The sequence below is a fragment of the Zingiber officinale genome, chromosome 10B (genome assembly GCF_018446385.1).
Source record: "Zingiber officinale cultivar Zhangliang chromosome 10B, Zo_v1.1, whole genome shotgun sequence".
NCBI classification, from domain to species: domain Eukaryota; kingdom Viridiplantae; phylum Streptophyta; class Magnoliopsida; order Zingiberales; family Zingiberaceae; genus Zingiber; species Zingiber officinale.
The window spans coordinates 10926068-10998156 of record NC_056005.1 but is presented as its reverse complement, the minus strand read 5'-3'; the positions used below and the strand labels follow the sequence as shown (position 1 = coordinate 10998156).

General features: G+C 39.1%; 2 protein-coding genes across 9 annotated transcripts; both read right to left on the bottom strand.

The window, feature by feature from the left end:
• Positions 1-26462: 26462 nt before the first annotated feature.
• Positions 26463-29258, bottom strand: LOC122029505 (solute carrier family 25 member 44-like). 2 transcript variants are annotated; one of them, XM_042588513.1, is made up of 2 exons: positions 27944-29258; positions 26463-26734 (listed from the first exon to the last, which is right to left on the bottom strand). In XM_042588513.1, exon 1 carries the CDS (start codon positions 28959-28961, stop codon positions 27945-27947), a length of 1017 nt encoding a protein of 338 aa, XP_042444447.1. In that variant the 5' UTR covers positions 28962-29258; the 3' UTR covers positions 26463-26734; position 27944. The 2 variants fall into 2 exon arrangements, with proteins under 2 accessions (XP_042444447.1, XP_042444446.1); XM_042588512.1 differs by lacking the exon at positions 26463-26734 and adding an exon at positions 26741-26875.
• A 1272-nt stretch (positions 29259-30530) lies between these two features.
• LOC122028847 (regulator of MON1-CCZ1 complex-like) lies at positions 30531-45335 on the bottom strand. 7 transcript variants are annotated; one of them, XM_042587775.1, is made up of 16 exons: positions 45189-45335; positions 44931-45119; positions 44749-44850; positions 44470-44599; positions 44195-44402; positions 43849-44108; positions 42189-42342; positions 40929-41038; positions 40749-40836; positions 37390-37701; positions 37238-37312; positions 36726-37128; positions 36429-36606; positions 35740-35848; positions 32514-32693; positions 30531-31064 (listed from the first exon to the last, which is right to left on the bottom strand). In XM_042587775.1, the coding sequence occupies exons 5-16, from the start codon at positions 44360-44362 to the stop codon at positions 30903-30905; spliced, it is 2199 nt and encodes a 732-aa protein (XP_042443709.1). In that variant the 5' UTR covers positions 44363-44402; positions 44470-44599; positions 44749-44850; positions 44931-45119; positions 45189-45335; the 3' UTR covers positions 30531-30902. The 7 variants fall into 7 exon arrangements, with proteins under 7 accessions (XP_042443709.1, XP_042443706.1, XP_042443707.1 ...); XM_042587772.1 differs by having other exon boundaries at positions 44195-44396; XM_042587773.1 differs by having other exon boundaries at positions 44195-44383.
• Between the last annotated feature and the right edge of the window lie 26754 nt (positions 45336-72089).

The window sequence follows — 72089 nt, the reverse complement described above, 5'->3', positions numbered from 1 at the left end:
ATAGCGCTCATGGCTATTTCATTTTTCAGAAATCGTTCGAGTAATTTAAACGCAGCGGAAAGAAATAGAAACAAATGCACACACAGAGACACAGGGAAGATTTACTTCGTTCGGAGCCTAAGGCGACTTCTACTCGAAGGCCCGCGATCTTTGATCACTTCCGGTGGGCAACAACTATAAGCTCGATAGAAAATTACAGGTTGAAGTACAATAAACGATAGTAAATAATTATACCGACGACAAAGAAATGAAGATTCGGAGCTCCTGGTCGTCAGGCACAAGTAGCAACACTTCAAAACGTTGTTTTGAGCAGCACGCAGCACTGGAATAACTTCAAACTTGATTAATTAAGGTGCTGGTCGAAACCCCCTTATAAAGGGTGTTCAAGGCGCCTTGAAGGTTGTTCAAGGCGCCTCCATGCTGCCTGGTCTTCCGCGTGGATCAAATCTGATCTGGTCGAACTTCATCCATTCAAGGCGCCTTATAGCTTTCTCAAGGCGCCTTCCAAGGTGCCTTATACTCCCATGAAGGCGCCTTCGATGAACTTTCGCAGCCAGGTTATCTTTTGCACCCGAGGCGCCTCCAAGCACCATGGAGGTGCCTCGGATACTGTTCATCCGAGGCAAATCATCGTTATTCTGTACCTGCAAGATATGTTAGTCCCAAACAACATCCTGCAACACCAGGTTAGCACAAAATAACAGCACAAATAATACAGAATATTACGACAGTCTCCGGACTGTCCGGGTCTGACTTCGGATTTCCAACCGAAAACCCTAGGTCGACCCGACGCCTACTGTTCCCTCTACGAGGAACGCGTCCTCACCTACTCCACTCAGGAGATTTACCTGTTGCCAGTCGATCCTCCAGATCGACTGGACTTTTGCTCAGCACTCGATGCTTCCAGACTTTCTGCTGGACATCCGCTTCCCCGGCTAGTCCAGTCTTTTCATCTGGTTCGCGACACCAGGACTTTCCACCTAGGGTTACCACCCCCTAGGACTTTTGCCTGAAGCCATCGACCTGCCAAGACTTTCCGCATATGGTTACCACCCCCTATGACCTAGGGTTACCACCCCCTAGGGTTTTCCCTTTGCCTAACCGCAGCTAGGACTTTACTGAAATACTCATTCAACATGTTAGATAACAGAGAATCTTAACTTTGAATCCCTTTGCCATTATCAAAACTTAGGTTCGATCGTCGGATGCTTCCTGCACCAACAGAAGGTCCCTACTCCGTGTCATCTCAAGCAAGGCCTCATCTTTGTGAGTTAACAACTAGGTCAAATGAGTGAGCCGGTGGCGCAGAGAAGATATCTTGTCTAATTCCATGAGCAAAGAGGAATGTAGCATGACGAAAGTGAAGACGACAATATACGCGACCCTTTTTTAAGGAAGAGAATGTGAAGAGTGAACCTTGGAGCATGTGAAGATGTTTGGAAAATAGTGTGGCATTTATGGAAAAGTAGATGATCGAGGATTGAAAAATGGACGCGCATGCAGTAAAGTCTCACATATCATTTATGGAAGGTGATAAATTCTGAATGGGATATTGGGAAAAGGGCTGGCAGTTAAAGAGATACAAAAGCAAGGTAAGGTAAGAACAGGACCTGGGTCTAGTCAGTCAGACTGGAGCTTCCTTTGACTAGACTTGAGGGAGAGGCTTGTGATACGATCCATGATAAATGGGTCGGATAGCTGACGTGATCAGAAGTCAAGCTCACGTGACGATCAGAAGTCAAATTCACGTGGCAGTCAGAAGTCCAACCCACATGGCGGTGAGAAGTCAAGCCCGCATGACAGGCAGAAGTCAAACCCACGTGGCGGCCAGAAGTCAAGCTCACGTGACGGTCAGAAGTCAAGCTCACATAGCGATCAAAAATCAAGTCTGTGTGGAGGTCAGAAGTCAAGCCTACATGGCGGTCAAAGGTCCCGCCTACGTGGTGGTCAAAAGTCAATATTACATGGCGATCAGGGTCAAGCATATATGACATTCAGGGGTTAGGCCTTCATGGCAAGTAGGAACTCGGAAGGTAAGACGTACAGTTCAGGATAAGTGGACTAAGGCTTACAGGTCAACACTTACAGGATAAGATATATAGACCAGGATGTACAGTTCAGGATAGGCTGACTAAGACTTACAGGTCAGGACTTACAGGATAAGATATATAGAACAAGATCTACAGACCAAGACGTACAGTTCAAGATAGGCGGACTAAGGCATTACAGGTCAGGACTTACAGGATAAGACATACAGAACAAGATATACAGACCAGGACGTACAGTTTAGGATAGGTGGACTAAGGCATTACAGGTCAGGACTTACAGGATAAGACATGCAGAACAGGGACGTACAATTCAGGATAGGCGGACTAAGGCTTACCGGTCAGGACTTACAGGATAAGATATATAGACCAGAACGTACAGTTCAAGATAGACGGACTAAGGCTTACAGGTCAGGACTTATAGGATAAGATATACATACCAGGGCGTACAGTTCAGGATAGGCAGACTAAAGCTTATAGGTCGGGACTTACAAGATAAAATACGGAGCAGGGGTGTGCGTACAGTGTCAGTGCGGGAAGCATCCGACGATCGAATCGATGTTTTGATTATGTCAAAGCGTTCAAGTTAAGTTGTTTTGTTATCTAATTTGTTTGAATAAGTTTGCAGGAAAGTCCTAACTGCGGTAAGACGGGTGAAAAATCCTAGGGGGTGGTAACCCTAGGTCCTAGGGGGTGGTGACCCTAGGTGGTAGGAAAATCCTAAGGGGCGGTAACCTTAGGTCCTAGGGGGTGGTAACCCTAGGGGGTGGTAACCCTAGGTGGTGAAAATCCTGGGAGGGGGGGTGTGTTGGGTTTTTCGGACCGCGAAAATCGCTTTGTCGCGTCGCGAAAACCCCGAAACCCCCCGCCACCGGATCCGTGCGAAGAAAAATAAAACAAAATATGAGTACGAGTTTCTAAAGTCTAGATATACACTAGATAAGAGCGTTACTCTCGATGTGATGCCCTTCGCTATCCCGCTAGTCCAACGGTTTGCCGGATCTCAAGATTGTCAAAGTAGACAACCCTCTAGAAGTATCCACACGAACAAAATTAGGTGGAGGGGACCAAACAAAGGTGTGCTAGCACCTAGGGTGTTCGGCCAAGAGAAGAGGGAGATCAAGAAGAGAGAGCTCTAGGAGGAAGAAGATGAGAGTTACTTCACAAATGAAAAAACACCTTGCAATTGATGTGGACGACCACATTAAGAGGAGTTGTAACCTCCATGGAATGCCAAGAGTCACAACTCTTGGTAACTCCCATGAGGTGGCATCCCACTTAAGCAACCATGATGATGTGGAGCATCATCATTGGCCCACTCAATGTCAACTCACCAATGAGGTGGCATAAAGTCAAGTCAAACTTGACTTAATCTCTCTCATGGTTGATCTAATCCAACCATTTAATTCAAGCCAATTTAATATAATGAATCTAATTCATTTAATTAAATTGATTCAATGAGTCATAATCTAAATTAGACTCATTGAACGTATGAATCAACTTGAGTCCAACTCAATTAGCCCAATTAGGATTACTCTTAATCAAATTTGATTCATTAAATGAATCTAATCCTCTTGGTTCATCATATGAACCTTATCTCCATCTAATTGTCCTTAGTGTGTGACCCTATAGGTTATTGTAACGTTGGCAATGCCCCTAAACCCATTTAGGAGCATAAGTAATGAGCGGTATCTAGCAATACATCATTACTACCCAAGTTACAAGAATGTTGAGATCCAACATCACCTTGTGACTACTAATTATGACTCCTCACAATATATGACAAGTGTCCTTCTATCCAAGACATCTAGACTGATCAATGTGAGGCATAGACCGTGTCATCCTCTGACCAATCTAAATCTTGATCTCCAAGTAGACTCACTAAATCAAATGAGCTCAATATCTCATATTGACTCATTTGGGCATGGCCATGCACTTCGTGGTCTCACTCTATCAAGAATATCGATGTCGCTCCCGTCATATAGGAGGGATAGATCTCATCTACATCACTCACATCCCTCTGCATAATTCGTTATATACCCAGTAATCGCCTTTATAGTCCACCCAGTTACGGGTGACGTTTGACGAAACCAAAGTACATAACTCCTTATGTAGGGATCCATGGTGACTTCAGGTTTAAGGACTAGTAGTCATACTAATAGCCACATGAGAAAGTATATGACACTCATATAACGATCCATGATACTTTCTCATGGCGGGTCATTCAGTATACATTCTCCAATGCATACCCATGTGTCAACTTGATATCTCTATATCCATGACTTGTGAGATCAAGTCATCGAGTTGACCTACATGCTAGTCTTATTGCATTAACATTGTCCCTGAATGTTAACACTCAACTAGGAATGATTAAGAGTAGTGTTCCCTATATCATCTCACTATCGGTTCAACTAACCGATTGATATAGGTGAGAACCTTCTACTCAAGGACGTTATTATACTTAGTTTATTTGGCACTAATACAAGTATAATAACCAAAATAAATGCCTTTATTTATATAAGAATATGATACAACAAGTCCATAATATAATCATCAAATGATTGGCTCTAGGTCTCTAACTAACAGGGTGGTAACCCTAGGTGGAGAAAAATCCTAGGGGGCGGTAACCCTAGGTCTTAGGGGGTGGTAACCCTAGGCAGAAAGTCCAGTCGGTCTGGAGGACCGAACTGGCACCAGGTAATCTCTCCTTATGGGAGTAGGTGAGGGCGCGTTCCCCGTAGAGGGAACAGTAGGCGTCGGGTCGACCTAGGGTTTCCGGTTGGAAATCCGAAATCAAACCTGGACAGTCCATTCATTGTCGACATTTCATTTAGTATACCTATTCTGTGCTAACTTTGTTTTGCAGGGTATGTGTTTGGGACTGTTGGTGCAACATCCCTCAGGTCAAGGTTGACCTGGTTGACCAAGCTTGAGTCTTTGTTTGGGTTTCGATGTTTGACCATACAAGGTTGAGTGAAGAAGAGTCAAGTAGGTCAAGGATGACCGGATACTTGACTGGGAAGTCCTAACTGGGATGTTAGGCAGAAGAAAATCCTGGTGAGTGAAGCCAAGTGAAAATCCTAGTGAGTGAAGCTAGGTGAAAGATCTGGTGAGTGAAGCCAGGCAGAAGAGAAGTCCTAGTGAGTGAAGGTAGGCAGATTGGAAGTCCTGGTGAGTGAAGCCAGGCAGAAGAAAGTCCTGGTGAGTGAAGCCAGGCAGAAGAAAGTCCTGGTGAATGAAGCCAGGCAGAAGAAAATCCTGGTGAATGAAGCCAGGCAGAAGAAAATCCTGGTGAGTGAAGCCAGGTGAAAATCATAGTGAGTGAAGTTAGGCGAAAGACCTGGTGAGTGAAGCCTGGCACGGGGAAATCCAGATGGGTCAAGATTGACCAGACATCTGGTGGAAGTCCAAGTAGGTCAAGGGAGTGACCGGATACTTGACACGAAGAGAAAAGTCCAAGTGGGTCAAAGGGATTGACCAGACACTTGGTGGGGAGTCCTGGCAGGTCAAGGGAGTGACCAGATACTAGGCATGATATACCAACAGGTCAAGGTCGACCGAATGTTGGTTTGAGAGGCTTGGAACTTGGTTTTGGGCAAAAACCAAGAGCTGGATCGATCAGTGGATCGATCCAAGCTTTTCCCAGCGAACAGAAAGCCTCTGGATCGATCATTGGATCGATCCAGGCCTTTCCCAGTGAACAGAGAGCCTCTGGATTGATCAGTGGATCGATCCAGAGGTCCCAATCGATCAGCCGATCAATTGGGACGCTGCTGGTTCGCGCGATAAGCGCTGGATCGATCCGTGGATCGATCCAGGCATTTTTCCAGAGCACAGAGGCGCTCTGAGTCGATCCGTGTATCGATCCAAAGCCTCCTCGATCGATTGGGAGCTTTCGAATCGATCGGGATCCGACCGTTGCGTCGTATTTGAGCTGCAAGCGTGCGATGGCTGCGGCAGAACTTCACGATTTCATCTCAGATCAACACAGCGACTTCTCCACATTTCTCTCAAGCTCAGATCGCCAGTTCTTGAAGGTTCTTGGAGGTTTCCCAAGTCAAGAGGTGGATCAAAAGCAAGAAGAAGAAAGCTAGGGTTAGGGTTTTCATTCCATATCTTGTAAGATATCTATTGTATTTGTTTCCCTTGCTTTCTTCTTGTATTGTGAGAGTTGTAGGGCTTCTCCGCCTTCAGTAGTTACTGAAAAGGAGTGATTTCATAGTGGAGAGTGCGTGAGTGTATGGATCCTTGGATTAGTCACCTCTTGTGAGGTGGATACCAAGTAAAATCCATTTGTTAGCATTATTGTAGTGTTTCTTGTATTTCCGCTGCACATCTTTGAAGAAACAAGCAACGTCAAACAACGAAGAGCGCCAAGAGCTATTCACCCCCCCCCCCCCTCTAGCTACTTTTCGGTACCAACAAGTGGTATCAGAGCGAGGCCGCTCTTCACCGGAATCATCGCCGGAAGGGGCAAACAAAACAAGCAAAGCTAGAGGGTGAAGAAGTTGAAGAAATTCTACAAGTCGAAGACTTCATCAAAAGGCTTCAAGATGCAATTCCAAGATGGACTTGGATTTGACACAAGGGTGGCTCCACCGTACACATCCACAAGCTTCGATTCTTGGAGATCAAGAATTGAAAATTTCTTGATGATGGAGATAGAGCAATGATTTGCTCTCATGGAAGGCTTCGAGGCTCCACGAAATTCAAAGGGCAAAGTCCTCAAGAAAAGCAATTGGAGCCAAGAGCAAATCCAAATATGTGAGGCCAATGATAAAGTGACCAAGCTTTTGGTCAATCTATTGCCTAGCCACATTCTTGGAAAAATTAGAGAGTTCAAGGATGCCAAGGAGCTTTGGAGCAAATTGACATCAATCCATGAGATCCCCTCCACTGTACAAGAGCAAGAAGAATCCAGAGAGGGTGACTCTTTGGAGCAAGACCAAGAGGAGGACTCCGAGGTTGAGAGATGCTCAACCTCCAAAGAAGAAGTCCAGAAGAAGCTTCATCTTCAAGGGAGTGCAATGAAGAGAACAAGGAGGGAGCATACTCCTTGTTCCATGTACAAGATGATGAAGCCTCCACCTCTAGGATTGAGGGGGAGTGTATATCAATGAACCCGGAGCAAGAAGAGGCCTCCACATCCGGGTCAAGTGAAGAAGAAGAAGATGGTGCCACCTCCAAAAATTCAAGAAATATCAAATGGAGGAGCAAGTGTCATCCCTACACAAGAAGGTATAAATGTTTCAATTAAAAATAAAAATCATATAATATGTTTTGAGTGTAGGGAAAGTAGGCACTATAAGAGCAAGTGTCCCAACTTGACCAAGAAGAAGGGTCAAGTGACACAAAAGGGCAAGGGGAAGCCCAAGGAGACCAACCCCGGGACAAAGAAGAGTAAGGAGCACATAGTGTGTTTCGTGTGTCAACAAAAAGGGCATTACTGAAGTCAATGCCCCAAGGGGAAGAAGATGATCAAGGCTCAAGGAGGCACTAGTCAAGGGGGAGCCTCCAAGGTAAACAAGAAGGTAACATTTATTGAGCCTACCCCGTTACGTTATGGTAAAAAGCATGATAGTTCTAATTTTTATCATTTTAATGCAATTTACCATAAGAATAAAAAGCATGAGGGCATTAAGGAAAAGCATGTGGCCCTACATGCCAAGACTACTCAACCTAAGGTTAGGAAGATAGATAGACATTTGGGCAAGAAAACTAAGGATAATAGATACAAGCCCAAGAATAAAAAAGGTCATGGATCAAATGAAAAATCAAATACTAAGGACTTAGTAAGGGAAAATCAAGTCTTGAGGTCAAGATTTGATAAATTAGAAAAGACCCTAAAAAGATTGAAAAATATCCTATTAGGGCAAAATGAGCATAATCTAGGTTTAGGGGTACAAAAGACATCCAATGACCATAGAGGTTTGGGATATAAACCCAAAGCTAAAAAGGATGTGCCTAGTTATCATAGGGTTCCATATAGGTATGGAACAAACCCTAAGTCTAAAGGTCAAGTCAAGGATACAAGGGAAGATATCCCTAGAAGTATCTTTGCAACCAAAGTGACTAAGACTTCTAAGAAGTCTAAGAAAGTCACTAACAAGGTCACAAGGGAGGCTATCCCTAGAGTTGACCTAGAAAATGTGACCAAGGCTTCTAAGAAGCCCAACAAAGTCACTAGGAAGGTATCTAGGGAAGTTATCCCTAGTGAGTACCTAGAGCATACAAGGAGCACCAATAGGTGTTGGGTTCCTATGAGCATCTTCTCTACCCCATAAATGGGTTAGAGAGTGTCAACTCCGATTAGAAGGGTAGTTAACTCAACTTTGAGGAAATTGACACTGAAGGAGCATTTTCAAGGTTTTTGTTAACCTTTGAAAATGAAATGGAATTATTATTTACTCCTTGAAAGAGTAAAATGTGCTAAAATTTGAGAAGTATTAATTTTATTTTAAATTGACACAATTTGGGAAAACATAAGAAATACCAAGTTGAGATTTTGGTATTTTCTTAGTGATACTCTTGTGAAAGAACGAAATATGCCAACATTTGAGAAATAAGTTTAATTTCAATTGGCATAAGTAAATCAAGAGAATTAGGAATGCAACTTTAGGGTTTGGCATTCTCTTGGAGCATTTAGAGGGTTAAGGATACTTAGGTAGGTAATCTAGGTATTTTATTTATGCTAAATCTTGCCATGATTGTTTGCTCATTATATGTCATGACATCATGATTATGTTTGCATTCATACCTTATGATGAAAAACACAAAAAATACCATGTCATGCACTCATACATCATGTAGTTATAGGAATTTTTCTTTTGAAAGCTATTTCATTTTGATGTATGCCATAACATAATCATGCATTAAGTTTAATTCCTTGTAATTAAGGATAAATGGCATTTAACAACACTTATTAACAAGTGACATCCTAGGTGGATGTCCAATATCTCTAAAATGCCTAGATAGATATGCATGATCCCTAGAATAGGGCAAAACCAAAATCTCACATCTCACAAGGACTATAAGGTGACTTGTATGTGTTTTAGTGCACATTAGATACAAGTGAGATGTTAGGAAGATGAACAAAACTCAAGATGTTGATTTAGTGCATTCTTTTGAGTTTTAGGTTCATCAAAACATATAGTTATGTGTTTTTCCATCATTGGGAAAGCTAATGTACAAGTAATGTGCATTAAGCCCAAGAAATATGGTGGGATATTGGTTTTGAAAATGTTTTTAAAATAATTTTGGAAAACCTTGGTGAAGGTTATCTTTTGATAGTAATCACCATTGAATAGTTAGACACAAACTTGAAGCAAACACTAAAGTTTTTACAAGTTCTCAAGTTTGTGTCAATCTTTGAAAATATGATATATTTTCATAGAAAACTATTTTTCCATGATAAATTATACCCTAAATAATGTCTACACAAATTTTTATGATTTTTGGAGTTTTTGTAGAATTTTCTAGGGGTTTCTGAAATTGACTGAAATTGAATTTCAGCAATTTCAGACCTTCAATCGATCAGTGGATCGATTGGAGTGTCTCAATCGATCAGCCGATCGATTAAGAAGGCATTTCTCACGAGCAGAAGCTCGCTGGATTGATCAGCCGATCGATCCAAGAAGACTGAATCGATCAGTGGATCGATTCAGCAGGGTTCAATCGATTGGAACCCAACTCTAATCGATCGAAGATGCTGATTTTGGCTGGGAAGGTCTGATTTCAGCATCTTTGAACCTATTTTAGTCTAGGTAACCATTTCAAACCCCTGAAAATACATTTGTATACATAAAAAGGGTGTTTTCATGTGAAAAACAAGGATGGATTGGTTAAGGAAGGCTAAGTTGAAGTTTAGGTTGAGGTTTGTTTCAAATTTTGAATATTTGAACCTCAAAACTTCTAAAATTGGGTTTCCTAAAGTTTTAGGGATTCCAAGTCATTGTTGGTGCAATGACAGACGTTACCACCATGTCTTTAGGGGGAGGGACTCTTTAAAGACATGAAAATTATTTTCATGAACCTTGGAAGGTTGTTAACCTTCCGTTAAGAACATGCTCAAGGTTGAGCGTTTGAACTTTAATGGGGAGTGGATATCCTCATTGTTCAAGTGGATAATGCTCAAGGATGGGCATTTGCCTACATTGGGGGAGAATGTAGGATTAAGGATAATGAAGGGTATGGGATCTTCATTATCGTGTTGATCACAACGAGTGAAGTTGTGAACAACGAATGAGCAACTCTTCAGGGGGAGAGTTTTCAACAAATGAATTTGTTGATGTGTGCCCAAAAATGGGGCATGGTTTGATATGTGCCCAAAAATGGGGCATGGTTTGATGTGTGCCAATAGGGGGAGAATGAAAGGGAGTAAGTTAGGCTTTCATTACCTAGAGGGAGTTTGCCCTCTTAGGGGAAAAATGAAGGGCTTAACTTATGTATTCATTACCTAGTGGCATGAAGAAGGTTTAGGCTATGGGATTAGCCTAAATTACATGTGGTATTGTAAGTGATAGTGTTGGTATTGTCAAACATCAAAAGGGGGGAGATTGTTGATGCAACATTCCTCAGGTCAAGGTTGACCTGGTTGACCAAGCTTGAGTCTTGGTTTGGGTTTCGATGTTTGACAATACAAGATTGATTGAAGAAGAGTCAAGTAGGTCAAGGATGACCGGATACTTGACTGGGAAGTCCTAACTGGGATGTTAGGCAGAAGAAAATCCTGGTGAGTGAAGCCAGGTGAAAATCCTAGTGAGTGAAGCTAGGTGAAAGACCTGGTGAGTGAAGCCAGGCAGAAGAGAAGTCTTAGTGAGTGAAGCTAGGCAGATTGGAAGTCCTGGTGAGTGAAGCCAGGCAGAAGAAAGTCCTGGTGAGTGAAGCCAGGTGAAAATCCTAGTGAGTGAAGCTAGGTGAAAGACCTGGTGAGTGAAGCCAGGCACGGGGAAATCCAGATGGGTCAAGATTGACCAGACATCTGGTGGAAGTCCAAGTAGGTCAAGGGAGTGATCGGATACTTGGCACGAAGAGAAAATTTCAAGTGGGTCAAAGGGATTGACCGGACACTTGGTGGGGAGTCCTGGCAGGTCAAGGGAGTGACCAGATGCTAGGCATGATATACCAACAGGTCAAGGTTGACCGAATGTTTGTTTGAGAGGCTTGGGACTTGGTTTTGGGCAAAAACCAAGAACTGGATCGATCCAGGCTTTTCCCAGGGAATAGAAAGCCTCTGGATCGATCAGTGGATCGATCCAGACCTTTCCCAGCGAAAAGAGAGCCTCTGGATTGATCAGTGGATCGATCCAGAGGTCCCAATCGATCAGCCGATCGATAGGGACGCCGCTGGTTCGCGCGATAAGCGCTGGATCGATCCGTGGATCGATCCAGGCGTTTTCCCATAGCACAGAGGCGCTCTGAGTCGATCCGTGGATCGATCCAAAGCCTCCTCGATCGATTGGGAGCTTTCGAATCGATCGGGATCCGATCGTTGCGTCGTATTTGAGCTGCAGGCGTGCGATGGCTGCGGCAGAACTTCACGATTTCATCTCAGATCAACACAGCGACTTCTCCACACTTCTCTCAAGCTCAAATCGCCAGTTCTTGAAGGTTCTTGGAGGTTTCCCAAGTCAAGAGGCGGATCAAAAGCAAGAAGAAGAAAGCTAGGGTTAGGGTTTTCATTCCTTATCTTGTAAGATATCTATTGTATTTGTTTCTCTTGCTTTCTTCTTGTATTGTGAGAGTTGTAGGGCTTCTCCGCCTTCAGTAGTTACTGAAAAGGAGTGATTTCATAGTGGAGGGTGCGTGAGTGTGTGGATCCTTGGATTAGTCACCTCTTGTGAGGTGGATACCAAGTAAAATCCATTTGTTAGCATTGTTGTAGTGTTTCTTGTATTTCCGCTGCACATCTTTGAAGAAACAAGCAACGTCAAGCAATGAAGAGCGCCAAGAGCTATTCACCCCCCCCCCCCTCTAACTACTTTTCGGTCCCAACAGGGACTAACTCATTTTGCAGGAACAAAGAAACAACTTATACCTCGGATGAACAGTGTCCGAGGCGCCTTCATGGGGACTGAAGGCGCCTTAGACCAGGGATTAGAGGCGCCTTGGACGGCCATGGAGGCACCTTCAAGCTGATAAGGTGCGACGAGTTCAGCAGTGATCCACGCGGTTAACTCGGAAGCCTGGAGGCGCCTTGGATGGTATTTGAGACGCTTCCATCACTGTATAAAAGAAGACTTCGAGCAGCTTCTTGAAAAAAAAACGCGATCTTTCATCAACGTGCTGCTCCAAAATACGCCCAGAAGTGCTGTTGCATGTCCCCGACGACCCGAAGCTCCGAGATTTCGATTATTGTCATCGGTATAAAGTTTTATTATTGCACTTATTGTAATACATAGTTGTAAACATTTTGTGCGATATAGTTATTGCCCACAGTCAGCGATCAACGATCGCGGACCTTGGAGTAGAAGTCGCCCTAGGCTCCGAACCAAGTAAATTCTTGGGTCGTTTTGTGTGATTGCTCTTCTGTTGTTTTATTTCCGCTGCTTAAACTCTCGAACGATTTCCGAATACGATACGAGTGAAAGCCACGAGCGCTATTCACCCCCCCTAGCGCTTTCGATCCAACAATTGGTATCAGAGAGGAGCCGCTTCGATTTGGTGCAACCACCAATCAAGCAATTTTTTCGTGGTATTTTCAATTTTTCAGAGTCGATCGAAATTAATATAATTACTATATTCCGATCTATTTCTCGTTTGAATCGGTTTTGCTCGAGGCTGGTGCAACACCACTCGAGTTCGTTTTTTCTATTGTATTCTAGCACTACTAATCCAAGACCAAGTCTTGGAATAGATTTTATTATTTTTGTAGTGCAAGGTATCAATGGCCCAACAAGAGGGTTATAGCACTGTCCGCCCCCCGCTCTTCACCGGAGAGGACTTCGATTACTGGAAAGGTAGAATGGAGAACTTCCTGAAGATCCAGTTCGAGACATGGATGATCGTCAAAACTGAATTGGAACTAGCAACTGATAAAGACGACAAACTTACACCCTGTGAGGACTGGGAACCAGCATTAATCAAGAAGGTGGAGGCAAATGTCAGAGCAACTTGTACCCTCCAGTGCGGACTAATAAAGGAGGAGCTAAATTGCGTCGGCCCATTCTCGAGCGCCAAGGAGCTATGGGAGAAGCCAATCGAGCTTCACGAAGGGACCTCCGATACCAAAGTAAGTAAGCAAGATTTGTTATTCAATAAATTGTATAACATAAAAATGCAGGAAGGTGAGACGGCTAACCAGCTCCACACTCGAATTCAAGAACTACTAAATTGACTCCATGCGATCGGACAGAAGGTAGATAATCGGGACATCATAAGGTACTCTTTAAACGCCTTTCCGATAAACACATTGTAGGCATCCATGGTATATGCCTACAAGGTTTCTAAGGACCTTTCTACTATTAAATTAGATGAGTCGTTTCCTGAGTTTGAGCTTCATGAATAGACTAACCCACGTCCGGCCGAGAAAGGGTTGGCTTTGATTGCAGGTACAGGAAGAGCACGCGAGTCAAAATCAAAACTTAGAACCGAGCAAGAATCAAAAGAGGAACAAGATTTGGAAGACGACGACGAACTCACAAGCGAATTCGTCAACCTGATGAAAAAACTCTATAAAAAAAAAGACTTCAACAAAAAGGATGTCAAAAAGGTCATCCCGACCAAAGAAGCTCAATCAAGCTCAAAGGTCAAATTCGAGGTGACTTACTACGGATGCAATCAGAAGGGGCACATCAAGGCGAACTGACTGAACCAAAAGGATCCAAAGAAACCAAGAAGGAAGAAGGCTCTGAAGACAACTTGGGATGAATCTTCTTCCGAGGAATCCGACGGTGAAGAAGTCGAGCAGGTAAGCTTCCTCGCATTGACAGCCCGGGACTACACCAGAAGCGAGAACGAATCGGAAGCCGAGTCCGAGAGAAGTCACGGATCCGCATTCGTTTCCGAAGGGTCAAACCCCTCTGTAAGTAAATGTCGTTTGTATAGTTTAATCAATTATTTAATGCATAAAGTATCTAAGTCGAAAGTTTGAATCAAGTCGCTTCTAAAGGAGGTAACACTCCTTAAAGAAGTGACTAACTCCATAACCTTGCCTGACGCAGTTCAGACTAGAAATTCAATTCAAGTCCAAAAGCTTGAGGAAGAAAATTCTAATCTGAAAACTCAGGTCAAGGATTTAGAGAAGATCCTAGAACGATTTTCTTTGGGGTCCAAGAACCTTGACCTAATTCTTGGGACTCAAATAGTCGTTTATAATAGAACTAGACTAGGATTTAAATCCAAAGAGAAATGTAAATCCTATCTATCTTTAGTCAACAGACCAAATAGTAAACTAGTCCAAGCATGGATACCCAAGTCCAACTTGGTCAATCAAATTGGACTTGATAAATATTGGGTCCTTAAGGAACAAGTACATTACCTTGAAAAACCTTATCGAAGATATGATCCAGGGGGGAGAAAAAAAATTATTTTAATAAATAAATAAAAATAATCTTAACAAATAAATAATTAATAAATAAATAAAAATTAACTTAACAAATAAATAATAATTAATGGAGACTCCAGAATAGCTGGCACCTCCAAAAAGGAATCTACCCGACAGAGTAACCGAACGCAACCAACCCGACAGGGTAATTAGGACTAGAATAAAAAGGGCTAAGTTTAACTTGAATCACGGTACTGGTGAAGTATTAGATGATAGTACGTCAGGGAAGCTTAGTCTATGCATGTTTAGGAATATATGACTTCGACCTGGTGCATTTGGCTAAGTGGAACTGACCAAAGCTACCCTTTATGGATCATAACTAGTTAGACCAAAGTTTTGTACTAAGTTTAGTGGATAAGACTATTTGGAAATCCTCAAAGGTATGATTACTTTAATGATATCCAAGTGACTCACCATAGCCTAGAAGTTTATCCAAAAAATGTCTATTTGTTAAGCCCAAAACTAAACCTGAATCTAACACAAAGTTAGACCAAACTCTATAATTGAACCTAATTCATCTCACAAAATTATAGGATTCCCTGATTTAAAATTTAAATCGGGTAAGATGACTAAAGGTTAAATTAAATTGATAATTAATAATTCAAATCTAACTAATAATTTAAATTAAATTACTAATCAAAATGTAATTTAAATTAAAAAATTATTTTAAAATTATTTTAAAAAACTTATTTTAAAAAATTTATATAAAAATTCTTTTAAAGACTTATTTAAAATTATTTTTTTTAAAAAAAAAAAACTTATTTTAAAATATTTTAAAACTTATTTAAAATTATTTTAAAAATTTATTTGAAAAATCATTTTAAAAAATCTTTTAAAAATTATTTTAATTTTTTTTAAAATATCTTACAAATCATTATAATTATCAGAATTAATTAACTGATTTAATTTTCAATGACTTTCAAAATTAATTAACTGGCTTATTCACAATTAATTTCAATGACTTCCAAAATTTTAATTATTTTAAAATGTCAAATAATTTTCAAATTATATTTTATTCAAAATCTTAATTATAATTAATTTTTAAATTATATTCAAAATTTTAATGATAATTAACTTTTAAATCTTAATTAATTTTCAAATCATATTGTCAAATTATAATTTTAAACTCAATTTACTCATTTGAAATTCAAACTCAAAATTATTTTAAATATCAATTACAATTTAAACAAAGACAACTTCGTCTCATACACACTCATAAGCTGAACTTGCTTAATAACCTAGAATGGATGAGATAGTAAATTAGGAAAATAATTACCTTTAAAGACATGCTTGGACTCTAGGATTCTCAAAACTTAAAAGACATTAATCAAGGGGGAATGAAGGGAGTCGAACTAAGTTTTTTAATATTTCCAAAAAAAAAATAATTTATAATCCACAAAAACTAAGTACTAAATTTATCAAAGTGTTTTTAAGTTAAGTTTTGAAAGCTAAGTACTTGATAAACCATTTACCTTTAAAATTTAGCTAAATCTCTTATGAAAATATAAATATTTTCAGAGTTAAATACTAAAACTAAGAAACTCCTTTTAAGAAATTAAGTATTTATCAATACGTTTAAGGATTTGTCAAATCTTTTAAAGATTTTTCAAATTTATCTAAGTGTTTACCAAATCAATTATTTTTAAATGCTAAATTTTGTTATATTTTTTTGTTGAAAATACTAAGTATTTTCCAAGACATTTCCTAATTTAAGTAAAAAATTCTTTTTGAAACACTAAGACATTAGATAAAATGCTACTCTTCAGGGGAGCATAAACTAAAATAAAATAATTATTCTTTTCTCTTCCTGGTATTCTTTTTGATTTATGTCAAAGGGAGAGAGAAAAGTCAAAGTTAAAAAAAAATTAAGAATTAAGAATTTAAACATAAAGAGGAGTTTTATAAATTTTTACATTCATGCTTATGTTTAAATTCTTAATAATTTCATATTTAAAATTTTGTCATATTTTTACTTAATTTTGAACCGTGTTGCCATAATCAAAAAGAGAGAGATTGTTGGTGCGGGAAGCATCCGACGATCGAACCGGTGTTTTAATTATGTCAAAGTGTTCAAGTTAAGTTGTTTTGTTATCTAATTTTCTTGAATAAGTTTGCAGGAAAGTCCTAACTGCGTTAAGGCAGGTGAAAACCCCTAGGGGTGGTAACCTTAGATCCTAGGAGGTGGTAACTCTAGGTGGTAGGAAAATCCTAAGGGGCGGTAACCTTAGGTCCTAGGGAATGGTAACCCTAGGTGGTGAAAATCCTAAGAGGGGAGGTAACCATAGGTCTTAGGGGTGGTAACCCTAGGTGGAGAAAAACCCTAGGGGCGATAACCCTAAGTCCTAGGGGGTAGTAACCCTACGCAGAAAGTCCAGTCGGTCTGGAGGACTGGACTGGCACCAGATAATCTCTCCTTAGGGGAGTAGGTGAGAACGCGTTCCCCGTAGAGGGAACAATAGGCGTCAGGTCGACTTAGGGTTTCCGGTTGAAAATCATAAGTCAGACCCGGACAGTCCGTTGGCTGTCAATATTTTATTTAGTATACCTATTCTATGCTAACTTTGTTTTACAGGGTATGTGTTTGGGACTAACACATTTTGCAGGAAAAAAGAAGCAACTTATACCTAGGATGAACAGTGTCCGAGGCGCCTCCATGGATCTTGGAGGCGCCTTGGGTGCAAGGCGAAGCCAGCTGTCCCGAGAAGCTGGAGGCTCCTTAATGGGGACTGAAGGCGCCTTCGATCAGGGATTGGAGGCGCCTTGAACAACCATGGAGGCGCCTTCTGTTGGATCATATATGTTCAATAGAGGGGGGGTGAATATCGAAAACGTTCGAACAGGAGTAAACGCAGCGGAAAAGTAAAAATAATGCTAACACAATTCACTTTACTTGGTTCGGAGCCTGTGTCGACTCCTACTCCAAGGTCCACGGTCGTTGACCGCTTTCGGTGGGCAATCACTATCAATTCGAATATTACAGAGTTTAAGTACAAGAATTGACAGAGAAAGAAAATACCGACAACAGAATGAAAACAAAATCAGCACCGAGTTGGAAAGCTTTTCGTGGCGTCGCGAGAGCATAGAGGAACAGATCTTGGATTCTGAGTTGTTGAAGCTTTACCTCTGTCCCTTCTTTTATATGAGGCTCGGGGCACCCCGGATCCCTTCCGGGCGCCCTGGTGAAACGTCGCAGGTCCAACCAGCGAACTCCACGTGGCGACAACGCGATCAGGATAAAGTTATCTCCCGGGCGCTATGATCCCTTCCGAGTGCCCGGACCACCTTTTTCCAGGGAACACCCTTCCTGCAAAATAAGGTTAGTCCGAGGCAAATAGATAATGTATATCCTGCAAAACAAAGTGTTAGCACAGTTTATAAGTTCAATATAAAAGGTATGACTTAAATTCCGTCTTTCCGAGACCGGAATCTAGTCACGATCTCGACTTAGATATCTTAAATGGATCTAAGCCGGATTGACGCCTAATGTTCCCTTCCCGGGAACGCGTCCTCACAGTCACTCCCTTCTAGTGACTTACCTTTACTCACCTGCTAGACGTCCTGTCAGTCCTTCGACCCGTCTGAACTTCTCGCCAAACGTCCGGTCAGCCCGTCGACCCGCTTGGACTTCTCACTAGCTATCCGGTCAACCCGTCGACCTAACTGGACTTCTCGCCAAGCGTCCGGTAAGTCTGTCGACCCGCTTGGACTTAATGCCAGACATCCGGTCAGCCCGTCGACCTGTCTGGACTTTGTCTGCACACTCGGTCAGAGTATTAGATCACGACAAACCTAACTTAACCTGATTTGTCATTCATCAAAACCTGAGTTAGATCGTTAGTGCTAACCGCACCAACAATCTCTCCCTTTTTGATGGAATGACAACCTGATTAAGTTAGTAAAAAATATGCTAGTAAAAAAAACAGCATGATTTATAAGGTTTAAGTTAATTTTTAAATATGACATTTTGTTTCTCTAACTTAACATCTATCCTTCCCCCTTTGACATTCATCAAACAAGGACATAAGTTAAACACTCAAAAATACAGAATACAATCAAAGTTAAAATGTAAGAAATGATGTCAAGTTAACTTGGGGAAATTTAAATTTTTGAAGACTTGTTTAAAATATTAATTTTAGCTTTTAGAAAATAGTTAAGTTTTGAAAGAGTAGCTAATTTTTAAAGATCATTTTTGTAAAATTAATTAAATTTTCAAAAATGATTTTACAAATTCAAAGAGAATTTTCTAATCAGAAATTTGAAAAGTTAATTTTCCAATATAAGTATATAAGGTTCAAATTTTAGGATCAAATTTTAAATTTTCAAAATACGTTTCAATTTTGAGGTATCTTTCAAACATAAGTTTTCAAAATCAAAATTTTAAGGCTAAATTTTCAAAATTAAATTTATCAAAAAAATTCCAAATATAAATTTTAATTTTGAAACACTTTTCAAACCTGAAAAATCAAAGATTTCAAAACTGGATTTTAAAAGATATTTACTTTTCAAAATTTATTAAAACTAAGTTTGCAATAGATTCAAAATCTTAATTTATAAAATTTAATTGAAGACTTTAGTTTTATAAAAGCTAGTTTATAAGTTTTCAAGATTAAGGATTTCAAAGCTAAGTTTGAAAAAAAATATTCTTTTTAATACGGATTAAGTTTGTAAAAATTTAAAATTTGAAAATCAAAATTCAATCTGAAAAAAAAAATTAGAAAAGATATTATGTTTAAGGTGGAGAAAATAATTTTGGTGTTAAGTGTTGATTTAATCCTCCCCCTAAACCTGACATCTAAAATAGTTGTCTAACTAATTAGGTACTTACTGACTATCAAAAGATAGCAGCTTTCACGTCAAGTTAAATTCATTGTAATCAGTTAATGGTTGACTAAACTGAATAACTTAACTTAATTAATATATGTTTGGTATTTAACGCTCAGACTTATATTGATGCACTGACATAAGCATCTTAAGTCACAGACAATTGGCTTATACATATCACCCCTTTCTATGTATGTCCATCACAAGCAAGGTAAACCTAGGGTGTTGGCGAGATGCTCAAATACTAATCCTCGGAGAACATAATTTCTAAAGAGATTTTTCTAGTCTAAGGCTAAAATTATTTTGAAATTCTAAAAGTAGGAAGGTTTTAAAAAAAATAAAATAATTTTAACCTAGAATTTAAAACAATTATTTTTTTTAAAATAGTTTTTGAATTTTGAAAATTCTAGTCTATTAAACACATCCTTAATTTTCTACGCAGATTACTGAATTCACTTTCAGGGAATGATTTTGTGAATATGTCAGTTAAATTGGACTTGGACTTAATGTATTTGAGTTCAATGCCCCCCTTTAGTGACATGATCCCTGATAAAGTGATGTCTAATTTCAATGTGTTTAGTTCTGAAATGATGCACTAGATTTTTTGTTAGGTTAATTGAGTTGATGTTATCAATTAAGACTTTGACATTTGTAAGGTTCAAGTTAAAATCTTTTAGTGTGTGCATCATCCATACTAATTGTGCAACACACTCTCCTATTCCTATATATTCTGACTCAGTTGTGGAGAAGGCAACACAGTGTTGCTTTCTACTAAACCAGCTGACAAGTGATGAACCCAGTAATTGACATCCGCCACTTGTGCTTTTGCGGTCTAATTTACATCCAGCGTAATCTGAGTCAGAGTACCCTATTAATTCAAAATTATTAGTCTTAGGATACCAAATACCTACATTTATTATTCCTTTAAGGTCTCTAAAGATTCTTTTGACTTGAGTCAAATGAGATTCTTTAGCACAGGTTTGGTATCTAGCACACATACTAACTGCAAATAGGATATCTGGTCGACTTGCAGTTAAGTATAGTAGGCTACCTATGGCACTCCTATAATATTTTAAATCAACTGATTTTTCATTAGGATCATCATCAAAGATTGTATTTACTGCCATAGGTGTTTTTATCTCTTTGGTGTTTTCCATTCCAAATTTTTTGAGTAATTCCTTAGTATATTTTTGTTGATAAATGTAGTTACCTTCATTTGTCTGTTTGATTTGTAATCCTAAAAAGTAAGTTGTGTTCCATTAAACTTGTAAATTCATCTAAAAATTCTGAATTTGTTGAACCAAAAATTGTATCTACATAAATTTGTGCTATAAAAATATCTTCTTTTATTAATTTGACAAATAAAGTTGTGTCAATTTGACCTTGATTAAACCCTTTAGAGATTAGGTAAGAAGTTAATCTTTTATACCAAACCCTAGGTGCTTGCTTAAGTCCATATAAGACTTTCTTCAATTTATAGACATAATCAAGGTGTTCTAGACTTTCAAACTCAGGTGGTTGTCCTACGTAGACTTCTTCTTTTATTAGTCCATTTAGGAATGCCGACTTAACATCCATTTGGTATAGTCTAAACCCTTTGTGTGTTGCATAACTTAGTAACATCCTAATGGACTCTAATCTAGCCACTGGGACATATGTTTCATCATAGTCAAGTCCTTTTACTTTACTGAACCTCTACTAGCCTGATTTTATTTCTAGTAATTTCTCCAGTTTCACTTAATTTGTTTCTAAATACCCATTTTATTTATATTATTTTCTTATTCTTGGGTGGTTGTACCAAGTCCCAAACTTCATTACGCTCAAACTGAGCTAATTCTTCTTGCATAGTTATGACCCAGTCTGGGTCAAGTAGTGATTCAGCTATGATTTTGGGTTTAATTTTTGAGATTAAAGATATTTGACTTAGATTTCTAAAGGATGATCTAGTTTGAACCGTAAGATCTGGGTCACCAATTATTTGATCAGTTGGATGATTTGGATTGACTCTTATTGTTCTAGGGGGTTAACTCTCCTGAGGTTGTACTTCTTCTTCATGACTTAGAATTTGGTTATTTCCTTCAGAGTTATTATTTTCTTGAACAAATTCAATTAGTTGATATTGTGTTTGTTCTAGGTTTTGTTTGGATTCTTCAAATTTCACATTAGTAGTTTCTTCAATTCGTAAGATAACATTATTGTAAACCATGTAGTCTCTACTATTTAGGGAGTAGCCTAAGAAAATTTCATTTTCAACCTTAGAGATGAATTTTTCTAAATGTTCTCTTGTGTTTAAGATGAAAGTTGGGCACCTAAATACTTTAAAGTATTTTATATTGGGTCGTTTATTGTAATAAACTTCAAAAAAAATTTGTTATGGGTTTTATTAAGTGTTGTTCTGTTTTGTACATAACAAGCTGTACTAACAACCTCTGCCCAAAAATATTTAGATAAGTTGTATTCATTTAACATCGTTCTAGAGGCTTCAAGTAAGGTTCTATTTTTTCTTTCTATAATCTCATTTTGTTGGGGGATTTTAGGACATGAAAATTCGTGATGATAGCCATTTTCAAGACAGAATTTGTTAAAGTTATGATTTTTAAATTCTCCCCCATTATCACTTCTAATTTTTTTAATTTTAAGGTCCTTTTCATTTTCAACTTGTTTATAAAAATTTGTAAAAATTTCAAAAATTTCATCCTTATTTTTTAAAAATTTTACCCAAGTAAATCTAAAATAGTCATATATTATTACTAGACAGTATATACTTCCATTTATTGATTTGACTTCATGGGAGTCAAATAGGTCTAAATGTAACAGTTCTAAGATTGAGTTAGTTTGTGATTCATTAATTAGTTTATGGGTAAATTTTGTTTGCTTACCTTGTTGACAAGCATTACATATGATTGAATCAAGGTTAGGTAATTTTGGTAGTCCTCTAACTAGTACATTTAGTTTGCTTATATTTATGAAATTTATATGTGATATTCTTTTATGCCATAAGCAGATTTCTTCTTTTTGTGTTAAATAACACTTAATTGAAGAAGTGGTTAAGTTAATCGCATAGATGTTATCTTTCCTAAGCTCTTTTAAGCTTATGTTAGGGTTGTCTAGGTGTTTGATTAAGCATTTTGTAGATAAAAACCTAATCTTGTATCTAGTATCACACAGTTGACTGATACTTAAAAGATTATACTTGAAATTTTCAACAAGTAAAACATTTGTAATAATAAAGTCATTTTTCAGTTCGATATTACCTATACCAATTACCTTGAGTTTGTCGTTGTTCCCAAAGGCAACTGTTCCTAGGCTTTTGTAGGTGAGTTGAGTGAATTTTGTGTGATCTCCAGTCATATATTTGGAGCATCCACTATCCAAATCCACTTAATTTCCTACAATAGGTAGAAATTGGGGTTAGTCTAACTATTGCGTCGGAGGATTTGTTTCGGGGACTTTTTCCTTGGTTCTTGGCCTCTAACGTGAAGGTGATTTGTCTGAGTGTGTGCAGAGCTCTCGTCTCATCGTCTCAGTCATCACCCCCATCATTCACCCGTGGGAACTTTTCCAAGAAATACCAGGTCAACAAGGCGTTTCCACGACTTTCCGTCAACGTCGAAGACAGCGCGACCCGCCTCCGTCCGACTCAACTTCCTGACGAGATCAATCCTCGATCCACTTTCTTATCTTGAGGAGCTTTCCTTTATTATCCATTAGAGCTTGAAACTCCTCCATTAGAACAAATCATTACTCCATCTCCATCATGAAAAAATTTTCAATCTTTGATTTTCGAAGGTTAAAGCTTCCAATGCTGAATAATGGAAGTACTCAGATATCATATTTGAATCTGTCTCTAAACTTCATTTTTGAATTTAAACTCTTTTAATGATAATTTCTTAATTTTAAAATTAGGCCTTCAAGTTTCAATGTCTTCTTCTTCCTCTAGCTCGTTACTCTCTCGGCGATTAGTCAAACAAAGAGCGACCTCACTCTGATACCACTTGCTCGGACACTCCAACAAACTAGAGGAGGTGATTAGCTCCAATCGATTTATTGTTGATTTATTATAGTGAAAACTCGAAGCAAACACTAACACCATTGATTTTACTTGATATCCACCTCCTTGAAATGACTAATCCAAGGAACTACTCTCCTCACTCATAATACACTATAAAATCCTCCTTCTAGTAGGCAAAAAAACCTCATATAAGCAAATACACAAGCGAATACAATATACAACAAGAAATATAATAAGAAAATATAATAATCAATGACCTTTGCTCTTGATCTTTTGTTGTTGTAGATGTCTTTTAATACTTGAAAATGCAGCAGCACTTTACTACAAGAACCTTCAAGAATTGACAGAAAGAATCGGAGAAAAAGTATTACGTTTGAATCTTCATCATCGCCTTTATAGCTCACGAATTAAGACTCCCAATCGATTGATTTTATCCCCAATCGTCTGTCATATCAGATCCAAGCGCATTCAGCCATCCAAACCTTGCAATGATTCTTTTCTTCATCAATTAATCATTAGTCAATTGATTGTGGACCTTCTTAATCAATCATTCAATGGATTACGAAGCCTTCTGTTCGCTTGCGAATTGCTCCCAATCGATTACTCAATCGATCACCTGATAGATTCAGAAGTTCTTTGTTTGTTGCAAGCTTTTCCCAATCGATTCCGATTGGGTTCAAGGTGATCAATTCACCATGTTTTTGTGCGTCACTAAGAAAATGCACTCAATCAATTAGCCAGGTCAATTACCCAATCGATCCAACACTTTTCTGTTTCATGAACTACTCTTAATCAATCACCTGATTGATTAGATTTAACCTTAATCGATTACTCAATCGATCTGAGCCCTTTCAACTTCGCAAAAACAAGCTCCCACTAATCGATTGGATTTAGCACAATCAATTACCTAATCGATTGTCCAACCCTAATTTATTTAATCGTGACCTGTTGAAACTTCTCCATCAAGTGTCCGATTAATCTTTTGACCCACTTGAACTTTGCCAACTTCCCGTTGAACTTCCGATCACCAAGTGTGATTTTCCTTAGCGCACTTGGATTTTCCTCTTGCTTTAGGACTTAACCTTGCTAAAATACAATCCCCTTGGACCCATTTGAACTTCCTTTTGCCTAACAACAGTTAGAATTTTCCTTTGTCAACATGCAATCCTCCCTGATCAACTTAGACCTGTTTGTCTAACCACGATTAAGATATTCCTTGTCAACGTGTGATCCTTCTTGATCCACTTGGACTTTCCTTTGCCTAACCATAATTAGAGTTTTCCTTGTCAATATGTGGTCCTCCCTGTCTCACTTGGACCTTCCCTTTACCTAACCCTTGAGTTAGGACTTTCCTTACCTAACCTCCAGTTAAGATTTTATCATTTTACTATTGATCTTCCTTACCCTATTTGATCTTTCTCACATATATCCCACAACATATTATCCAAACATATTATCCATACAATATTGTTCGAATTCACTCAAATTTAGTCAAACTAATTAACTTTAACTTAAAAAATAATTATACCAACAATCTCTAAATAAATTTTATCTATTTGATGATTTATAATTTGATAGCAACTAACGTATAATATAACAGCACAATACTAAAAAAATATAAATATCCATAATACGATTTATTTAGATTATAATATTACCTAAAACATAAATATAATCTGAAGATTATTTAAGGTAAAATTCCATATTTTTTTATATGTTATTTAGCATTTAAATTTGATAGTAGTTAAAATATAATTTAATAACTAATCCTACTGGACCATAAAAGTTGGACCCATAAAAACTGAGGGTGCATGTTAGTTACCGGTGGTCATCAGGTATTCCTAAGACAACAACCGTCACGTAGCATTGAAACAGATAGCGGTTTATTTATGCAAGCATGTTCGAATCACATCCCATCGTCGATAAAGATGTCTTCACTTACCGTGCTAATGAACTCCATCAGCCTACGTATGCATTCAACATCTTCGGATCACGAACGATACCAAAATATCAGAGACCGGTGTACTTAACCATATAGGTTAAAGAAAATATATATATATAATCAGTCAATTCTAAAACGTTCAAGTCGGTCAATTCGATAAATTATAAAGGATATATTGTCCTAACGCAACCATCTTTATAAACCTTTTATATAGGTAAGGTTAGACACGACTCATTTTTACACCTGTTTAAAACTGAACAAACCTAATCACACCTGGTCAGGCCAATCTCGAAACCTGATTACTTGACCAAGGCCATCAAGACAGCCACACAGTTGAGCCCCACGACTGCTCGGTCAAGCGACCAAGCCCCGTGACAAGGCAGCTAGGCCTTGCAACTGCACGGCCAAGCCGAGTGACCACGATCACCACATGGCCAAGTCGTCCTACAAGGCCACCAAATGGGGGTGGTGAAAGGATTTTTTTTAAAAATATATATTTTTAAAAAATCCATGTAAAAATAAATATAAAAGTACGACTTAAAAAAAAATAATCTGAAACTCACGCGTCAAAAAAATTCTTAACCCGGCTTTAATAATGCGAAAAGAGATACCTACAATACAAGTGTCCTGATGCATCGTACCATACAGGATACAGCTAAGGTTGCACCCAAAGCCAAGCATCCATGATCCGTGGACGGAGACACTTCGGAGATGGACCGGTATTTGTCCTTGTAAGGAACGAGACTTGCCAACTGGGTTGACAAGGAATAGTAGATATCTTGTCCTTCAAATCAAATTGAGGGTCGAAAAGGGACATAGGCGAGTGGCGGGCCCAGACTGCAGAAATCTAAATCCCACAGCCAACATTGGCCCGCCCACTGAACCAACCCTATCCAGAATGAGTGGACAGGTGTCTGCATCAGACCCCCTACACAAATCTACCATCTCCAATTGACCCAGTTTCGTATCTTATCCCTGTTTCAGGACAAAGAAAAGGATGCTCGCTCGCATATACAATCCAGCTCCCAGTAAGGTTTGATTAAGATAGCGAAGAAAGAGGATCACTTCAGGTCTATCTCATTTTATTTACATAACGAGTTGTTGTCCTTGACAAAAAGGAAAATATCTTTTATTTATTCAAGCAACTACTAAATCTGAGCCCATGTGCAGGCACTTCTTGATAATTAAATGCATAAGTTAGAATAAGCACCTCTGGATCTGATAACCAGGGGGCTCTGATTAGATTGGACTCTTTTATCACTCTCTTTAGACTTAGAGGCCGTGCTGGAGATCTTATCCTTGCAAGCCATTCAAAAGAACCACTTGCCTGACCAGTAGCAATATTCCCTTATCCAAAATGCTGACAGTTCCTGCAAGCTCGGTGCATTTAATATGTTCCCGTACCATCTAGCAGAAGAATCTATATAAAGACTCAGCTATATGCTGACTCATGGATTGAATTGTTTAGAGGCTGTTTTTTAGCCTCCATAATCTCCGTGAAGAAGATTGATCTGGGGAAACAAACACATATTGGAGTGACTTGTCAAACAATTCGAAGTAATACTGCCAACTCTAGTCAGGTTTGGCCAATCATAAGAGCTTGCTTTACCAAGCCGTAAGCTTAAGATAACTAGGCTATCAAACTATATTATTCAAAGAAATATATCCACCAACCAACAATAAGATAAATAAATGGCTCATGAATCTATTGAATTCTGGGACATATTCGATGGTGCTAGACAGGAACAATAACAGTGAAGACATTTATCAGAGATCAGTGTGCTGTTCCCTCAATTCGTGGTCAATAAATCAAAGCCAATATTCATAATGTCAAAGAACAAGTTTACCTAAATTGAACAATGAAATAAAAATTGCTGTATCACACTGTCCATTGAAACAAAGGCCACTGTAAAAGAGGGGAAGAAGAGATGGAGGAGTGGAGACTAGGAAGATGAAACCAATCCTACTGAGAGAAAAAGATTATTAGCAACAGCTAAAGTTCACCGGTCCCCTCACCTTTATCGAACTTGATGTGCTCATAAAAGCCCCACAATGATATAAGATTTCTTTGCCGTTATATGATTCTTTCATTCTCACTCGTTAACTTTCTGTTATTTTCTGCAAATAGTTCGCATCAATTCTATCACAGTTCAAGGATTTGTATTTAGCAACCATTATCAGTCTACAAAATAGTAGGTTTGGGCCAAAAAATTGGCAGGCATCTCAAAATTCTACAGCAAAAACTGAAATGCAATGATAAAAAAAGTATTCAACTTGGTTTCCAGTGAGTTTCACACCTGAACACTCTTACAAACCCTCATTTCCCATCCCTTCTGACCAAAAAATTCACTTCTAGATGCTTGAATCAGAAAGCAAGGAAGTTTAACTTTTTTATTTGGTTCCAAAAACACATATCCTAGTTGGATTAGATTGAATCAGCACATTTCATTAGTAACAAAGGATTCGACCTCACGAGCTGTGATTTATAGTTCTACTAAATATATACATAAAACGAAACTGATTTAAGAAAATTGGAGAGGGCATAAACAGAAAAGAAAAGATTATTTAGCTTGAAGTACCTCATGGAGATTCTTTGGTTGAAAGCCTCTTCAAGAGCTCATAGGTGGTGATCATGGTGGTGGCGGACAATGACATCGAAACCCACCTCGGCCCCAGCCCTCGGTAGCATGCTCCCCAACCCCCTTCTCTCAGAAGGCTCCTCACTGTTCGCCCAATTGTCATCCTCTCACCCTCACCATCCAACACCTGCATCCTTGTCTTGATCGTGTCAAGCGGCATCGTCATGACTGCGGACGCTCCACCAGCCATCGCTGCGCTCACCCCCTGAACTGCCATCACAGCTCCGTAACTCGGCCTCAACTCGCCACCTCCTTCGGTCATGTGGTAGCCGATACCACTCCAGATGAGTCTCTGAGAAAGGTTGTAGGAGGCCCACCAAACGGCGTTTGATGGCGCATAGGTGAGGATCGACATTCCGAACCCTCTGTAGAGGCCGCGAAGGCCATCGGAGCAAAGGATCTTCTTGAAAGCGTCAACACCACCGCGGTACTTAGCAGCGGCAGCGGAGCCCTGCACCATGAGGCGTTGGCTGACCACATCGATCGGCGTCCAGACGAACTGGGCGGCGATGGCCGCGCTAAGGCCAGCGGCAGCGGAGGCGGCAGCCGAAGCTGCAGGCTCAGGGACGCCGAAGCGTAGGGTCGCTGTACCGACAGCGCTCTTTGTGGCCTCGAGTGCGCCCATGTAAAGCGCCCTCGCGGGGACGGTACCTGCGAGGGAGGTGGCGAATCCGCGGTAGAATCCACGGGGACCCTCATGGCGGAGGATGGATGCGACCGCACGGAGGAGGCACGGAGACGGCGGCTGCGCAACTTGAATCCGAGTCTTGAGGACGACAGCCGGGTAGAGAGCCGCAGATACGCCGGAGAAAAGGGCCGCGCCGAGAACGAAAAATCGCCACTTGTCGAGCATCTCCCAGTCCACCTCCGCCGGCAAGTGGATCTCCACTTCTGCCGTAGCCGCCACACTCTCCTCCTCCTCCTCCTCCTCCGCCCCTGTAGCGGCCATATAGCTCATCTCCCCTATTGGATCTCTCTATCAGACTCTCGACCTCTCTTCCATCTCCACAGAAAACCCCTATGAGAAGCCTAATCCTAATCAATCCACACTATATTAAGCAACAACTCAACGTATTCAGATGAAGAGGCGGTGTAAGAATCGAAGCTTCTCTGTCAACTCTCGAGAGGATATCCTCATCGGAGTAAGCTCTCCGTTCATCGACGACATGGGCTCCAGAGCCGGATCCAGAGTTGCGCAAGAAAAGGGACGACGACGACGAAGCCGGTGCCTTGGTAAGGTTAGGGTAGGGGTTAGTACTATTTATTAGATCTCAAAGGGGTTTAATTGCATATTTCTAGGCCCTTTCTACCGACGACCAAAGGGACACGTGTAATTTTACGGCTGATGATCCCGTTTTGGGGTCCTCAAAGCCAGGTTACCGAGACACCAGGATGACGTGTCAGGCTTTACCGCTTTCAACGACACAGCTCACTTACTTTTGGATCGTTACGTTTCCACTTTTCTACCCATCATCTGCTTCGGCCAAACACTGGGAACCACGACCATTATTAAAGCGAGATTATTGGGTATAAATACAATGGGAAGAGAATATATCAGAGTTTACTCCGCTGATTCCCGAATTCTGACCCAAACATACCCAGCACATTGCAACGCCTGTCTTCTTTCACTCGATGACACTGCGGGACTCTTTTGTTGAGGTTGTTGCTGAGAGTGAGTGTCGATTTTTTGAGTGTGAAAGACATTGATCCTTCGGCGGTTGATTCCTCGGCGGGGCGCCGGTTGAATATGGTGGTTGGCCGAGCCGGTCCGATGCGATTTAAACCGTCGGATGCGATGGTCCCGGATAAAAAGGAAGTCCATGTAATGAAGGGCACGTGCTTCTCCTATGATATGCTTAGTGGAGTGGTGCCAATAGTTAGGATTTGGAAAGTAATATATCCTACTTTTGCTGATGTAAGCCTAGGTCCGTGGACCTGATAGATTTAAATTTTAAAAAATATAAAAAATAATTTAAGAAAAAGGATAGAATATTAATATAGTAATTTTAATTAAAATTATTATATTTTTCTTAAATTTTAAATCATCTTTAATATGGTATGCTTCTTTAAAAAAAAAACTCCCAAAGATAAAATAATTTTTCGTATCCAAAATACTTTATCAAGAACCAGGTAGATTTACCCCCAAACAGTCACTAAGGGCAGCCACTTTTCACAGCTTCCAATGTCTTCAGCGATCGAAATACAACACGACATGATTACTATGCAATTAAGATGGAATAAGTATTCTTTCAGAGATGCTAAAATTCATAAACATGCATACAATTAGATAGTACTAAATGGCAGTCAGAATATATATATATATATATATATATATATATATATATATATATATATATATATATATATATATATATATATATATATATATATATATATTAGTAATATCTTAGGGATATATTAATTTTTGACACAAATCGACTAGTAAATAAAAAAATTTCAGCCTTGTGATCCCTCCCATTCTTTGAAATCATTTGATGCAATGCAAAATGACAAGACACAAATCGACTAGTAAATAAGAATTTTTCAGCCTTGGGATCCCTCCCATTCTTTGAAATGTTTGGTATTCATATAATTTTTAAAAAAAAAAAATTACACAAATATGAGACTATTATGTTCATCTTACCGCTGCAGCTTGTATCATCCCATTGTGCGAAATACAAACGACAGCAGGTTCATTCACAGTCACTCGTTGTGTTATAGGTGAAGGGCTCGGCTTATTACTACCTTATTCACACAAACAGCTCTCTGGCATCCATATCCCACAGAACCAACATGGACATAAAAAGTAAATATTTGGTTTTCCTCGATCATAAATGTTGTTTGAGCAGAGGCAATGACTTAAGGATTCCAGAAATGATATTTATGCAGGTTCACTCTGCTAACTCATCTCACTCAGTATTGTGCAGTATCGATCGTACTCGGAAGTGATATTAAAAGTCGGTGTGAAATCTGAGAAAAACCTCAAAATTGCAGCAAGATGTTGCGAGTTGTTAGCTGCAATTGCTGCTTCAAGAAATAATGATGGCTGCACTGTAATAACCTGCAACCAGATGAAATGTCAATAAAGCCATGCAAAGCAGATCACTTGTTTATTAAGAAACAGAAGTGTGAATGGAACATGCTGTTAAGGAGATGAAACGGCCTGGAACTTGGTTAGAGATTCTATCTGGACGGTGCAACAAAATTTTCAACTTTTTCAAATTATAAGCGCACTATCTAAGGGGGTGTTTGGTTGATGGATTTGGGAATGAGAGAATGAAATGATAGTAAAAGATAGTGTTTGGATTGTGGGTTTGGGAATGACAATTTGGGAATGATTTCTAGATTTATAGCAATCAACCAAACTCATATAACTAGGTGGATTTCATTTCCATTCCCATTCCATCTTATTATCAAACTCATACCTATAGTCATTCTCGTCATTTAACAAAACGTCACGTTAGTTATCATGATCAACCTTTGTAAACATCTAAAATCTATGTAAGCATTGTAAGCCAATATTCCCGCAAGGCGCATTTTACAGCTTAGGTCAGCATATGGTATATAGAAGTAATCAACAGGCGGCTTGGGCATATGTAGTATATAAAATTAATCAACAGGCGGAATGTCGTAAGCTGCATCACACATGCATATGCATGCAAAAATAACAAAATCTTAAGCTTTATGACCACCTCTTTTTCCTTGGTTGTCAATGATTAGAAAGTCAGAAGCATCAGCATAACTTTGATAACAGGTTTTTTTATGACATGCAATTTATCAAATTTTCTGTGAAGTTTCCGTGTTTCTCATTTATGGTATATAATCACATACATTATTCTTTTCCAGTTAATTAAAACATGACCAGTGTCAGTATAACTTTAATCTCATGTGGCCGCCACCAATAGGTCTAGGGATCAATTCCCAGTGGATGGCAAATACCTCATTGGGTGCTTGACCTCCCTCATATAAAAAACCGTTGTCTAGGGCAAAACTCAACCCCCCCCCCCCCCCCCCACACACACACACACACACACATTTGCCTGCCAGTATCTTGTCGTGAACCGGTGATACTGGCCGCTTGGGGTAAGCAATATCACATTTTTGCTCCAATAACTTTAATATCATGTTTGTGTGTTATGACATGCTATTTGTCAAATCTTCCATAAAGCTTTCAATGTTTCACATTTATCTTCTACATCCCTAAACAATAGACCCTTCCCTGGAATCCCGCATTGGCAGGAGCTTAGTGCACCGGACTTCCCTTTTATGCTTGTTCACAAAATCCCACACAGATTGTCGCTACACACTGATAGCAGTAGTGAAAGAAATGGACTAGGGATCTTTGTATCACCACACTACTTAAAATGTTTCAAGTACTAGGTTTAGTAAGAGGACAATAGTAAATGATAGCAGTAGTGAAAGAAATGGACTAGGGATCTTTGTATCACCACACTACTTAAAATGTTTCAAGTACTAGGTTTAGTAAGAGGACAATAGTAAATGAGAGTACCTTGTGTTTTCTGGCATACTGCAGAGCTTCAAGGTAGTATCCTTCTTGCAGAAGTATGGTGACATAATCATGATGGAAAGATAGCTGCCTAAGCATATCCATACCCAGCTTTCGAATTTGCAAGTTTTGACGACCTTGTTCCAAAAGTTGCAAGGCAACTTCTTTAGATGGCTCCAAGATCTGTAGCGGGGACATATTCATCAAGTATTAGTTGACCATAAAAATCTTCTACTATCTACACTTTTAAAGCTTAATAAGAACAGATTTCCAAATGTAGAGAATATTCCTCCTTGAAGTGAAATAGAAAGTGCATGTCAATTATTCAGGTAAAAGAATAATCTAGTCTGCAAGAAAGTATGATATAAGATAGTTTATATTTCCCCAATGCAATAAATTAATGACCAGCCTTGATGAGGTTTTATATTAAACAAGCAATTCAACAATGAGCCCAGAGGATTTTAATGTTTTAGGAACAACTATGGGCTACTCTTTTCTGGAAATGATATTGATTGGTTGATAAGACTACCAGTCAATCATGTTGATACACATTCCAATTTTTACAAGTGTTAATTTGCCAATGGTTCTGATATTCCAATCTAATAACCTATAAAGTTACCAAGATATATTGATCTTAATTATGAGTCTAAACGGGCAGTGGAATTTGAAGCATAAGATGTTTTAAGATGATTAAATCAGTTAACAAATTAAAATAGTGAAATTTATTACATTAGAATGTAAAAGAGAACTCAGTTCTGATCATAAGTGATATGTCTTCTTTAACTGTCCTATCAACTATTGGCAACTAGGATATTGGAATCTAGAGGCTAAGAGCAATTCAAGCAGAACATGCCCTTTGATTACAATATGCCATAAATTTGATCACATGCCCGAGAGTGTGAAATGTTTATAAATACCATCTTGAAATCACCTCACTCGATGTGGTCAAATTGCCTTTATAAAATTGTTATTTATATTTGCTAAAAGAATATATAAAACCAACATGAAGCTCCTTATCCATTTTATGTGTTCAACTAAGTGTTCAGATCAATTAGTTTGCAAATAAAACATAAATACAAGTCGATGCATATCAACTCTTCCACGGCAATATAATATGGTTTAGAACCCTCATTCTTGCTCCACAACCTATGATTCGTTAGTGAGTCACTCCTAAAAGCCTAGTATGTTTCTCTTTCTCGGATCTCTTATAGAGGTGGAGAAACCTTATACAATGTCTATCTTCTTACAATATCAAGTAAAAGCTAAGAAGATTAACACTATGAGCACTAGAGAAAGACTAAAGAGATTATTTATAGCCTCCTTATCACTATAATCTTCACTCTGCAAACAGTTACCTCAGTCAGTTGGCTTCCACCATCAGTCAAGTGTTCTCTTGTAAACCCTAGGTCATCCAACCATATCTACTTAAATTTGTTAAGGGAGTTCTCCTTATTCTTATTTCATTGTCCTTTTAACCTAATCATACACCTCCCCAGCCATCTATTACTATTGACCCAGCACTTGGGCGCCTCCGGTGTACAGTTGACGACCAAGATGTGGAGACACTCTAGCACCTCCCTAAGACTCCTATTTTCCAATCGTTATTTGTTACTCTCACTCTCTAGTCGCCAATCATCATCCCAGATCCCCATATAATTTGGACAATCCTATTCCTTTTTGCAAAGGTACAAATAAATATTTCACTTCTCAACCAATTTATTGTTTTTTGTCCTATGTATCTCTATCACTCAAATAGTTTGGTTTTGTGTCTTCTTTATCCTTAGATTATTAGAAATGTCTATATATCAGGGTGCTTAGGAGCTCATTTCTCTTCCTTCAGAGGTGTCCACCATGGCTTGTAGATGTGTCTTTTCAGTTAAGCATTCACTACATGTACTTTTAATTTTGGTGGCCAAGGGTTATACTCAGATCTATAAATTCATACATTCTCTTTCTAGTAGCCTTCCACTCCCTAACTACTAGCTTTCACTGGCCCCTTTATTAATTTGATATAAAAAATGCATTCCCTCATGGTGATCTTTTGAAGAAAGTTTATATAGAGTACTCTTTGGGGTTTGTTGCTTATGGAAAACTAGTGTGGTGTGTAAGCTTAAGAAATCTCTATGCAAACTGAAACAATCTCTAGGAGCTTGATTTTGAGAAATTTAAATCCGCTCTTCTGCAATTGGCATGATAAGTGTTTTATCTAAAGGTGACTTTTTATTACCTATATGGATGATATTAGCATCACTAGCAATAGCACCATAGAAAAGCAAATTTGAAAATTCCCTTCATCAGCACTTGTAAACTAAACGAATTGGTAACCTAAAGTATTCCTTGGTTCATAAGTTGCTCGCTTAGAAGCCAAGAAGGTATATAATGGTTATACTCAAGGAGGCTCACATGCTAAGGACTAAATCTATACATATTCCTACAGATTTCGGTGTTTGGTTAGTACCAAGGGGAGCCACTAACTATTCGTGCAATTCAAAAACTAGTAGAAAATTGAGCTATCTTGAAATCATTATATGACATCTCAAATATTGTTAGTGTGATCAGCTTGTTTCTAGAAAAATTTTATCATGATTATGGACAACAACTACTACAATGGATTCTATATTACCCAAGAGATGCTCTAAGGACTAGGTTTTATATTTTGTAATCAAAATCATCTACAGATTATGAAATAGTTTGATACAATTGGGCAGACTGCCCTACAGATAGAAAATGTACATCTATCTATTGTATTCTCTTAGGAGGTATCCAAAAACAAAGAATGGTTGCAAGGTGCAAAGGCAGAATATAACATGCAGACTCATTTGAGTAGTCAGTATATGATGACTAAGCTAAGGCACGCCCATGCAGAGTCAATGAAGTTTTATTATGCCAATCAAACTGCAATCTTTATAGCTTCACATGTTATATTTTAAAAGAGAAGTATATAGAAATTGATTGTCACTTCATTAGAAAGAAAGTCCAAATCTAATGAAATAATTACCTTTTTTTGTTAAATCTAATTGATCTCTCTATAACATATTAGAACTATCTGGAAGGGAAGTGTTATGGGCTATGTAGGTTCATTTGTATATGTAGAGTTTAACTTATAACTTTTCATATCCTTAATAATATCATGTATAGGTAGAGAACTACATAGTGATTCCATGAGGAATAATTTCCCCAAATTATAACAATATTAAATAAATAAAGGAACCTCAAATTAGAAGATTACCTTGTTTGTAACAAAAAATGCAAGTTCACCATAGCGATTGCTGCGGACTAGCATTTGGATCACCATTGCATACATGTCAGGATGAACCCTGAACTTTTCCTTCATAGAACTGCAGCCCATATAAGTTTTTCACTAAAACGATTCAGTACTAGGGAAAATAAAATAACCAATAATAAAAGCACAATAAGAAGGTCTATGGTCCAAAAAAATAAAGCATGGGTCATATTTTCTACTCTTTGGTTTCCCACATTGTACAGGTTTTCATTAGGACTATTACTGAAACTTAAATTCTAATATTTCTCTTTGAACACAAACTGCAACCTTGTTTGATAATTAGGTATCAGAATACTGGAATGGGAAAGGAAGAAGCATCCTAGGATTTAGTACTCTTGGAATCATAAATAGGTAGCAAATCATAAAAAAGTAAACAGAAAGTGATCTTATTTTTTAAACCCCTTAGGGATAGTATGATTTGTAATAAATGGGATGGAATAGAATAGCCTTATTAGTTTAGGGTGCATTCCAAATCAATTAAGTGATTAACATTTTAATAATTAAAGAAAATTATTCTTGTTCCATACAAATGACTAGAATATATAATGAAACACTTGTCTTCCCGCATTATCAGTTTAATATCCTCACTATATCCTTTTTGATTCTATATCACAAAGAGGTCCTGAATATCATACCAGCGTAAAAACTCCACAATAATCGCAATCAAGTATGAAGGATCAGCCCCCAATTCTTCTTCTACTGGTGCAAATATAAACTCAAACATTTCATACGGTGAAATTGCCACACTAGTTGGTTGAGTTTCCAGCTGGTTAGAAACACCAGAATCAATTCTGCTGCTTCCACATTGAAGTCCTTCAGATTGTAAGGAAGGTTATTTCAAGTAAGACTGAGTTCCAGATGCATAGTTTCTTAATAAACTATGTCGAATTTGACAAAAGAAACAGTTGATAAGGAATTATCAAGAGACTCACCCAAGTGGATTTTCATGGCATCAAGATTTGGATTGTCATCCCCATCAGAAAGTGAATTAAATGATCCTTTACCATCAGAATTTCCAGCTTGATTAACATGCTCATCATCAGAACCTCGAGTCATTGATTGTTTTGATTTATTCTCTGCTACTTCAATGATAGATTTGCTCCTATTAATTGTTTCTCCAGAAGATTCTGCAGACACAAAGTTAGAGGAAGTTGCAATTTGGCCACTTGAATTTTCGGTTCTCTTTGAACTTCTGTTTCCTCCCTGAAAAGCATTTTCAACTCTAATGCAGTATGAATAAGATGTGACAAGTACATCTATCGCCCTTGTGATGATTGATATTGGCCTTCTTTCGAGAATAATAGCGCACATCATTCTAAGGCATAATGTCTTAATCTGGAAGCCAGTCAAATAATTTGTATTATCCACCAAATCTAAAGCCATTGCCATTAATACAGCTGCAAAGTTGTAGTTAGAATCATCAGTATGATAACAATTATTTTACCTTACTTGGATCAGATCTGCGACGTTGTAAAAACTCCAGAATGGATGGAACATCAGAGCTACTAGCAGCAATAGACTGCAGGACATTATAGCTTTTAACATGATTCAAGCCCATCTTTAGGATACAAGGAAGGCACAAATACTAAAACTCACCTCTAGATCCAAGGAAATCCTCCACAAAAGACTATTATCAATATCACAGATAAGGTCAGGAACCAGGAAAATCCAATTGTCTCCATATATCATTGCACTATATGCACTAGTGAGACTATCCTCAACTTGCACTCCTTGTCTACTAGAAACTAAATGGCGTCTCAACAGAAGTGGAAGTGGAGCAGATATTGGTGATAGAGAATCAAGAAATATATCATACATTATGACAACTTTTGCATCAACTTGATGAATCAAAAGTACATTGTCAATCACACTAACTGCAACTTTGCTTGAGTAAATAGGTAAAGCCCCCTGAAAAAAATATATAACGTATGTCCTTAAAGACGTTTAAAGCTAAACATAATCTCAATGAGTGTTCTTGTGTTGCAAAGTATGTGGTCCTTAGACCAAGTTAACATATATATTAACATATTAGTAAAATTGTAAATTAGCTAGTTATAAAAGCATCCATGCTATTCAAGGGTAAAGACTAATTAGATGTCCGTACTGTAGATGATCCTGCATCATGAATTGTTATTAAATTGTAATAGCCAAATTTAATACCAGAAAGAATTTGCATTATCCTATGATGAACAAAATATAAAGATGAACTGATCTGATGATGAACAAAATGCAAACACTTAAGTTGCAAAAAATACTGATCTTTCTGAGGAAGAGACTATGCAACAGCACAAGTAGTCAATTGCATGTACCATGCAATATGGACTAAGACTGTATAAGCATATGCACCAAAGAAGAGCATTTCTTTAATACACTGCCTAGAATAGGCATCTACCTCTGAATCATATGACAGACAAGTAGGTAGAATGTTGTAGCAAGAGACAATACAAGTTAATCAGCATGGAGAGTAAAAGCTTAGGATCTGTTATAGAGACATGAAATTTCTTAAATCTAAGCTTAATTAAGTGGCCATCAATACCGAAAGCTAAATCTGTTAGGAATTGGACCATAGGAATTCCCTATGAATTCTGTAAATTTGGATTATCAATTCATATTCATAAAAAATAGTTAGTCTATTCCAAGAATTGTTATTCCTTTTGTATTCTATTTTTTAATAAAATAGATATTCATCCTCTATTCAACCCTTTAAAAGACTATTGAACGAAGACTATATTATGAATGAGCAAAGTGGGTTGGACCAATCCAAATCAGTCACTCGATTGGATGATTAGAGTGGGTAGAATCCTCCAAAAATATATAATATGAAGAGCGAAACAGGACGGTTTATTTGGATGATCTCATTGAGCCAAATGGTTCGAGCAAGCTAGCCAGGACAAATGGTACAAATGGGTTGGTCGGTTTGAAAGGTTAGTACATGTCAATCAAGTAGGATAGTCTAGATGTGGAAAATAATAGTGGGGAAAGAAAACAAAATTCGAGGGAATACCATAGGATTTGTGGAGAGAAGAGAAATGAGTGATGTAGTCTTCCTTCTTTTGGAAAGATTTAATTGAGGAATCTTATAGATCTTTTGAATGGGAAGTTAATCCAACACCCAATGGTGCTAAAACCTCTTTCAAATTTTGAATTCAAATTAATTAAAAATTTGAATTCAAATTTCAAATGGGCTTGAATTATTTTGGGTCTAATTATAATTTAATCCTAATCCGGGTGTCAAAAATGAACCCAACCCGACGACCCAACCCGAGTCGACTCGAAAACAATCAGGTTTGGTTTGGGCATTTTCGGATTCGAGTTGAGTTCGGGTTGGAGCATTTTTGGATTGAAAATTTTCGGGTTGAGTCAGGTTAGGTTCGGGTTGGGCATTTTTAGATTCAGGTTGGAGCATTTTCAGATTGAAAATTTTGGGGTGGGGTCGGGTTAGGTTCGAGTTGACCCGGTAGACCTAAATATAGGATTTAGTGGATTTATTGGGGTTAAATCGAATTTTATTTTGAAAATTAAGATGTTTTTATATATATTAATATCAATGTTAGTATGATAATGATGGAGTATTGAGATAAAAGTGAAAAATTATAGGGAAAATAGTAAAAAAAAAAACAAAAGTCGTTTTGAATCGGGTTTTTGGGTTGGTCGGGTTCGGGTTTAGGGATTTAGGGTTGAATTTAGGTTCGGGTCGGGTTTGGGTTAAGTTTAAAAAAAAAATCAACCTGATCCGACCCACCCGAATTGACACCCTTAAATCCTAACCCATATAATTTATATAAATTAGATTGAATTAATTTATGTTAAAGTTAAGATTGACTCATGTGGGTCTTAGACCTTTTTACACTGTCTTCTCATTGCAACTCACTTATAAGTCAAGTCAAGATGAAAATTATATTTGATATGAGCAGTCATAAGATTATTAAGATAATATGATTATATCTCATTTGTGTGTATAGATAAATTTTCACATCTGAAAGTGAGAAAATTGTAATGTTAACAAAGGGGGAGACAGTCAGATTTACAACGGAGGTGAAAACTCTAAAGGTACACTTTCTTGGAATAAATTAAGTCACAATTTTTCTCCTAGTTATTTTTCCGATTATACATTGTTCTATCTTGTCAATGGTAGAAAGATAACAAATCATATTTAAAATTTATGAATAACCTGTACAATCAAATTCACATACCAACTGAAAAGGAAAAAAATCATCACAAACCGTATCTCCTTGGATCCAATTTATAACAAAGATGCATACAGATCACACAGTGGATTTATTTTGGATCTAATTTAGCAAGTGATGAATTGCTTGTTACATGATAAGTAGCTCTTATGCACTCTATTTCTGTAGTACAGGAACAAGAAGAAAGGATTACGCCATTCTATAATTTAATAGTCATAGTATGCTAGGTCCAAGAATGGTAATTGAAATTGTAATTTCTGGAACCTTTGAGTAGTGTCATCCTTAGGATCGAAGAAAAAAAATTAAACACAGATAATTGTATGAGAAAAATAAAAATGAAATGTGATAATATGAACATGTGCAATGGAAGCCATACGCAGCAGACTTACAAATACACACACACATATAGGAACGGGCCAGTTGCGCTGAATTGTCACTTCTATGGTTAGATGAGTTAAATCAATTAGAATAGACAATGTAAGGAGTAGAGGTAGAGAAGAACTAGCTAATACAATAAAAAGTAATTTAATAGATCTAGATGTTCCTAGTTTATAATCCTGGATCAAGCCCAAATAAAATCTCTAAAAATCTGAAGTGACCTTCCTGATGTCTTTCTGAACCTCCGCACAGGAACAAAATAGTTCTATCATTAAATCAATTAGAAAAAGAAGAAATATAGCATGCACACACAAAAAACCTTTGGAGATTTTTTTTTAAAAAAAAAATCAAAACAACAAGAATAATTACATTGGAACTTTTCATCCATACCTGTTGCACAACAGCATCACGATAAAATCGATATAAGTTGAGCCGCATAGCCACCCTATCACATTGCAGGCAGTATATTCTACCATAGCTGTCATATAAACCATGCTTAACAACACAAAATGCTGGATTTAAGTAACAAACTTGTAGCTATGACAGACAAAAGAATTGGACAAAGCTTACATAGTAACTATATGAACATCTTCTGATGCTAGAACAGGTTTGTGGTTTGCCTCAGATTTGGCCATTGTCATCTCAAATTTAGGCAAGCGAACAATTCCTCCTGATGAGAACTGAACACAACAACAAATTAATACAATTTATTAAAATGCAATATTTGTTATATAACTTATACAGAATTAATTAATCAATATATAGTATTGAAGATATATTACATAATTTTTATAAAGAATTAAATAATTAAGATAAAAGGCAGCTCGGTGCATGAAGCTCCCGCCAATGCAGGGTCCTAGGAAAGAGTCTATTGTACACAGTCTTATCCTGCTTTACAAGAAGTTGTTTCCGAGATTCGAACCCGTGACCTCTAAGTCACACGCAACAACTTTACCGTTACACCAAGACTGCCCATCAATTAATTAATTAAGATATATTATTTAAAAAAGGATAGTCCGTTGCATGAAACTCCTGCCAATGAGAAGTCTCAAGAAAAAGTCGGACCATATTATTTAAGAAGTACTATATAATTTATACAGAATTAATTAATTAAAATACAGTATTGGTTAAAATAAAAAATTAATTAATACAGTTATTATTCAATAAAAAATGATTAAACAGTATACAACTTATATTACATAATTTAAGGTGTATATAATTAACAAAGATATATATCTAGACAGTAAATAAATTATAATTATATATATGTATATTATATGACTTAAGATTAATTAACCCACTCATGTCATGTTCCTCCCCATCCTAACACAACGCAAACTCCTCACACTTGTGACGGTGATGCCAACAACAGAGATGCCCCGTAAGGAATCAACTATTTTCTATCAAGTTCCTAGCTTGATTTGTCCATTGAGATCACCTAATTCCTTCAATGACCCAATTCCTTCATCTCATTATTCACCCAATTTACAGAGTTGTGTCACTCCCTCTTCTCCTCCTTGTGCAGTTGAGTATCGTGTGCTGATGAATTGTTAAAACAAAAATTCGGGACATGCCACCAGATCAACTCAAAACTTTAAACCTTACTTTAAGGTGAATATTAAAAATGTACAGTTGTGACAAGATTAAAGACCATTAAGATTTCCTAATACAAAGAAAAGGCAATAAAAATGGACAACGACACTCACACTAGAATAAAGCACTGAGATTCCCTGCTACAAAAAGGGCAATAAAATAGACAATAGCAGCACTTCACAAACAGCAGAATTTAAAGTTTGACCAAAGTGTATAATATATCAAGTTAGATGTTACCTGAAACCCATAGAACATAGTGCACTGCATTCCAAAAGCAAGAAAAACCATCCGGCTTTCATGAGTATAGACATACCAACTGACACTAAATCGTTTAGCCTCCACCAACCGAAGAGAATTCATGTCAGGTTCATATGAGAGCAAGTCTATGCCACTGCATTAATATTTCAAGTAAACCATAATCAAACATATGTTTGCCCCTGAACATGCATAAACACTGTTTTATACAGAACTAAATGTTAAAAGGCTATAAAGGGCCTTCTTTGTATAAAATATATTTGCAAACTCCTATTACAACTTTCATCATTCTGAAGACATGTAGGCCCCAACTATTTGGAGTTGGCTACATAGATGATCTGACATAAAACTTTGTGCCAGGCTACAGGAATACTAATATTCAAATCAATAATCAATTTTTAATACATTAACTTAAATTTTCATTGGTTTCCCTCTACCTTTTACTCTTTCAACTCTAATTAATTCAACTTGTTTAATTATAGAATTCATTAGCCACCTTTTATCATACTGATACCATCTCAATATATTTTTCTCATTCTATCAACAACTGGAGTTGCACCTAATTACTTCAATAGTAGTTTTTTTTTAATGTTTCCCTAATAACCTAACACATTCAACTTAGCATTTGCATCTTTGTTATATTATTTTTTAACATATTATTTCCTAATATTCCAAAACTCTAATTTATAATGTATGAAAGGTTGTACCACAATCTTACTGAATAATAGGTATCTGATATCTAAAAGGACTTCACATTCTTCCATCTTAATTATTCTCTTTATTATTTTCTTATTAATTATTTCTAAAACTATATATTCAGTGGTAATCCTATTCAGTTTCTAAGCAACAAAGTCCAACAACAATGACAAGATCAACAGAATTGAGTGGAGGTAGTAGGTCAGACAATGTTGATAATTTCCTATCTCAAGACATCAAGCAATGGAGGTGCAAGAAAAAGTGTGGCAGCGACTACTGTGGAGGTTCTGTCACCACAAGAATCAAACACATAGATTCTCCAGCAACATCTAAAAAAGGATAAGGTGAAAGAGGAGACGATCTGAACCCATAGGAGTTAGCATTGCAACATGAGAGAAACTATTGAGGTGGGATCTATACCATGTAGAAATATATAAAAAATTAACACTGATAATCCTCTCTTTTATATATTATATCCAATGATATATTTACAAATAAGCACATGTACATGGAATATTTATCAGTAAGCCTCAACAATAAACCACTAAGAAATGTTAAGTTAGCTGAACAAAGAAGTATTTTCAGCAACAACAGAATGTGAACAAGCACCATATAAAATTTTTATAAAAGGATAATATCTTATGCAAGAAGGTATCTTTAGTATGGCAGTTAAACAGTTAAACTAAGTTGGTCAATTTAGTTACAGCAAGAAACCAACAAATAATAATAACCCTACATGAATTTATAGATCTATAATGATTGTCAGTAATATAAATGCCACATGGCCACATAAAACTATGACGCGTGACCTTGTTAAATATTGTATTATCATTACTCACTGATAAAATATCTTGATGAGATATTTCAAAAAAAAAAAACATTATAGATTAAAATGTATAAATCAGCATTAATAGCTGCTCAGTGAGCAACATTTTAGCAAAACAACCTTGTCTTAATCAATATAATATCACAGGACGGGCAGTCTGTCCAAAAGAATCCAAGTATTCTCTCAGAGTCAGTTTTGCATCTGTAACTAAATGTCTGCCCGGTTTCTCTATTCTTGAATTGTATCTCATGATGAGACCTTTGAATTCCTATTAACTTTGCATCAAGAGAATATCTGATGAATAAAACAGGTCCATCGCCAACAAAATCGGAACTAGGTGGATCCAACTCAGAAGATGTACCAACTTTCCAGGACAAAACCTGTAATGTAAAACTTCAGAAAAAAAAACAGCATTCTCACAAATATCCCAGAAGAGATGATCAAAAACTTAAGGTAATTGTATTACATGGTCAGATGATGGAGCCAAAATCAACTTATTCCCATCATCATAATACAATCCTTGTACTCCAGGAACATTGCATCGCAGAGGTGGATGTTGAATATAAACATGAGAGAGTGCACCAGAACCATTAATTCCTCCCTGAGATTGTTCACCAGAAGCTTTATCCGACATAGTGTACTTGGAGCTTAGAAACTAGCAAGGTAACCTGCCACTGTATATACTCATTTACAGATAAATGACAAACAATATTAGGAGAAAAATAAGTTTTGTAACAAAACCTGCTTAATACACTTGAGTTTCAAACCAGTAATCAACTTAGTCTTCCTGCTTCTAAGATATCCAATAGTTTAAAAGGGACTCCAAATAGCTTATCTTTTGCCTGAGTCAAATTTACACCTTGTTTCTGATCTTCAAGATCAATAAAAAAAATTTCATATCGGTAAAGGAATGTTTAGGAGGGAAAAGATAGAAATTCATGGTGCAGTAATTATTCTGCAAACTAAAAGATGATTGACAGTAATGAAAATGTTCTTTTGAAAGAAAAATTGTTCAGGTACCGTGCTCTGCATGCATGCTTTTAGTGCAAGGAATTCTTTCAAACACATATCACGTTCTATCTCCGGAACTTTTTTTGCGATGCACAACCCGTATTCTTTTGACTGAAGAGACGTTTAAAAACATAGTAACAAAAGAACATATATTCTAACTGGTTAAGTTCGGATGGCTAATTTTTACCGACCTGAGAAGCACAATTAAGAAATACACGCTTCAACGTAGAAACAGTCTTTCTCTCCTTCATTTAGATCCTTGATAAAGCAAGCAAATACATGAAAGGATCTACAAACAACCAGCAAGCGCACCACAGGTCGACAAAATCCGAATGACAAATGCAACTAGGGTTCCGCCCGAGTGAAACCCAATGCGAATTCTAGAAAACGAAATCGAAGTAAATCACTGTAACTGCAAACGACAGAAAAACTTGAAATCGAGATCTCACCGTAGGGATCAGGAAAAAGCGATCAAAAAGTTAGATGCTCAGAGTTATGCCACTTCAAGAAAGAGCCAAACACTAGTTAGGACGTGATAGAACTACCGGTCAAGGACGAATGGGAATTGGGAAACGAAGGACTTATATTCATGTGCCCGGTTATGAAGCCGATGTCGTTCCTGGCCTTGCTTCAGTTTCGGCCCATCATTAAAGGCCTTATACAACTAAAAAAAAAATAATATATATATATAATCAACTGCACGAATTAATAGAAAAAGTTTTCTTAACCATTGACTTAAGACTTGAACCAATTACTTTTCGATTTATCTGATGTGTAATAGAAAATTTTTATATAGTCAGACGGATTAATTCAAGATTAATCAATATAAATGGAATATGTGATGTTAATTAAAAAAATAAATATAAATTTTATAATACATAATCTCAAGCAAAATTCGTTGCGCCACATGAACTTTTTCATATATTGACTTTGAACTAAGTTGAACTAAAATGATTATAAACCTAGATTGGTTAGCAAAATGCACGAACAAGGGGTGGCTCAACCCTCAAGATAAACTAAAAGTATCCATATTATAAGAATATTTCTCTTAAATATTTATAATCTCTATTTCCATATCACTTTTTAAATATTTTACTATTTAAATATCATAATAAAATATCTCATCAATAAAATATTTATAAGTTCGCACGTTTCAAATATCATATTTTCACATTCATAGTGATTTTCCAACGTTCAGTTTTATTTTCTTTTTATCTTTTTTCTAAAAGGTCCAAAAAATTAATTAAATTTCAAAAAATAAAAATGGTAGCCCAACTTTTGGTGGGCCCTACAAAAGAAAAATCACCAAGTAGAAACTTATGTCCGATAATTTTTAATCATCCTAGAAATATCTCCTCCGATGAAAGATATTTGAGAAGGATAATATTTAGAGAAATATTCTAAAAATTCGATGCTCTAAGACATTTTAGCCTCATTACATGTCAAACCAATCACAATCTTCCCAAATCTTTAAAAAAAAACACTTAGAAATTATATTACATAATTTAAAACTATAATATTTTACTATTTAATTAACAATTCAGACTCTTTACTAATCAACTGTCAATTGATTTGGTAAAGTTTAAAATTAAGTTACGTTAACATTTTTTCCTTTTCATATCAAAAATAATTTCAAGGCTTATTAGTAATTTTAATTTCTTAATTATCTTTTTCAAATCACAGGCACATAACCTAATTTCTACTATCTGCATCGCTTTTTCTCGTTGTTTCCATCCTAATCGATTCTTCATCATTCTCTCCTCCCCTCTCTCTCGCCAATTTTTGTTACAACTTTCTCCATATTTTTCTTTTTATATCACAATACATCAATCTATCTATTTTTGGCTCTTCTACAGATCGATACAGCCACATCAATTTATCTATATCTCATTGATTCTTCAGGAAAAATCACAGTTACTTCTATCCATCTCTATATCTCATTAGTTTTTTGAGTGATATAAATCATGTTAGTCCCGTGCGGACCGTGCAATCGACAAGAAAGAGGTGAATTATCCTGCAAGTAAGTTTTAAAAAAAAAATCTCTTGCTATTTGAACATAGCAAGGATGCGATATTAATTAAGCAAATATAACATTTAAGAAGAAAAACTTAAAAGGAAAATAAGTAAGAAGGCTACAATGTTTTACTTAGATATAACTTAGATGGTTGTTAATACAAGACAAATAAAATATCACTAAAATTCTCCTTCATTAAAGGCGGAGAAGTTTCTTACACTTTTTGATAGCTCAAAATAATATTAGAAATTGAATACAAGAATTGTTGCTAAACTAAGTGAACTAGGACTTTATTTATAGTGCTCTGGTCAAACTTATTCGTTGCTGATATGGCAGACTTCGGGCACCTAGATGGTGATCCAAGCGCCTCCAGTGTGGCAAAGTTTATCTCCGCTCAACGGGTTCGCAACAGCTAAAAGATAGAATTTTTCATATTCGAGTGCATGGACTATCTCCGGACGCCTAGACCGTTGCTGACGTGGACCCGAAGAGTGATCCACTGCGACAAGACGCTTGTTCGGCACCCTGGTGGTCCGAACGCCTGGACTAGGTTGTTCGAGCACTCGGATGGTCCAAGCACCCGGACTAGTTGGTCCAGGCACCTGGACTAGTTGGTCCAGGCGCTCGGACTAGTTGGTCCAAGCGCCCGGACTAGTTAATCTAGGCGCGGAACAGTCAGCCTAGTGCTGACTCGTCCGACGCCTTCTCCGGTGGCATGGGTAATCCTTCGACCTTCCGGAATTGAGCTCACTCAAACCCAACTCCGGCCTTCTCCTTGAGCAATCTTCCGCTTTAGCTTCTCGCCTCTCAGAAATAACGTGTGCATCCTTCTGGCTCCACCAGCATACTTTTTCGCAGTTTCTCGTCCCTCGGATGCACCGAGCCTGTCGACTCGATTCCCGTGTCATTCTTCTCATCTACTGCGTCTTTCACTAGATTTTATGCGTTCTTAAGCCCCTGCACACTCAGACGTAAGACATCAAATACGTAGAGCATAACTTGATTTGGTTGATCACGTCAAAACCATCAAAGAGTACTTATAATCTTCCATTTTCTTATGTGAATCAACACAAGTTAAGTTAGGGTTAAACCCAGAATAGTAAAATGAATGAATATGCAAATTAAAGCATTTAATATGAAAATTAAAGCAGATAATACAAATAAAAATTGTACCTCACCTAAACTTAATTTTTTTTCTCTCTATTTGATCACATTAAAAATAAGAGTGAAACATCAAAAATACATAAAAAAAATTCTACCATTTATAAAACAATGTCCAAATTTGGGAAAAAAATCCAAAATTTTATTTATGAATATTTGAATTTCTAACCATTAAAGACAAGATTTGTCAAAATAATTTAAAATTATTTTAAAACTTTAAAAAATTCTGAAATTTTTTTTGGTCAAATTGAAACAAAGGGATCAGAATTAAAATTTTGATAACAAATAGATATTTATTTTGACTATTATGAATTATTTAATGAAAAAGACTCATTTTCGAAGTTAAATACGTAAAAAATAGAATTTGATACCTACAAGTCCTAATAATTTTTCTAAATATAGATAATTTAATGGTTATCTAAAAAAAAATTAAATAGTCAAAAATATATTCTGTTGGGACTTTGACGTTCGCTAGGGGGGGTGAATAGCGTCTCACCCAAATCGTCGCTTCCTACGCTTGTTAGTGCACAGCGGAAACAAAAATACTAACAAACAAAAGCAAAGCTAACCCTAGAAAACAATAAACAAGAAGCAAACTCAATGACACGTTGTTTAACGTGGTTCGGAGATGAAGCTCCTACTCCACGGCTGTCCGTAAGGTGGACGATCCCGATCCGTCGGTGGATGACTCCCCGGAAAACCTCCGGCTAGCTCGTGTAGCTCCTTGTGGGCGGAGAAACCTCGCCACAAACTCTCACCAAGGACTCTTGAGAAGCTAGGGCACTGGTAGACTACTAATAAGGGTTAACCACCTATATTTCGTCAACCTTAACCAAGCTTCCAATGCTTGGTTATATAGGCCACAAGTTAGAAAACCTCGCCTACCAGTCGATTGCCAAAACATGCAGTCGACTGCCCTTCGTGGAAATTCGACCGTTGCAGCCCAATGGCTCGATACCAACTCTCTGTTCGCTCCCAGTTGACTGCCCCAGTCGACTGATGAAACCACCAGTCGACTGCTACAGTACTGCTACAATAACGCTACAGTATTGCTACAGTAGCGCTACAGTACTACTACAGTGACCCCTAGTTCTAGGATTTTACCCCGAGTGCATTCACTCAGCACTCGTTCTCGCCCGACCAACCTAGACCTAGCCTTCTAGCCTCCTTCATCAGCCTTGCGTCCCTCGGATGCCTCCCCATCCTTCACGTCTTGCCTTCTGGAGCTTCCATCGGCCTTGTCATTGTTGTCGGGTCTTCCTTTGCCAAGAGGTCGCGTCTCCGGGACTTCATTCATTGTCAAGTCACACTTGGACTTACGTTGCCAAGACTACATGCTTGGACTTACACCGCCAAGACTCATCCTTAGACTTTCCTCCTTTGCCAAGATCACACTTGGACTTTCCTTGTTGTACCTGTATCCTGCACACTCACAATGCATATCAAATACAACAATAAACCTAACTTTAACCTTTGCTCAAATATCAAAACTTAGGGTACCCAGATTGCTCCAACAATCTCCCTTTTTTTATGTTTGGCAACCTGTTTAAGTTAGGGAAACAATATAGCAATAATAATGTAAATAAATGTACAATCTACATATGCATAAATCATGGAACCTAATCATAGGCTCCCCCTTCACCTAAGCTCCCCCTTGAGCTAGGATTTCTTGCAAAGATAAACTTCTCCCCCTTTGCTAATAAATGAGCAATCGCTCCCCCTTCACCTAAGCTCCCCCTTGAGTTAGGATTTCTTGCAAAGGTATGTAGGTTTCCCACTTAAACCTAAATTTCTTCCCCTTTGTCATACATCAAAAAGAGCTCCAACAATATCCCAATTATTGGACTCTTTGACCTCTAATGACTATAAACATCATGTATTAATCCCCCATAAGATTACATACATGTTCACCACTCTTTTGGACATTTTCTAATGCTGAAAAATATTTTCAGACCGTATTAGTCGACTGCTATAAGTACCAGTCGACTGACATCATCAAAACGAGCTTCCAGAGACATTCTGTGCTCATGAACAGTGCTACCAGTCGACTGGCCTCGTCAAAATGAGCTTACAGAGGTCCTCTATGCTGAAAATTACTATTACCAGTCGACTGACACAAGTAGAGGATGAACTGAAAATGAGCTTACTGCCTCCCCATCCTTCTAGCTTCCTCTTGATGTATAGATGTCATATAAACTAATGCTAGGAATGCATTATGGTTTAGTATGGGCAGATACATCAAGACGAAGCCAAAACTAGGACTTTAGGTTAAGGTTCAATTGAACCATTTAGCTAGTTTTGAATTTTGTGTCAATCTTAGTATCTGTGATAAATATATTTTTCCCAAGTAGACATGGATAAAATAGACATCTCCACAAAATTTAGGATTTTTTTGGAGGTCTGTGGAATTTTTGGCGTATTTCTGAAAGTGGATAAAAAGGGTTGATTTTTGCCCAAAAAGAGTATCAGTCGACTAGTACAGTTACCAGTCGACTGGTAACAGTAATTTTCAGCACAGAGGACCTTTGTAAGCTCATTTTGACGAGGCCAGTTGACTGATGGTTTTACCAGTCGACTTGTAGCACTGTTCATGAGCACAGAATGTCTCTGTAAGTTCGTTTTGATGATGTCAGTCGACTGGTACTTATAGCAGTCGACTGATACGGTCTGAAAATGTTTTTCAGCATTAGAAAATGTCCAAAAGAGTGGTGAACATGTATGTAATCTTATGGGGGATTAATACATGATGTTTATGGTCATTAGAGGTCAAAGAGTCCAATAATTGGGATATTGTTGTAGCTCTTTTTGATGTATGGCAAAGGGGGAGAAATTTAGGTTTAAGTGGGAAACCTACATACCTTTGCAAGAAATCCTAGCTCAAGGGGAAGCTCAGGTGAAGGGGGAGCGATTGCTCATTTATTAGCAAAGGGGGAGAAGTTTATCTTTGTAAGAAATCTTAGATCAAGGGGGAGCTTAGGTGAAGGGGGAGCTTAGGATTAGGTTCCATGATTTATGCATATGTAGATTGTATATTTATTTGCATTATTATTGTTATATTGTTTCCCTAACTTAAACAGGTTGCCAAACATCAAAACTTAGGATACTCAGATTGCTCCAACATATTCTAGATAATTTTTAATTATAAAAATATTATTTTTAGAAAAGTCATAATAATTCATATAACCATAAAAAAAATCAAAAATATATATGCTAACAAATAAAATTTTCATTTTTCATAGATAAAAATTTGGAAAAAAAAAATATGACCAGAAAGTTGGTAAATAATTAATTTTATAGAAAAATCAAGTAAATTAATTTTCTAGCTTGCATATAAAATTAATTTATTGAGCTAAGCATGATTTTGATATTTAAAATAAATTATTTTCTACTATATTAGATAAATATTTTCTAGAAATTAATTTTCTATCTACTTTTGTAATTTAGCCATTGTGATTTCATAAATATCAATTAAGCCTTCAATGATATTTACAATTTCTGTTTAGAGCATGTAAGAAATTTGAGCATGTAAGAAATTTGATCGGATATGGTAAGTGAGGTAAGAGACGTACCTCACTTAACATATCCGATCTAAAGCTATAATTGGAATCTTCCCCTTTAGTATTGTTGTCATTTGACGAAGCTTCCCCTTCATCTCGGACAATATTTCTTCATCGTTTTCAGGTAGGTATTCAACTATCAGTGCTGCTTTAGCAATCTCTTAGGTCTCAGAGTCTTCTGAAGACGAGTCGGTACCCATCGAAGAGTTGGATTCATCTTCTTTTAGTTCTTTGTGGAGTTCCAGAAGCTTATCCTAGAGAGCTTTGGTGGATGTGTATGTACTGATTTTGTCAAATTCTTCAACTGATAGTACGCTTATCAGATAAAATTCAAACTTACCATTGTTATAAACTCGTCGCGCTTCTTTTTAGTCCAGAGGTGTTCTTCAAGTTCTTCTCCATTCTTATTCTTTAGTAATTCAAAATCATATTTCATTATTAATAAAATATTAAACTTTGTTTTAAAGAATACCTCCATTTGTCGTTTTCAAAACGTGAACTCCCCTTCAAACACTAGTGGGTAGATGATAGATCTGGCCATCATCTCGTTACTTCAGTTGCCGATTAGTCCTTTTAAGCCGATTGAGTTCTGGTATCAATTGTTGGTCCCGTACAATCGACAAGATGATGGTGAATTTCCCTGGATGTAAGTTAAAAAATCTCTTGCTTTTTGAACATAGCAAGGATACAATATTAATTAAGTAAATATAACATTTAAGAAAAACAACTTAAAAGGAAATAAGTAAGAAGACTACAGTGTTTTACTTGGTTACAACCTAGGTGATTGTTAATCCAAGGCAGGTAAAAGCTCACTAAAATTCTCTTTCATTGAAAGTTGAGAAGTCTCTTACACTCTTTGATAGCTCAGAATAATATTAGGAATTGAATACAAGAGTTGTTGCTAAACTAAGTGAACCAAGACTTTATTTATAGTGCTCTGACCAAACTTATTTGTTGTTGACATGGTGGACTCTAGGTGATTGGATGGTGATCCAGGTGCCTCTAGCGTGGCAAAGTTTATCTTCGTGCAATGGCTTCGCAATGATTGAAAGATATAATTTTTTATATCGGGGCACCTGGACTATCTTCGGGTGCTCGAATCATTATTGACGTGGACCTGAAGAGTGATTCATTGTGATGAGGTGCATGTTTGGCACCTTGGTGGTTCGAATGTCCGGAGTAGGTGGTTCGTGTTGGTGCAATTAACCTCTAGAATTTCGATGTTTGACAATGCACCTAAGTCTAGTCAGTTTGACCGAGGGTTAACCCAAACAGGACTTGATGTTTGGAAGAGAGTAGTCTAGTCAGGACTAGATGACTAGCAAGGGTAAGTCCTAACCAAAGGATAGGCAAGTGAGAAGTCCTAACTAGAGGTTAAGCAAGTGGAAGTCCTGGTGAGTAAAGTCGGGCCCTAGTGAGTGAAGCTAGGTGGTGGAAGTCCTGGTGAGTGAAGCCGGACCCTAGTGAGTGAAGCTAAGTGGTGGAAGTTCTGGTGAGTGAAGTCAGGCCCTAGTGAGTGAAGCTAAGTGGTGGAAGTCCTAGTAAGTGAAGTCGGGCCCTAGTGAGTGAAGCTAGGCGGTGGAAGTCCTAGTGAGTGAAGTCAAGCCCTGGTGAGTGAAGCTAGGCGATGGAAGTCCTGGTGAGTGAAGCCAGGCAATGGAAGTCCTAGTGAGTGAAGCTAGGCAACCTTAGGAAGGTAACCCTAGGTAATGTGTGACCGACTGGTTTCCGGTAGACCGCGAAATATGTTGACACTATTTTACTTTACTATTTTATCTATTATACTAACCTAGTGTGCAGGAGTTGACAGGTCTGAGGGAGTCCAGCTAGGTTAACGGCTCGATTGGATAGTTGGCATGAAGTCCTGACAGGTCGATAACTGACCAGATGTCTGGCAAACTAGTAAGTTAAGGTAAGTCACTGAAGGAGAGTGACTAAGTGAGGGCGCACCCCGGTTAAAGGGGCATTAGACATCGGTCTAGTTTAGGTCCATTTGGGATCCCTAAACTGAGACCTTGACTAGTTCCTGGTCTAGGAAGGATAGGAACTAATTACTATTCTTTAATTATAATTATGCTAACACTTATCCTGCAGGTTTATTGGACTAACATTGTTTTACAGGACAAAAGAAGAAAGTTATCTTTGGGTGAACAATGCTCGAACGAGCCTTCTATGGCCATGAAAGGTGTCTTCACACTGTTCATAGAAGGCGCCTTCCATAGCCATAGAAGGCACCTTCCATGGCCATAGAAGGCACCTTCCACAAGGTAAACTTGGACGTCGTCATGGATAAGAGCTGAGCTGTTTAGGATACAGTTTAACTAGTTGAAGGGGCCTTCCACACCTATGGAAGGTGCCTTCCACAGCCTATTTAAGGTTGCTCGCCCAAAACTTCTTAAACAACTTATATATAAGCTTCTACGCGTCTGATTGAAGTTCCGACTGCTCCGGCCTACTGCTATGACGTTTTTGCACCTGACTACTGTCGAGGAACCGACCGACACTGAGCCTAAACTGACAATCTTTGAAGGTGTTGGGTAACGAACTGTAATTTGCATACTTAATTATTTGCAATAGGATAAGTACGGGGTGTTGCATTTGTTCCTTCTTTCTCTGTACTCGATTCTCTCTTCCGGAGGTATCGGAAGAGGTTTATAGTGATTTATTCATCGATAGGTCCGAAGGCTCCGAACCAAGTAAATCAACCGTGTTTTCTAGTGTTCACCTTCTTAATTTCCGCTGCACATACTTGTGATTTTAAAACCGACAAAACGAGTTTTGAAAACCCACTTGATTCCCCCCCCCCCCCCCTCTCTCATGTGTGTATCAATTCAACAAGTAGTATCAGAGTAAGTTTTGCTCTGATTTGGTGCAACCACCAATCAAGCCGGGGAAATCATTTTCAGTTTGTTTTATATTTGAATTGGTGAAACTTTACCTATTCAGATAATTTTTTTTCTTTTCGCTCGTACGACTTTAACTCAAAGTTGGTACAATACCTCTTGAGCTCTTCTATATATTTTTTATCTTAAACTCTGCTAATCTAAGATTAAGTCTTGGTACCTTCCTTTAGTTTTCTATCTTCAGTGATTAATAGCTCAAGGTGAAGGACCAAGTGTTCACGAACCACTTCCATATGAGATATACAAGAGATATAAATTCAATCTATGGAGAATGCAGATGGAAACTTTCATCCTTATAAATGACTTCGATGGTGGCATAGCACTGAGAAGATCAACACAAAATGCAGAAGCCAACATAAAGGTGATAAATTCAATTATAAGATTGTTACTGATCATGTCCGAGAATGGAGTCGATGGACGTTGGGGATGTGACACTTCTGTTGACTAGTCGAAGACCCTAAAGACGTAGGTCGCCTGCTGATGTAGACCTGCAAACACGGCGCCGAGCCGGGGAGGAGTTCCCTGGGGATGACCCTCCAACGCTCAAGTAAGATCTCCGGCGAAAAAAGAACAGAGCAAAGAAGAAACGAGAACTGTAGCTACCGTAAAGAAGTGAGCATACCTCTGTCGAAGTCTGGGGGTCCTTATATAGGGCTCCCTAGAGGTGCGCGCATGCCTCCCGAGGTGTGCACGCTCCTCAAAACATACTTGGAATAGATGTGTCAGAAAAGCGTATCTGACGTCATACCTTAATAGCACGAGCATATCTCTGACGTGATAGTGGAAGTTTCCACCTTACGATTCTCTGTCTAACCATACCGCCCACCATGCCTCTTGTCGGCAGCACTGGTTCCTAGGAAGATATCAAAAACTGCTCCCTTTGTCCTTTACCGGGCCGAGCGGAGGAACTGCTCAGCTAGCGCCTTCCCCGGGCCGAGCAGAGGAATCGCTCGGCTAACGCCCTCCAAGCGACACCAAGGTCGGACTAATTTGGGTGTCCGCTCAGCCAGTGATTTGATGTCCGACTCCACCCTGTCAAGTGAGGGAGCCCTAACTGCGGGGTTGATGTCGTGTCCCTTGTTAGCCGAGCGGGACGACTGCTCAGCCTTCATCTCTTCCCGCTTTACCTTACGAGCGTCAGCAACTCGGTGTCAGGCCAAGTTGTCGAGATGCCGGGTCGACTATTCATTTTGCCGCTCGGGAAGGTATCTCGCCTGATCGGACGCCTACCCTGGGTGTTGACCATTTTGACTTCCTACCGGGCAGGCCACGTCTTACCACCGGATCATGTTCCTTCCCCTTAAGTTTAGTCGAAGGAGGCTGCAAGTCCAACTGACTGGACAAGTAGCTTGGCGAACGGTTGGTTGGCCGGCTAATAGATGAGTTGGATCCCGCTTTGTCTCCGTAGGATTGATCTTCCTCCCCAGTCGGTGCTTCGTGCCTTTATACTTGGATATTTTGGATACCTTTCCTCACCTCTTTCGAAGGACGTGGGTCGGTCAGTTAATGCTAACGCCTTCTGAATCTCCTCGTGATATGCGCCAATCACCTTCATTAAGGTCGAGCACGCGCCCATTAAATGCTGCCCTGTGGGAGGATGCCACGTGTCGTTGGCGCAGTCACCGCACGTCCGAGGTGACAGCTGTTGATGTGATGTTTGGCGATTCGAATTCGACGGTCGGATGTGCACTCCGATTCCCATGCCCTAGATCGGACGGCTCCGCTCAGCCGGACCCCATCTTTATAAAGCTGCCTCGCCGACTCCTACTCCATCATTGCTGCCATTGTGTTCATGTTCTGGCGATTGTCCGCGTTCAGTACTCCGGTGATCCCCGACTTCCTTCGGCGCTCCATTTCCCTGTAAGCTTCGGCTCCTGTTCTTTTGTCTTCCTTTCTGGCCTTTATCGTTTTCCGGTGTTCCGTTGTTCTGTTCAGTGAACCCTTGTCGACCTTGCTCTATTTTTCCGGCGGTCCCCTTAGCGAACCCTTATGCTTCTTTGTTTTCCGATGATGGCCAGTTCCTCCTATAACTAGTCGACCCGGCCCCTGGTCTCTAGTATACCACCATGGAGACCAGGTTTGATGCGGGCAACGCGGCACACCTTATTAACACTTTTGACATCCCGTCCGACCACGAGATTGTCCTAGTCGAACCGTCCGATCGGCCACACAACCCGCCGACCGGTACAATTTGTTTCTTCCGAGACCAGTTCGTGGTCGGTCTCTGGTTTACTATCCATCCGTTTATCACCGAGGTTTGCAACTACTCTCGAGTCCCGCTCGTCCAGTGATAACCATGATTTTGGCTATATTATCTTGATTCATAATGCATGTTTTAATGATAATTTCATAGCTTAATCTCACATTTTACATCATATCTCAATATTATATTTGATTTTGGACCTAATTGTAAATTAGCTAATTTTCATGGTATTTGGTGCTAATATTTGATTCTTATTTTGTAGGCATCAAAAGGGTCATGGACCCGATCAAATCAGATCACATTTGGGCTCGATTCTAGGGCTAAACGAGGTGATCAAGCTATGGATCAATTTGGATCATCCGTTGAAGATCGGAGAGATCTGGGCCATCCATTGAAGATCTGGTCCATCCGACCTAAGGGAGAGTAGATCTGGACCGTCGATGAAGATCAATACCCTTGGATCAAATTTTAGGCAATCTTTCACCGTTGATTTATCTCAGAAGCATCTCAGCCATCCGATCAAAACTGAGGAGGTTTAAAAACCCGCGTGAGAAGCTACAGTAGCTTGGACTCGGCGTTTTCGCGACTACAGTGCCTTCGTCTTCCTTCTTCCGCGACGCCGAGCTTCCCTTCCACAATTCAGATCTAGTTCTTCTTCTTCTTCAACGACGGCGATCTTGAGCTGACGACGTCCATTTTCCGGCGATCAGAGAGTGTTTGAGGGAGGTTTCTCGGTGCGCTGTGGGTCTGTTCATCGCCGCGATCCGGAGCAAGGGAGGTTTCTTGTTCAGCGATTTTCACAGTCACCAGAGCTTTAGGGGAGGTTTCTTGTTCAGCGATTTTCACAGTCACCAGAGCTTGAGGGGAGGTTTCCGATAGCTTCTGATCATCTTTCCGATCGTCATTCCATAGCAAGCTAGCTCGATCTGATCAATCGGATTGGTTTGCGAATCCACATATCCATGCTCTGTTTTCTTGGCCGATGGGATTATCCGGTAGATGTGAGTTTTAGGGGAGGTTTCCAAGAGCCGTGAGCATCTTCTGGTGATAGTTGGGAGCTTAATCGATTGTCTGTTGGATGTTTGAGGGGAGGTTTCCAAAGGCATATCTGTTGACAGCATATTGGAGGAGTTTAAGTTCCGGATTTGGGTTTGTGGAATGTTAGGGTTTGTTTTCTTTCATTTTTACTTTGAATTGTCCATGAATTTGCTCAGATCTAAAGATCTGATAGTTAGATTGAAATTTCTTTTCTACTTGCAATTTCTTGTTTCGATTTCTATAAATTAGATGTAATTTCAATTCTTAGGTTTAGGAAACCCATGTTCAATTCATTCGATGTACTGTGCCTGTTTTCATATTTGAGTATTGCATGAATTTTGTGAGATTTTCATTGTTAACTTCTGTGTTATGTAATGAATGAGGTTGTGAATTGAAGAGATAGGAATTGAATCATTTGAATCAACAATGTCTTATGAAATGGAAAAGAGTCATGTTAAAATGTTTGTTTAATTGGAGGCTTTTGGTTGTGCTCTTCTGTTCAACGTTACTATTCTTGAATCTGTTCTTGATCTTATTAGAAGAACTGAATTTGAATTGCAAATCTAATGTAAGTGTTAGTTTGACTTTGTGGATGTGATAACTCAATTTGAATCAATTCTAGATATATACACATTCACTAGTTAGCCCTTGGAAAAAAATACGACTTGGGACTCGTTGCTACAACACTTGTTTTAATTTTAATGAGTTTCAATTTTAATTAATTTGGAGCGCCTTGTGACATGCAAAATGGCTAACACCAAATTTTGGCGCCGTTGCCGGGGAACATAACTAGCAATGTGTGTTTATTTTAGATTGATCATTGAGTGATTTTATTTGTTAGCATCTTTCTTGATTGATTTGATTGTCTATTCTTTTTGTATCTTCATGTTGGTTTGTTCTTGAAATTTTAAGTGCCTTTACTGTTCATGTTTTCATGTGATTGAAACTTTATGCTCTTGAGTCTTCTAACAATTTGTTCTAGTGTTGAAGTGAAGAACAGGAGATTTCTTAAGCATGGATCCATATTTTCATAATTTTGGAGGTGGAATGGAGAGTTATCAGTGTTTTCAACCTGAGTATCAGTTTTACCCAAATTTGGATCAACAAAATAGGTATGAGTCATTTTCAAATGGTTTTAATGCTAATTGGGTGGATAATTCATGTTTCAGGTATGAAAGTGCACAAGGACCATTCATTGAGCCATATCCAGCTTTCCAGAATTCATATGGATTTCAAGAAGTTTCAACATCATTTGAACCATATTCTTTTCAACAAAACAATTCCCAGATGGATGAGTCAACATGGAAACTCAAGGAGATTATGCAACAAATGAGTGAGCATCAAAAACAACAATTTTCAAGGATTCAGAACATACAGAGTCAGTTAGATCAAATTGCATCATCCATCAATCAGCTGAAAGCACAAAACTCCAGTGATGAGATGGAAAGTAGCGATTCTGTCAGGCCTGACCCTACTCCCATTACTTCACATGATTTTTCTAGTACTTTTTGTGATGATGATGTAATTATGCAAATTTCTGATCCTAATGATTTTGTTGTTGAAGATGTTGATAGTGATTCAAGTTCTGAACATTTCTTTGAAGATGAGCTAAGTGTAGGGGAATGCTTACTGGAAGCATTACCTCAAGAATCACCAAGAGTTGAAGATGTAAGTGTAGGGACTTGTGCTATGGAGCCAAGCACCCAAGAATCACTACATGAGGATGAACATTCACAAGAACAAGAGCTTGAGCCATATCATGATGAAAAGGAGGTAACAATCACCACTCCAAGTACCTTTCAACATGAAAAGGTGAGTTTTTCTTGTGATTTTTCAGGAAATTTAATTAAGGTACCAATTGTTGATTTTATTAGTTGTGATTCATTTCGTGATATATTTTATACCCACACTAATACTCTCCTATTTTCTTGTTATCCCACACGCATGTGGGAGGTGTTTTCTTTGATTGATGTTGTTGGAGAACATAAGCTTCCGGAGTGGATGCTTGAACTGAACCGCTTGCGTCCTCCTGAAAGGATTTGCAATGGAAAAATGATGAATAAAAAGGATATCATTGGAATCACAATTCCGCCACTACCGGCATGGCTTCTACTTCTAAATCTTCTTCAACAACCGGGGAAAAGGGGAGTTTGTTCCAACTTAATTTCCTTTTGCAATTTTAATTCATGCTTAATGTTTAGTCTTGTCCTTAATAAATTCTTTGAGAGCAAAGGTTGATTTTCTTATTGCATTTAGTTATGTTTACAATTGGTGATTTTCTTTTTACATTTAATTTTGAGTGTGAATAAGAAAATGGCACCCCTAGCAATTTTTCTATAACATGTTAGAAATAGAGAATGTGAGCTAGCTTTGAGAATCTATTTTGGAGCTTAATGTCAATAATGGACTTTTAATTTTCTCAAGGTTTCTATTTAATGATGGATATTTGATTGATGAATTGAATTGATACATTTTCATGCCTAGTGAGAATGAGCCTTAATTGAGTGATGCACTTGTGTTATTGTACTCTAGAACTTGCTTTGATTCTTTCAAAACCACAATCTAATGGATTGAATCATGTTATGAAGATAATCTATTTGTTACTCTTACTTCCACACAATGTCTTGCTAATCTTCTTGTTAATTATCATATCATTTCAATTTCTCTTATTTCTTAATCTTTTGGATGTGGATATTTTGTTTGTTATATGATGAATTATTTGGCCAAGTTGGACAAAGGATTAAGTGTGGGGGGAGTTGTTGCTCAATTGGTTTAAAAGAAAATGAAAAGATTCGGAATGGATTTTTGAAATCTGAACCAAGAAGAGTTTGGAGCTACATTGTGATATAAACTTTGTTTCTTCTTCAGTCATTTAAAGATGTGTTCAATTTTTACAGTAACTCAAGTGTCTAAAATAGACAGCATCTAGTGTAATTTAATTCTTACAAGCTCAACAAATCTGAATTGCAATGGGGAACTTGTTAACTTCATGGGTGATATGTCAAGTAGAGGAAATTTGTGCCAAGTTGCAGATTTTTTGTGCCAAGTGTTGACACTGTTTTTGGGTTACTGTGGTTTTGAATGTAAGCTCTGAATATTGCAATACTTAATGGAATCATTTTCCAAGTTAATCCTTTGAACAACAAACTAAAATCTGTTGAAATTGAAGCAAAAGGAACTTGAATAGAATTGATATCTTTTTACCCAACAAATTTGTTCAGTCTTGGAAAGTATTGCTGAATTAGAAATGCACCTTGCTTAATTTGAAGTGCACTAGGAGATTAAACAAGTATTGGTACTGGAAATCTGAAATGTGGAAGTGTTGTTGCAGAATTTAATTAACTTCAAGTTGTGCAGAATTTTTGGTGCAGAGTGCAGAATTAACTTCAGGTTGTGATGCAAGCTGATTACAACTTTCCTTCCAGCAACTGATGAGTCGAATTATGAAGTCTCATTGACACTTAATTCTGAAAGCATCACAGTGCAAAATGGTTAAGTTGCTATCTTCGTACTAGTTTGAAGAATTTGACAGGACTTGTAAATTCCAGAATTTCAGTTATACACTAAGCTTGGAAAAGCTTGCCATTGTTGGTGGATATCTCTCAATGCTCTTGATTGTATTTGCTTCTTCCATTGATTGTGTTGGTTGATCTCTTGTTTGAAAAGGCTATTATGATGTAAACTCCATCATTTTCGAGCTGCATAAAGAATGGAAACAGAAATACATTAAAAAAATTTCTGCAAATCTGTTGGAATCACTAAGCAGTACCAAAATTATTTTTAGAGTTATCTTTGTAGGTTGAAGTAGAATGGAAATCAAGCCTTTATTGAGTAAATGTTGAATGAGAGAATTTATAGTGATCAAATGTAGAAGTTTGATCAGGAATCAGTTTGCTCAGAAATGAAACTGATTGCAAAATTTAGAAATTCAGTTTACTGAAGTCTGAATCATATTGTTATCTGATATTCACAAAATGAAGACATCTCTCAGCTAATTAATAAACAAGTGTTAGATATAAGTGAAGAAATGAATTTCAGAAGCTATCATTGAGTATATGCAGAGGAGATGGAAACAAACTGCTGAAATGGAAATCTGTGGAACTGCAATGAACTGCAGTTTTGTTTTCAGAATGTACCAAAATCTCATCAGTAGCTTTAAAGTCAAAGAGGAATTTAGTAAAGAGCCAACATACCATATAACAAATGGTTTTTCGATGTATTCAATGTCTTTTTCTAACTGAATTTCACAGGAATTGTTCAACTGTGTGAAGTTGAATCAAACAGAAATTTTCATATTCTGGAAGAGTAATGCTGAATTAGAATCTGTGAGCTCAGTTTCTATTAGTAAATCTATTGCAATTGGGAGCTAATCAAGTCCATGCTGAATTGAAGCTAGGAAACTGCAGTTCTGTGTTGTATCAAAAATGTATCAAAATTTTATCAGCAATCCTCTAATCAGTGAGAAACTAAGTGAAGGATGTATATTTTTCAAAACCAAATGGTGTTCGTCTTCCTCCATGACATCTACAAATTTTATATCAGAATTTCAGAGCTAAGTAGTGCTGAAACAAGGCAAGAATATTTAGAAACAGAATTGAAACAGTGGTTACATGTAGCTACGGGAATTTGACATCAGGAAGTAGTTTTTGAAATTCAATTAGTAGGCATCATTCTATTCATGTAGTACTTCAAGATGAGATCATAATTCTGTAATTGAAAAAGTGGAAGCTGAAACAATGGAATTTCAGAAACTATGAAATCTGATCAAGTTAATGGAAACTTCTGAAATTAGTGAATTTGATTGTGCTGCTGAAAAATTGATTTGAAGTTATATTGCAATTCCAACTTTGAAGATAGTGGGTTGAGTTCATGTGCTAATTCTGATCTTATAAGTGAGGTTGCTGGAACCAAAATGAGGTTAGACTAATTCTGGAACTGATTGTATCAACTTGTTGAGTTACATTGTCCGAGACGGACAAAAATTTAAGTGTGGGGGAACCAAGGAATGGTGTTTGTGGACTGAACAAGGTTGAAACTGTTAATTTTCGAGCTGCATAAAAAATGAAAATAGAATTGTTAAGATAGAATTTGCAGGCACTGTACAATTTCAATTCTGCTGATGGGAATTGATGAGTAAGTGAATTGGGTTAAAAGATGTTGTTTGTTGCATGAAGTATGGAAGAAATTCGAGGTTATATAGCTGTTAAGTGTGTAGTATAAAGATAAATAAAGGTCAAGTTGCAGAAGCAGAAGGCTAAACTGCTGCTGAATGCAGAAGTGTTACCAAGCTACTGTGAGTAATTCAAGATTAGAAGCTGATTGATTTTAGTCATGCAATTCATTTGAAGATGAAACTCATATTGATTAAAAGGAAGAGAAATTGAAAGAGAAGAATAGATATTAAAATTTGAAATGAATCAGTGGCACAAGAATTTCAGAATCTGGAATTGAGGTGTGCAGTTTTTAGAAATGGAAATTGAGAGAAGTCTTAAGTGTGGGGGAGATAGGCACATATTGAGGTTCATTGAGAGTAGATTCCAATAGATTTAGTGTCAAGTGGTATTCTTTCTTGAACTCAATTTTGTATGATTCAAAATTCTGGAATTGTGAATGCGGAGCCAAACTTTGAGGCTGAATTGTTATTGCTGGAATGCAGTCTTGTGCCAAGGATTGGGAAGTGTTGGAATTGAATCGAAGTGAAGATGCTAAACTCTAATAGAGAGTTAATGACATGACACAGAATTAGAATACAGATTTTTCAGGATGAAAAAAAAAAAGAAAAAAAAATCAGCTACATTGAATTTTAACAGAATTGATGTAGTTGAAGTCAAGTAAGGAAAATGAGAGAAGAAGGGAGTATGGCTAAGTATTCATTTATATAGCATTTCTATGTATCCATGTCTTCCACTAGAACTTAAACTTGTTTTTTCTTTCTTATCTTTTCTTTGTTGCTAATTCTTCCTTTTCTTTTCTTTTCTTACAACTAATGCTTTGATGTGTACTTAATTCACATTCTTTCATTTTTCTTTCCATGATTAACCTTCATATTGTGATTTGTATCCATGATCATGGTGGAGATTAGAAGATAAGCAAGCATATGGTAGTTCAAGAAGCACAAGTAGCATGAGTGCTCTCCATTTTTGTGATTACATGTAAATAGGATGAGGGCCACAAAAAAATTTATCTTGTGAGGTTTTTAGTGTGAATCAATTTCAATTTATTCATGATAGATGGAAATTATTATGTGGTTAACCAAAAGTAAAGTTTGAAGTCCATGAATATTTGAGATTTTGGAATGTGATAATCTTAGATGGATTACTTTCTTTATTTTCTAATCATGTTTAGGAATTTGTTTAGGGGGTGCCATTTAAGTAGAATTTTTAGTTTTCTTGACTTGAACAGGACGTCCAAGATTAAGTGTGGGGGATTTGATAACCATGATTTTGGCTATATTATCTTGATTCATAATGCATGTTTTAATGATATTTTCATAGCTTAATCTCACATTTTACATCATATCTCAATATTATATTTGATTTTGGACCTAATTGTAAATTAGCTAATTTTCATGGTATTTGGTGCTAATATTTGATTCTTATTTTGTAGGCATCAAAAAGGTCATGGACCCGATCAAATCAGATCACATTTGGGCTCGATTCTAGGGCTAAACGAGGTGATCAAGCTATGGATCAATTTGGACCATCCGTTGAAGATCGGAGAGATCTGGGCCATCCATTGAAGATCTGGTCCATCCGACCTAAGGGAGAGTAGATCTGGACCGTCGATGAAGATCAATACCCTTGGATCAGATTTTAGGCAATCTTTCACCGTTGATTTATCTCAGAAGCATCTCAGCTATCCGATCAAAACTGAGGAGGTTTAAAAACCCGCGTGAGAAGCTACAGTAGCTTGGACTCGGCGTTTTCGCGACTACAGTGCCTTCGTCTTCCTTCTTCCGCGACGCCGAGCTTCCCTTCCACAATTCAGATCTAGTTCTTCTTCTTCTTCAACGACGGCGATCTTGAGCTGACGGCGTCCATTTTCCGGCGATCAGAGAGTGTTTGAGGGAGGTTTCTCGGCGCGCTGTGGGTCTGTTCATCGCCGCGATCCGGAGCAAGGGAGGTTTCTTGTTCAGTGATTTTCACAGTCACCAGAGCTTGAGGGGAGGTTTCCGATAGCTTCTGATCATCTTTCCGATCGTCATTCCATAGCAAGCTAGCTCGATCTGATCAATCGGATTGGTTTGCGAATCCAAAGATCCATGCTCTGTTTTCTTGGCCGATGGGATTATCCGGTAGATGTGAGTTTTAGGGGAGGTTTCCAAGAGCCGTAAGCATCTTCTGGTGATAGTTGGGAGCTTAATCGATTGTCTGTTGGATGTTTGAGGGGAGGTTTCCAAAGGCATATCTGTTGACAGCAGATTGGAGGAGTTTAAGTTCCGGATTTGGGTTTGTGGAATGTTAGGATTTGTTTTCTTTCATTTTTACTTTGAATTGTCCATGAATTTGCTCAGATCTAAAGATCTGATAGTTAGATTGAAATTTCTTTTCTACTTGCAATTTCTTGTTTCGGTTTCTATAAATTAGATGTAATTTCAATTCTTAGGTTTAGGAAACCCATGTTCAATTCATTCGATGTACTGTGCCTGTTTTCATATTTGAGTATTGCATGAATTTTGTGAGATTTTCATTGTTAACTTCTGTGTTATGTAATGAATGAGGTTGTGAATTGAAGAGATAGGAATTGAATCATTTGAATCAACGATGTCTTATGAAATGGAAAAGAGTCATGTTAAAATGTTTGTTTAATTGGAGGCTTTTGGTTGTGCTCTTCTGTTCAACGTTACTATTCTTGAATCTGTTCTTGATCTTATTAGAAGAACTGAATTTGAATTGCAAATCTAATGTAAGTGTTAGTTTGACTTTGTGGATGTGATAACTCAATTTGAATCAATTCTAGATATATACACATTCACTAGTTAGCCCTTGGAAAAAAATACGACTTGAGACTCGTTGCTACAACACTTGTTTTAATTTTAATGAGTTTCAATTTTAATTAATTTGGAGCGCCTTGTGACATGAAAAATGTCTAACACCACCCAGCTCGTTCCCAACTCTTTCCGCTTGTTATGTGGTGTGGTCGTGCTATTCAAGGTGCACAACATCCCCCTTAAACCTCAAATTTTCTATTCCTTCTACTACCCCAAACAGTCCAAGCTGAGTACCTATCTGTTCCAATCCCGCATAGGTCTGGTCTTCTTTGACAGGATGCCCTCCTCCAATAAACACTGGAAGTAGTATTTCTTCTATATAAGATTTCTCGAGTTGCCCCCCTTCCGAGCTCCATGGCAGACCGCCCTGCCACCCCCGCTCGAACTGAAGAGATATAAGACTCAACCGGACTACCTCCATGCTGCTAATATGTTGGCTGGGCTGAAGTTCGATATCCACAAGTTGTTGCCAGAGGGAGTGATGTACATGTTTGGGCTGAATCCGAGCCGAGTGAAGCTCCCGAGCAGCCTAGGTATGAAATTCCTTTAACTTTCTTCCTTTGAGTCTAACTAATTCTGTTCTTCTTTTGCAGCCGACATCATGATGTGTGCTCGGGCAGCTGGTATAATGAAAGTCAAGCAGGCTGAAATCGAAGCAGCGGCTACCAAGGAGATGGAGCGACTCGGCTTGCCTCCCATTGGTTCGCAGGAGGACACAGCTGGGGAAATAACAACTGCTGGCGATGAGACCGCCGAGCGGACGCCTAGCGTAGGGGGGGCGACTGATCCAGGCTCGGTCCGCGATGCGCTTCCCGTCGTTCCTACTGAGGGTTCGACATCCTCGGGTGATGAGGTGCCACTCTCCCGTAAGAGACGCTGAACGGACGCTCCTTCCCATTCCGCCACCTCGGCCGTCCAAGCCTCTGCCAGGGGGGCACCCAGTCTCCAATTGCTCCCGCAACGGTGGAGGCTACTTCCTCCGAACGGACTCCCTCTGTGGCAGAGCTATCAGAGCCGCTCACCGTTCAGTCGATCACCTCTTTGCCGCCAACTAGACGAAAGGTGATGTGGTCCGCCATTCTGTCGGTGCCCCCCGCTCAGACTTCTGGCCCATCCGTTTCCGCTCAGTCAGCGTCGACCAGACGACGATCCATTACTGCCACGCTCCACCTCCCGAAGGAGGATCTTCTGGCGCCGGGCGACCAACCCAGCTCTCCTCAGCACCAAGTCTACATCAGAGGTCGGTTCACCCATATTTGGGAGGAGGCGAGGGCGCGAGCGGCCATGAAACCTCTGGGTGCGCTGGCTGACAACCATCTGGAGATGTCCACCGGGGTTAGTATTTTTAATAAACTAGTAAATTACCTCCGCTCAGCACTAATATTTGCTTTTAGTACTAGGTGGAGAATATTGTTATGTGCTAGCGACTGACACAAGTGGAGGATGAGCTGAAGAAGCTCAAAATTTTTAGAGAAGGCTCCTCCTCCTAGGGACCACCGTCCGCTCGGCTGAAAGCTGAGCTGGAGAAGACCCAAAGGATTCTCACCGAAGAACAACAGAAGTTGGCTGAGCAAACCAGTAGGACGGGCCAGATCGAGGCGCAATAGAAGACATATGATCATAAACTCGAGCTGGCTTCCAAAAGAAAGCAACGAGCCATCACCGATCTGGAGGAAAAAAACAAGGAGGCCCGACGGCTAGCTGAGAAGCTGAAGCAGGCGGAGGACTTCTTGGTGGTCAAGCGGGAGAGTCGTTCGGCCAAGGAGGCTGAACTTCAAGGCCAAGTGAAGCGCCTTGAAGGGGAATTAGAGGCTTCGCGTGGCGCCCTGAAGACCTACCAGGAGGCCGAGCTGGGTCGCTTTGCTGTCATGAAACATCAGTACCTCCGCTCGGAGCCATTTTTGGAGAAGGCAACCAACCAGATCGTCCACTCGTTCAAACTGGCCATCGACGCCACGCTCGTCCAGCAGAAGGCGAACGACCACCTTCCTGAAGCTTTCTCCGACAAGGATGTCAACCAAGTCCAGCTTCTCGAGAATATTCCCGACGAGGCCTTTGACTGTATTGAGTGAGCGAGGGGTCGATAGAGTGTTTTCTGTAAGCCTTAACTGTATTCCTGTCGCTCAGCAGTGTTTATTAATGAAATCTTTTTGCGTCTTCTTCATATGCTGTTTGTTTGCTAAGTATTTGGATGTACAGTTCCGATCGGCTGTGGCGCCCACGCTATTATTGAAATATTCGCTTAGGATCATACTTCCGGGGTTTATAGTCGCCGCTCGACTCTAGGTTTTAATGTCTTCGCTAGATGATCTTCGAGGCAGGGTTTTTATAGTCGCTGCATCTACTCTAGGATTTAACGTCGCCGCATCGACTCTAGAGTTTAACGTCGCCGCTCGACGGTCTTCAAGACGGGGTTTTTATAGTCGCCGCTTCGATTCTGGAGTTTAACGTCGCTGCTTGACGGTCTTCAAGGCAGGGTTTTTATAGTCGTTGCTCCGACTCTAGAGTTTAACGTGGCCGCTCGACGGTCTTCGAGGCGGGGTTTTTATAGTCGCCGCTCTGACTCTAGAGTTTAACGTCGCCGCTCGACTGTCTTCAAGGCGGGAGTTTTTATAGTCGTCACTTCGACTCTGGAGTTTAACGTCACCGCTCGACGATTTTCAAGGCGGAGTTTTTATAGTCGCCGCTCCGGCTCTAGAGTTTAACGTCGCTGCTCGACAGTTTTGGAGGCGGGGTTTTTATAGTCGCCGCTCCGACTTTGGAGTTTAATGTCGCCGCTCGACGGTCTTCAAGGTGGGGGTTTTTATAGTCACCACTTCGACTTTGGAGTTTAACGTCGCCACTCGACGGTCTTCAAGGCGGAGTTTTTATAGTCGTCTCTCCGACTTTAGAGTTTAACGCCGCCGCTCGATGATCTTCAAGGCGGAGTTTTTATAGTCGTCGCTTCAACTCTGGAGTTTAATGTCGCCTCTCGACGGTGAGCTGAAGAAGCTCAAAATTTTTAGAGAAGGCTCCTCTTCCTAGGGACCACCGTTCGCTCGGCTGAAAGCTGAGCTGGAGAAGACCCAAAGGATTCTCACCGAAGAACAACAGAAGTTGGCTGAGCAAACCAGTAGGACGGGCCAGATCGAGGCGCAATAGAAGACATATGATCATAAACTCGAGCTGGCTTCCAAAAGAAAGCAACGAGCCATCACCGATCTGGAGGAAAAAAACAAGGAGGCCCGACGGCTAGCTGAGAAGCTGAAGCAGGCGGAGGACTTCTTGGTGGTCAAGCGGGAGAGTCGTTCGGCCAAGGAGGCTGAACTTCAAGGCCAAGTGAAGCGCCTTGAAGGGGAATTAGAGGCTTCGCGTGGCGCCCTGAAGACCTACCAGGAGGCCGAGCTGGGTCGCTTTGCTGTCATGAAACATCAGTACCTCCGCTCGGAGCCATTTTTGGAGAAGGCAACCAACCAGATCGTCCACTCGTTCAAACTGGCCATCGACGCCACGCTCGTCCAGCAGAAGGCGAACGACCACCTTCCTGAAGCTTTCTCCGACAAGGATGTCAACCAAGTCCAGCTTCTCGAGAATATTCCCGACGAGGCCTTTGACTGTATTGAGTGAGCGAGGGGTCGATAGAGTGTTTTCTGTAAGCCTTAACTGTATTCCTGTCGCTCAGCAGTGTTTATTAATGAAATCTTTTTGCGTCTTCTTCATATGCTGTTTGTTTGCTAAGTATTTGGATGTACAGTTCCGATCGGCTGTGGCGCCCACGCTATTATTGAAATATTCGCTTAGGATCATACTTCCGGGGTTTATAGTCGCCGCTCGACTCTAGGTTTTAATGTCTTCGCTAGATGATCTTCGAGGCAGGGTTTTTATAGTCGCTGCATCTACTCTAGGATTTAACGTCGCCGCATCGACTCTAGAGTTTAACGTCGCCGCTCGACGGTCTTCAAGACGGGGTTTTTATAGTCGCCGCTTCGATTCTGGAGTTTAACGTCGCTGCTTGACGGTCTTCAAGGCAGGGTTTTTATAGTCGTTGCTCCGACTCTAGAGTTTAACGTGGCCGCTCGACGGTCTTCGAGGCGGGGTTTTTATAGTCGCCGCTCTGACTCTAGAGTTTAACGTCGCCGCTCGACTGTCTTCAAGGCGGGAGTTTTTATAGTCGTCACTTCGACTCTGGAGTTTAACGTCACCGCTCGACGATTTTCAAGGCGGAGTTTTTATAGTCGCCGCTCCGGCTCTAGAGTTTAACGTCGCTGCTCGACAGTTTTGGAGGCGGGGTTTTTATAGTCGCCGCTCCGACTTTGGAGTTTAATGTCGCCGCTCGACGGTCTTCAAGGTGGGGGTTTTTATAGTCACCACTTCGACTTTGGAGTTTAACGTCGCCACTCGACGGTCTTCAAGGCGGAGTTTTTATAGTCGTCTCTCCGACTTTAGAGTTTAACGCCGCCGCTCGATGATCTTCAAGACGGAGTTTTTATAGTCGTCGCTTCAACTCTGGAGTTTAATGTCGCCTCTCGACGGTGAGCTGAAGAAGCTCAAAATTTTTAGAGAAGGCTCCTCCTCCTAGGGACCACCGTTCGCTCGGCTGAAAGCTGAGCTGGAGAAGACCCAAAGGATTCTCACCGAAGAACAACAGAAGTTGGCTGAGCAAACCAGTAGGACGGGCCAGATCGAGGCGCAATAGAAGACATATGATCATAAACTCGAGCTGGCTTCCAAAAGAAAGCAACGAGCCATCACCGATCTGGAGGAAAAAAACAAGGAGGCCCGACGGCTAGCTGAGAAGCTGAAGCAGGCGGAGGACTTCTTGGTGGTCAAGCGGGAGAGTCGTTCGGCCAAGGAGGCTGAACTTCAAGGCCAAGTGAAGCGCCTTGAAGGGGAATTAGAGGCTTCGCGTGGCGCCCTGAAGACCTACCAGGAGGCCGAGCTGGGTCGCTTTGCTGTCATGAAACATCAGTACCTCCGCTCGGAGCCATTTTTGGAGAAGGCAACCAACCAGATCGTCCACTCGTTCAAACTGGCCATCGACGCCACGCTCGTCCAGCAGAAGGCGAACGACCACCTTCCTGAAGCTTTCTCCGACAAGGATGTCAACCAAGTCCAGCTTCTCGAGAATATTCCCGACGAGGCCTTTGACTGTATTGAGTGAGCGAGGGGTCGATAGAGTGTTTTCTGTAAGCCTTAACTGTATTCCTGTCGCTCAGCAGTGTTTATTAATGAAATCTTTTTGCGTCTTCTTCATATGCTGTTTGTTTGCTAAGTATTTGGATGTACAGTTCCGATCGGCTGTGGCGCCCACGCTATTATTGAAATATTCGCTTAGGATCATACTTCCGGGGTTTATAGTCGCCGCTCGACTCTAGGTTTTAATGTCTTCGCTAGATGATCTTCGAGGCAGGGTTTTTATAGTCGCTGCATCTACTCTAGGATTTAACGTCGCCGCATCGACTCTAGAGTTTAACGTCGCCGCTCGACGGTCTTCAAGACGGGGTTTTTATAGTCGCCGCTTCGATTCTGGAGTTTAACGTCGCTGCTTGACGGTCTTCAAGGCAGGGTTTTTATAGTCGTTGCTCCGACTCTAGAGTTTAACGTGGCCGCTCGACGGTCTTCGAGGCGGGGTTTTTATAGTCGCCGCTCTGACTCTAGAGTTTAACGTCGCCGCTCGACTGTCTTCAAGGCGGGAGTTTTTATAGTCGTCACTTCGACTCTGGAGTTTAACGTCACCGCTCGACGATTTTCAAGGCGGAGTTTTTATAGTCGCCGCTCCGGCTCTAGAGTTTAACGTCGCTGCTCGACAGTTTTGGAGGCGGGGTTTTTATAGTCGCCGCTCCGACTTTGGAGTTTAATGTCGCCGCTCGACGGTCTTCAAGGTGGGGGTTTTTATAGTCACCACTTCGACTTTGGAGTTTAACGTCGCCACTCGACGGTCTTCAAGGCGGAGTTTTTATAGTCGTCTCTCCGACTTTAGAGTTTAACGCCGCCGCTCGATGATCTTCAAGGCGGAGTTTTTATAGTCGTCGCTTCAACTCTGGAGTTTAATGTCGCCTCTCGACGGTGAGCTGAAGAAGCTCAAAATTTTTAGAGAAGGCTCCTCCTCCTAGGGACCACCGTTCGCTCGGCTGAAAGCTGAGCTGGAGAAGACCCAAAGGATTCTCACCGAAGAACAACAGAAGTTGGCTGAGCAAACCAGTAGGACGGGCCAGATCGAGGCGCAATAGAAGACATATGATCATAAACTCGAGCTGGCTTCCAAAAGAAAGCAACGAGCCATCACCGATCTGGAGGAAAAAAACAAGGAGGCCCGACGGCTAGCTGAGAAGCTGAAGCAGGCGGAGGACTTCTTGGTGGTCAAGCGGGAGAGTCGTTCGGCCAAGGAGGCTGAACTTCAAGGCCAAGTGAAGCGCCTTGAAGGGGAATTAGAGGCTTCGCGTGGCGCCCTGAAGACCTACCAGGAGGCCGAGCTGGGTCGCTTTGCTGTCATGAAACATCAGTA

What these genes read in the sequence shown, in the direction of transcription:
- LOC122029505 (XM_042588513.1), bottom strand. Translation starts at nt 28,961, where the DNA reads ATGAGCTATATGGCCGCTACAGGGGCGGAGGAGGAGGAGGAGGAGGAG.
- LOC122028847 (XM_042587775.1), bottom strand. Translation starts at nt 44,362, where the DNA reads ATGTCGGATAAAGCTTCTGGTGAACAATCTCAGGGAGGAATTAATGGT. An exon ending in GCAGATCTGATCCAAGTAAG is followed by an intron (nt 37,129 to 37,237) that starts GTAAAATAATTG and finishes ACTGGCTTCCAG; the next exon opens with ATTAAGACATTATGCCTTAG. An exon ending in CATTTTTTGTTACAAACAAG is followed by an intron (nt 32,694 to 35,739) that starts GTAATCTTCTAA and finishes TCCCCGCTACAG; the next exon opens with ATCTTGGAGCCATCTAAAGA.